This window comes from Acomys minous, assembly GCF_964271855.1.
Source record: "Acomys minous genome assembly, chromosome: 12".
NCBI classification, from domain to species: Eukaryota; Metazoa; Chordata; class Mammalia; order Rodentia; family Muridae; genus Acomys; species Acomys minous.
The window spans coordinates 37857144-37929232 of NC_140493.1; the positions used below are offsets into that span (position 1 = coordinate 37857144).

Here is a 72089-nt window from a genome sequence, read left to right on the forward strand (position 1 = left end):
GTATACAAACAGCAGTAAATGATCAACACAAAATGAATCCAATGCTATTTTGGAAGGTTTTTTTTTTGCCTCACAATACTATGTCTGAGCATTATATTTTTTACCTTACATATCTTTTATTTTTATTATAGTTTCTGATATTATTTTTATGGATTTCCTTGTGTGTGCAAAAGTGTCTCAGAACCTCTTTGTGTCTCTTGTGCTTTTCCTTGGCTATTAATTTCTATTTGACTTGTTTCATTATTTTTTTGTTGTTATTGTTATTGCTGTTGTTACTTTAGATGCCTGTTTGTACTCTAACAAGAAAGAGAAAGACAGGGAATAGTCTTGGGTGGGTGAAGAAGTAGGACGGATGTGGAATGAGGTGGGGAAGGAGAACCCATAATCAGAATATATTGTATGAAAAAAATATTTTTTTCAAAGAAAAAGAAGTGGCTGGTCACTAAGGCATCCACAGAAGCTCTATTGGAAAGCCTGTGAAGACTCCTATGATGTGTGGCAGATTCTCATCCCTTTCATGGGTCTCCTTAGTGAGCTGTGTGTGAAACACTAGTTACAATAGACACTTGAGGAGTTTGCATATACTAGGAATGTGCAATGCCTACCAAGTCAAGCTGTAGACACCAGGTAGAGCCTCCAGCCCAAGAGAAAGAACAGGTGTCTTACAAATGACAAGAGCATCTAGGAAGTACGTCCTAAAGCCATAGAAGCAAGACTGAAGCCACCGTATGGTCCAAATGCTAGACACACAGCTGGCTTTAATCCCTACCTTGTTCCAGGATTTCTTTGCATTTGTTTTCTTCCTTCCTTACATGAAGAGACTATTGATTGTGTGTTGTTATACAGTGGAAGTATGTAACTTACATTTTTATTTATAAAGCTCCACATCTAAGAATTTACATTGAACCTCAGAAAAGACTGAGTTTTACATATTTCAACATTGCAGAAACTATAGGAACTTTTTAAGCTGCACACAATACATTTTTTATTGTCATGCCTATGAGCCCATGGAACCAGGGGCAGAACATTATAGCTTGAATGTGAAATGTGCCCATGGGCTCTTGCATTTGAGCATTCAATTCCCAGTCAATGATGCTGTTTTGAGAGGTTGTGTGACCTGCAGTGAATGGGGCCTGTCTGGTAAGGGAAGTACACTAAGAATGGTCCAGGAAGCTCATCCCTGCCTCTGGTTACAGACTGAGCTCTCTGTTTCCTATTCATGCTGTCATGTGGGGTGCATGCGAGACCACACCGTTTCACTGCTAATGAGCTGTTCCACCAAACTTGAAATCAGGAGCCAAAAGAAACCCTCCATCCCTTCATCCCTTAAATTGCTTCTGTCAGGTAATTTGGCTCAGGGATGGGAACTGATGAGTGCACTAACATACATAAAGGTTTTTCCATGTGGTAGGAGTTGGTTATTTCTATTATACAGATTTAAGACAGTGACAGAAGTTTTTAAAATTGTTCACGTCCATACCCATGAAACATGTAGCTGCACAGCACTGTATCACACCAAATGTAAAGCCAGTCCTAAAGCTTCTGAAGCCATAATTAAACATTCATACCTGATAATATGATGTGAGAGGATCCAACCTTTTTTTTGTTGCTTAAGAAATCATGTTTTGTAGGTGGTTGTCTCTTTGAGACACTCTGGGTCTTTTGTCACTGTCTTCTGAGATGGGAGCAAATCTTTGGCACACTTTGCTTACAGGGAGACTCTCTTTAATATTTTCAAGCTGTGGTACACACAACATCAATATACTAAAACTAAGGGCTAGTGAGCCCATAACGGAGCTGGCAGTAGATGTCTACATCTATTTAGGAGCTCCCTATCTGAGAAGTCAAAGTTTCAGCTTCTTTAGGCAACTGGTACTGCAAAACTTGCAAGTGTCGTTAAACACATTTCCTGAAGTCAGCAGGAAGTTTGAGAAACAGGATTTTTTTTTGTCACAAACTTTTTGGCTGTATCAGTGTGACTCTTGTTGAATCCATACATACATACAGACATATCCAATTGAACATATTTTTTTAATGGCATCACTACAGAATACTATTTTCTTAGTTCTAGTACATGTTCAGGCTTGTTTGTTTGTTAATCTTTGTTTTTGTTTAGTATTTCAGGCACAAGGATTCTCTTGTAGACTCTCGGCTCAGATGTAGTAGATGGGCAGCACAGTTTCTTTGTTGGTCCCATAATATGGGGAGTAAGCATTACTTCTGACGTGGACTCTGGTGTCTATTCCTTGATCACTTTCCCCTTCTTGTATCTGATCCACAGGACGGATCCCCAGCTGTCTCTGGCCTGCATGCTGGTTTGGCCTGTGGGCTAGTCTCCCCAAATCCTGCTCCCAAAACTGCAGCCTTCTCCTCTCTCCTCTGCCTGACTGCATATCTCTCTCTCTCTCTCTCTCTCTCTCTCTCTCTCTCTCTCTCTCTCTCTCTCTCTCTCTCTCTCCCTCTCTCTGGGGCTCTCTCTCTGGGGCTCTCTCTGGCTTGCAATGGCCAGTCTGGGTTGGGATCGCTCTCCCATCGATGTTCGATTAGAAACACAATGGCCTGGCCAGAGTCCCCTGTCTGCTTCCTGAATTTCAGACCCAGGATGGCTCCATCCAGTCTATCACAATGTATCCGTGGTGTTTCTAAGGGGCAAAGCCCGCTAAGACTGCTTTCACCTGGGACAAACCTTACAATTCTTCCCACAACACAACTCACAAACAAACATAGAGATTCCTTGAAGTGAGAATGTAGTCAAGTAAAAATGGTGTGTATAAGATATCACTGACAGAAGACAGAATCTAGAGCACATGGGTCATTCTTCCCTGTGTAGGAAATGGTACTCTGTCATGAGGAGATGAGCCTCATTGAAAATGATCATTTGCAGTTATGTTTTATATTAAAGTTTGAGAATCCAAGCAGTATGCAATCACTATGTAAGCTTACTTCCAATCCATTCACATTCTATTTTCATTTGTGTTCATTTTCATGCTCCTTCAAGTATATTTAAAAGATACACCTCCTAGTTACCACCAGAAGTTATTTTCTTCTGTGTAAATGTAAAACCATTGCTTCTAGCATAAGGAGTGTTTCAAATGGCGCCCAGGTAAAGACAGTGCCTCATTGAAGATCTGAGGTGTTGTAGCAATATAAATTCCCAATCTCAAAAATGCTAGTTTGCTAAGTCTATTGTAGGGGAAGAGACCTGTGTGCTGGGAGAATTCAATGCTTAAAGCTTAGAGAAGCAACCAATTGCTTTGCCTGTGGCAAGTTAATAGCCAAATAGTTTTAGTAATATGTTATCTTCAGACTGTCCATTTTCCTCATCTTCCGCTTTGATTATCTCTTTGTGCAAACCTACAATATCCATAATCTACAAACCTGTCAGTTCAGCTCTGAGAAAGTATCAGCTATTACTCTGAGTGTCGCAGCTCCTGTCACAGCTTCCTCAAAACTGAAAAGCCTCTCTCATGAGACTGAAAGGAAGGGCATCAGAAATAATACATTCTGTTTCCGTCAGCTACGGATCTTTCTATTTTTTATTTCCCAAACACCTCTCTTACTTTACACAAAGCAATCCTTCCTAGCAGTGAGGGAAGGCCAAAGCCGAGGACACTGCCTTCCTTCAAAGCGATTGCAGGATATTTCATGTTGGCTTGCTAGTCATCTTTTCCATCAACTCCTGGGTGTGTCCTCTGGGCTCAGAAAATACACAGCTGGGTTCCAGATGTGATTAAGTTCATTCTGCTAATTGGCTGCAGTGATTGGCAATAGCAACAAATTCCAAATAGAATTAAGAGTAGAAAGAAGCTGTAGGGTGAATACACCCACTTTGCTTGTGTGATGTAATCGACGCTGCATAGGTCAGGAGGCAGCCCTTGTGCAAGTGACTGACTCCTTGCTTCTGTTTCAGGAAGACTGTTTCCTACATTGTTCAAGAATTCAACCCTGGAGGAACAGCCTGTCTGGTTGTAAAGGGATATTTTAAACACCATAGTTTATGGATTCAAAGGCAGTTAGGCATAGCAGTTAGGCATACCACTCAACGATCAGAATATTTACATTGAAATAACCACTCAGTCAGTGAGTAGCTATATTATTTTGGGCAACTCTGACTGTAGTGTTTGTTGTCTGTAAAATGAGATTTTTTTAAAAGGATTTTTTTTAAGGATTTAAGGAGAGGTGCAAATATTAGTCTGTCTAAATTTCTATTTGAAGTTTACAATGAGAAATCAAGAAGGAATATGAAAACACCAGGCAGTCAACTACAGTGCTGTTCCAATTACGTATGAAAAATGAGTTGAGCTCCACAAATTGAATGGATTCTAAAAGCTCAACCCTCTATATACATATAGGAGCAATGCTAAGTGGACTTTATCAGGCTGTTGTTATATATTGTGAATGTGTGTGAGTCAGTGTGTTTGTGTGTAAGTATGTGTATGTGTGTAGAAATAATCAAAGAAGGAATGGTTATGAATTTAGAAGGAATTGAACAGATACAGGCCAGGGGAGAGAGTAGGATTAAAATGAAGTCAATGTAGCACTAATGTATAAAGTTCTAAAACCCAAAATAAAATAGTGTAAATTCTTTTAAAAAGGGATAAAGAGCCAAATAATGTTAGTGACCATGATCAAGAATTTCTATTTACTCAGCTACTCAACCTTACTAACATCATCTTATAGCTAAGAAAACTAATTCATGGGCAAATAAAAGTATTGCCATTGTCATACAGTTATAAGCAGAAAACTATAGACAGAATACAAAATAGACAAAACTAAAGTCTGTGTATTGGCTGAATTCATGCTTTAAGTGGTTCCTAGGCCAAAGGCACAAATTTTTCCATTTTGAGTTTTATTGAGTTTGAGTGTTTGTAGTAACTTGTATTTCACATTTTTAACAGCAAGGATTTTAAAAGAGTGACTAGAAATAAAATGTAAGATGAAGTTATTTAGCACATTTTGATCACTGTATGCACATATTAAAGCAAGGCATTTATTATATAGACATATATAAGCATTATTTGATAATTATAATTTTAAAAATTAGAATAAGTTTAGTTTGCCAAGTTCTAGCCTTCACATTTTAAAAAATTATGTTCAGCTACATACATATTCTTACACAGGATAAATAGAGTGCAGACAGCTAGTTGAGAGATCTTCCAATAGCATTCATCTGCTTCTCAATCCAACAGGAATTAATTTCCTTGTTTAACTGCCTGTGAGATGTAGCAGTTTATAGGCTATGACATATTCACTCATCCATACAGAGGAAAAGTAGTTAAGGCAAGGAGTGAAATTACACCTCTCTCATGAAGCATATGCCTATCCAGGTTCACAGCAGAACCATTGCTATACAAGAGACAAAGAGTGATTAGCTACCCAGAATCCCTAGGCTTCCGCTAGGGAGCCTTCATATCTTCAAGGCATTGTGTTGTGAGTTCTCCATCAGAGATGAGTGCTCAGACATGGTTTCAAGCCAAATATATATATATATACATATATTTTATTTTATTAGTCAGCCAGCAACTACTCTAGGTGTTCAGGACCTGAATGTATCCTGAGCCTTTTCAGGGTGGGCTTTTCAATACAAAAAAACTACACCCTTTGTTGACAAACTCAAGTTAGAAAGAACAGCTATCCAGAATCAGAACGACAGAAGCAAAGAGTTAAGGCTAGTCTATTGAGGGACCTTGCCAGAGCTATGGAATTGATGGATTAGGTCTTTATTCTTGTTTTGGCAGGTGCTGCTGCCTACGTGCTGGGTTCTAAGGCCTGAGTGGTACTTTCACCATGACAGAAGTTGTGCTAAGACCTCAGAACCTGCTAAGGTTTGGACGTCTGTCACAAATGGGATTTTTATTTTAGTGAAATATTCTGGCAGTGTTAAATACTGGAACGTTGTACTAGCACAGACCCTTTTTGTTTTATTTTTAACCTATGTTTTACAATTAGGAAAGTATATGGCTATCACTGATCATCCAATTTTAGACAATAGAAATTTATTTTCTCATCAAAGCCTACGATAACATCTATTGTGGAGTAAACATCACTTTGTTAGAATGCTGGAAATGCATTGTTAGAATGCCAGGGAAGCAGGTAGCCTGGCTTGAGACCTTCATCTCTCCCTCCTGTCCTCCTAATCCAATCCCCGAGTCTCATCCCTAACTCTGGGGCAGACCACATGCTGCAGGCGTCCTTCACTACTTGTACCCAGCTCCAGTGGACCACACAGTGCTTCTCTACACTGCCTTCCTTCCCCCACTCAATTCTTTAACCCAGCCCCTCAATACAGTCAACATTTCCTGGGAAGCCCAAGGCTACTGCAGCCAGAGGAGCAGGTAGCCATACTATGGATTTTCACTTGCTTTCCTCTCCTCGAGATCAAACCTCCCACTCTCGCCCGCCCTTAATTCTGCCAAGAAGACCACCTGCTACAGTTTCCCCGTGCCCTCTGCTCCTGTCTCCACTGGATCATGCAGATCTTCTCCTCCAACATCCCTCCCATTTATATTGTTACCCCATGCCCTAAATTCAGCATATATTCCCCAAGAACCCACCAGACAAGTCTACCGAAGCAGCAATAGGGCCAGCCAAGCATGTAGATAAGTTCCAAATATGCGTTATGTCTCCTCCGTTTAGTATCCAGTTCCCCAGTCTCATCCCCAGCTCTGTAGCAGACTGCTTGTTTGGGCTTCCACCCATTCTCTGCCCCCATTTCCCATGGACTAAGCAGATCCATAATACACTGCTTCCCTTCCTCCCATGGATACCACTAGGTGTCCACTCCTAACCCATCCTCATTTTAAAATATTTTCTCTCAACACCTATATTTTACCTAGAACTCCAATCAACACCATCTATCAAGATCCCAGAGGAATTCCCTACCAGGCTACACAAGCCAACTCAATCTTCTAAGGACCAGAGAAGACAACAGAAGCCAACGGGGAAAAAATACCCTTCCAAGAAAGATAAGACCAGCTATCAGCACCAAGAATTAAACTCTTCCCAAACGCAGACGCCTAAATACCAGCATATGACAGGCAGGACAACATGTACCCATTAGATACAACCCTACTCCAGTAGGTTCTGAGAATTGCAACACAGCTGATGCATACTATAAATACCTTAAAATAGCCTTTACAGGTTTTATAGAGGTCCTCAAAGTGGAATTGGATACAATTCTTAAGGAAATTTATGAAAACACAAACAGTAGAAGAAAATGAATAAAATACTTTAAGAGCTGGAAGCGGAAATAAAGAGCCTAGGAATTCACAGAGGAAATAAAAAGGCAACATATTAAACAAATAGTGCTGATCAAAGTGGATCTCTGTATGTAAAAGAATAGATAAATACTCATTACCTAGCACAAAGCTCATCTCTAGGTGGATCAAGGACTGTAACATCAAACCAGATCCACTGAACTTGATAGAAGAGAAAGAGGGGGAATAGCTTTGAATTCATTATGATGGCACAGCAAAGGACTTTCTGAACAGAACTTGGTTAGCATAGGAAGTAAGGCCAATAATTAATACACAGAACATCATGAGACTATAATCTGTATGTCAAAAGACACCATCATTCAGAAAAAGCAGCAGCCTGCAGAATGGAAACCACTACATTTCTCAAAGAGGGATAGTATTTAAAAGTATAAAAAACAATTAAAAACCTAGGTATAAAGAAAATAAAAATCCTAATTAAAATGGTGCACAGATTTATATAGAGAATTCTCAAAAAAAAAAAAAAAAAAAAAAAAAGAAACTCAAATGATTGAGAAACAGTTAAAGAAATGTTAAACATCCTTAGTCATTGGGGAAAATGCAAATCAAAACTACTTTGAGATACCTTATCATACTTTTCAGAATGGCTAAGATTAATAAAACAAAGAATGGCTCTCACCACGGACATGTGGAGTAAAGAGAAACTCATTCATTGACAGTTGAAATATAAACTTGAATTGTCACTATGAAATCAGTGTGGCAGTTCTTCGAGAAGATGGAAATCAATTTACCTCAAGATCCATCCATTCCACTACTGGGCATATACCAAAAAATGTGCCATCCTACCGCAGAAAGACTTTCTCAATTATGTTCACTGTTGCTCTATTCGTAGTATCTAGAAGGTAGAAACAGCATAGATATCTCTCGACAGAAGAAGGGATGGAGAAAACGTGGTACACTTGCACAATGTAATATTATTCAGCAGTTTACCAAATGAAACAAAGAAATTTGCAGATAAATAATTGGAAGTAGAGGGGAGGAGAAGAAAAAGGGAAAAAAAAAAACATCCTGAGTGAAGTAATCCAGACCCAGAAAGACAACTATAGTCTATACTCATGTATATGTGGATGTTAGCTGTTAGGTCACTGATCACCAAGCTGTTATCCCTAGAACCTAAGAGGTTAGATATGAGAAAGGGATTGTTTGTAGGGGAGCAGACTCATCTCAGTAGGAAAGGGAAATAGTATAGGTAGTTATGGCTGGATGGAGAGAACAGAGGGAAGGGAAAAGGAAATGAGGGGAGGAATACAGGCCTTTGAGGAACAGTATGAAAACCTAATCAAATAGAAGCTTTCTGACACATACACATGATATTTGAGGAGACAGTGACTTGTAACCAGGTGTTCTTGTCACCAGATGAAGCTTCCAGTACCGCGGTTGGTTTACATTTAGTTGAACTGCTGTCCAAAGCGGTCCCATGGGAATCTCCAAACAACCCATATTGCTCTCTAGTCTATAGGTTGCTCCCTACAAAGCAATGCCAAGGCCCCGTTTCAGAAAACAACACCCCCCACAAGTCTTTGAACATGGAAGAGAGCTGGTGCCTAGGAAGCCTTCACCCTTATGTGCTAGCAGTGTCTTTAGTACAGGAAGATGATATGCAAGCTACCGAAGAAGGAACGTAAACACCAACCCAGCCACAGCCTCTTTGATCTACAATGCTGTCCTGTCTGCAAGATAGGCTCGTGCAATGGTGGCACGGAGCTTGTGGGAGTTACTAAACAGCATCTGTATCACCTTAAAGCCTATGTCAGGGGACTGAACTCATACCTGACACTGCTTGTTGTCCAGAACCTGAGAGTAGGTAACCCAGAGGCCCAGGATAAAACCAAACACTACCATTCTGATATATGTTAAAAGCGAGCGAGAGAATAACTCCGGAGGACATTCTGTTCCACTCATAGGCCAGTGCCTTGTTCAACCATTCATCAGAGAACCTTCCTTCTGCAGCAGATGGGAATGAACATGGCAACCCACAGCCAGACACTATTCAGAAAATAAGAGAATTTGAAATATTCAGCCCTAAACTGGAAGTCTCCATCAAGAGGAGGAATAACGAGTGTAAGAGCCAGACATGACTGATGACACCAAGAAAACAGGATCCTTTAAATCACCAGGATTGATGCACATAGGGACTCACAGAGACTGAGGCACCTGCATGGAGGCATCTGCACCAGGTGGAGTCCCGTAGCTGACAGGAAAAGCGAACAGCCTCCCCCATCCTTGACCTGGAAGCTATCTAACTGGTAATTCCTTGGAAATTAAAATTTAATTTCTTACAAGAGAATCTCTCAGCGGTGGGGTGGTGGTGGTGGTGGTGGTGGTGGTGGTGGTGGTGGAGATGTTCTTAGGAGAGTGCCTGCCCATCAGGTGAAGGTCAATATCAAACTCACACAATGGCAACATTAGAAGTGCCTTGTTTAGTAACATCCTATCAGTACTTTTTTCTTTTTAATCTTACTTTTTATGTCATCTGTTTTTCTGTCTTTTTTTTTACCCAACTGATACTGTGAGTACATATTAAGTCTTCCATTGTTGTGTTTTTATGGGATTCTTGAGTGCGCGAGTGAGTGGGTCTCTGCATCTATTACCTGCTTTTTGTACCTTTGCCTGGGATTTTTGCTTTCTGTTTGTTTTGTCCTATTCTGGTGTATTTGTTTTTGTTTTATCACACATTATATTAATTATATTACATTTATGGTATTATATGAAGTATATTATATCATTATCTCTTAGAAGCCTGTTTGTTCTCTAATGAAAGACAAAAAGGAAGTGGATCCAGATGGGAGGGTTGAGAGGAAGTGGTGGGAGTAGAAGAAGGGGAAGCCATAATCAGGATATATTATGTGAGAACAAGGTCTATTTTCAATTAAAAAAAAAAAACAACAAAGAGTTCTAGGCTGAATGCTTAAATCCCTAGCTCTTTAGGGTAAACAAAATGCAACATAAAATAGACATGTAATTTATCTGTCTTTATGAGTATGGAGTATTTCTAAACACATCATGAAAGAAATTTGAAACAAATACAAGAAATGGCTACTTTCTCAGCATTGCACCGTACACTACTTACTAATTTTAAAGTTCAGAAAGTATTTTAAAGATACATTAAAGTTAACTTTTTCAACTTATAAAAATAAAATAAATGCCTATTAGTTATAGTGTTTAGTTTTATAAAATAGAGTCAAATTTATATGGAATACATAAGCAAAATATAATGAAAATTGTGCCAATACTCTAATATTTTGGACAAATTCTTAAAGTGCATGTATATAGAAGCCAGCATGTTTAACAACAAATAAACCAATATACATTTGGATCAAATGATACTAAGCTAATGAGACTAATATAAAGTAGCCTTAAAGTGAAGTATATTTTGAAAATACATAAACTCATTCCTTTGTTTCCTCCACCTAACAACTTAAGTATGTATACACTTTAACAGAACTTGTTAGTGATTCTTTGGGAAGGAAATGTTTAGGCTTTAATCTTGTGTCTGGAAATAAGTTGGAACTGGTTTGAGCAGGATTTGTTTATCCTATGTACCTGAAGTCAGTGCCAATAGGCCTCTTACCTTTGAATAGCTCTAGATGTCTGTTCCCATTTACACAGGATTGATAAGCCTGTTTGCAGATAGCTTGTGCTCACATGTGAGCGGTTGTATGTGTGTTGGTTGAACTAAGACATGTCATGAAAAACAGCCTCCTCTGCAATTGTATCTGTGTTTGTATTTCAGGCATATGGGGTTTCCTTCTTCCCTTCTTGAGCATTCAAGGTAAATGTATACACTGGCAAATGTAACTGTGTAACGGTTGGCCTATCATCTGGGAGATTGATGAGGGGTGACTCTACAATAGATCAAAGGCCAGTTATATTGGTGTGTGTTTCTGGGCAAGTGTGAGTCAGCTCCCAGTGAGAGAAACCAGCTTTCAGTTATTCCATCCAGGGGAGAAAAATAGAGCCGGCGACCAGCAATGCATCTGACTAGAACAAGCTTAGAGATACAAGGAAAACAAAATAAGAGTTAGCTAAGAAAATGTTGAAGTGCAAAGTGAGAGAAATCAAACAGGGAAAAACAAGGACTGCAGTATCCAAATTGTGGATGTTGGGAATCACATAGATTGTAATGAACACATTGTATGGTTTCCATGCAACAGTTCAGTAATTGTTATTGTTACTAGTTATTTGTGATTTTTTTTTGTTTGTATTTTTTCATCTTTGGTTGAAATTGCGTTCTCTTGCTTAGATCTCCTTGCAAACAATAACACTCAGGGACTACTCAAACTATCTAAGTGTACTAGTGTTTAGAGACTAGAAAATTGACAAATAGCAAAACCTGATGAAACAAATATTTTACAACATTTTTTCAGATAGTTATACTAAAGCCAGAAATAGTTTCACAGGGTGTCTATGGAGCGCATGTGTCTGACTCTCAGAAGGAGGACTCTTTCTTGGGGTTTGCAGTAAACATAGAACCCTTTCTCAGATGGGGTTCTCAGAATGGATAAGACATTCTACACAGTTGAGGAGAGAGTGGGGACTGACTCGGACGTGAACTCTGGTGCCCCATATTTGACCACTTCCCCTAGGTGGGGAGGCCTGGTAGCACTCAGAGAAAGAATAAGCAGGCTACCAAGATGAGACTTGATAGTCTATGATCATTTAGTGAGGGAGGAGGTCCCCCTCGGTCACAGACATAGGGCAGGGGAATAGGGTGAAAGTGGGAGGTAAGGAGGAATGGGAGGATATAAGGGATGGGATAACAACTGAGCTGTAATGTGAATAAATTAACTTTTAAAAATAATGATTTATGGAGACCACCTTGAAATTTTATTTGTTGTTGCTGTTTGGTTGTTTGGTTTTGAGGATTTTTGTTTGTTTGTGCTGATGCTTGCGATTTAATTCAAGACCATGAGAAAATAGACAAGACATTTTTAATGATGCTACTTTTAAAAGCTTTTATTTTACTTATTGAATAAAGGATAGCATATTTCCTATTTAAAGTGGACTTTATAAAGTATGTAGGTGTTCCTAACTGAATTTTTGGTTAAAAATTAATTTTAATTTCTTATGTAAGAATTTCATATGTAAGTAGAGTCTATTTATTAATTTCCATATTTTCATCCCTTCTTCTCTCAATCGAACTCCTTCCATCTACACTACTACAGCCTCTTGAATTCAACTACTAGTTGTTATATAATTATTGTTATCATACACACACACACACACACACACACACACGCACACACACACACACGCACACGCACACACATACACACACAGAGTTTTCAATCTACTAAGTCCATTGAATGTTGCTTATATATACACGTGTTTCAGTATGACCACTAAAATGGGGTAATCAATTAAAGAGGGTGCTTCTGGAGAAAATTAACTTTTCTCTTCATCTGGGACCCTTTAAAGTCTTCTTCATCCATTTATATATGTCAGTAGGTATGCTAATCTCGTGCAGACAGCCATTTTGTTGAGAAGCATGGTCTCAGCCTTGCTGACATATCTAGAAGACACAGTGTCATGGTCTTTAGGTGCTTACAGTTCTTCTAGATGCTTTTTTTAAAAACCATTCTCTGAGCCTGTGGTGTAGAGGTTGCATTTTTAGATGTTCTAACTGGGACTACCCATCCAGCAGTTACTTACTCTGTGCGTCTTGACCAGTTACAGACCTCTGTAATGGCCTCTGTATACTTCAAAGGAAAGAGAAGCTTCTTTGATGAGAAGTGAGAGGTTCATTCATCCTTAGTCATCAGGGGAAATGCAAATCAAAATTACTTTGAGATATCTTATCACACTTGTCAGAATGGCTAAGATTAATAAAACAAATGACTACTCATGCTGCAGAGATGTGGAGTAAAGCGAACACTTATCCATTGATGTTTGAACTGTAAACTTGAATTGTGACTATGTGTGGCAGTTCTCAAGAAGAAAAATATTTAGAATATAGTTGGAACACATATTAAGTTAGCAAAAGTATAGTACCTGGCTCTCTTCTAGAACTTAGGACATTTCCAGCCATAGGTATTTTATTAGGTTTATAGTATTACAACATGCTTTCTCTTCTATTGAAGGAACCATAAGTGCAATTTAGACAGTTCTTGGTGATACTCAAAATACAAGTGCCACTATTTCAGTATTGGAACTATCTTATCTGGCTGACATTGTGATTATTCATAAGCTTAACAGATTGGTTCCTACCAGGACTATTGATAGCTTTTCTCCCTCAGAGGTTTGCATAATACCTTCCCATATTATGAGAGCTAGCTCTTAGATAATAGCCTTAGAGGTCAGTGCCATCCTGACTCCTGCAAGTTTTGTGATGAAGATTGTGGTGTTTTTGGTAATGGAGTCTTATTTCAAGTTTTGTGAGGCAACCAAGCACAATGGAAATAATCTGTTTTGTTCGGGGGATGGCTTAGATCCCTCACATCTACAATTGCAAAGGATATGGCACTTGAGTTATTGTTAGATATTCTGTAGGTCCTAGAAGGAACATTATCAGCCATGTGCGGCAACTCCATTTAAATAAATATAGCAAAATATACAAAGTAATACAGTGATATTTTAAAAAGCATACGCTCTTTGGTGATTGAAGTTAAATGTTGCTAATATTAATTATTTAAAGAAGGAACAGAATAATCTGGGCAGAAGGCAACTTTCAATTTCTGTTCTCTGTGCAATAAATGGAAGGTGCAGTATCCAAAGTTCAGGATGCCAACTGTAAAACCGAGTGAGGCCCATCAGATAGCACAGCAGGTTCAAGCCTGGTGACCTGAGTTGGATCAGAATCTACATAAAGGTGGAAAGAGAAAAAACAACTCCAGACAGTTCCTTGACACACACAGGCTGTGACATGGCATGTGTGGGCTCACACTTATCTACATATCACACACACACACACACACACACACACACACACACACACACACACCCATTTATGTAAGCTTATAAAACAGTAGTATTACCTACGTTTTTCACCCTTAGTGTTCTTTATCCCTCTGCCTCTCATTTTACATTCCATCATTTTTAAAGATGGAAAGTGCCTTAGAATGATTATTTATTTTAGTGCTTGGAATAAAGAATGAACTGACTTCGACTACCAAGAAGAGACTTGATACCCTAGCATCATATTCAGGGGGAGGAGGTCCCCCTCAGTCACAGTCAGAGGGAAGGGGAATGGGGTGAAAGCGGGAGGGAGGGAGGAATGGGAGGATGCATGGGATGGTATAGCAAATGAGATGTAATATGAATGATTTTATTTTTCAATTAAAAATAAAAAAATAAACTGACTTCCTGCTCTCAAGTTTTTTTTTTTTAGGCAGAGGGGACGTCATGAAATTTGCAGACAAATGTATGAAACTAGAAAAAATTCTTCCTGGGGGAGGCAACCCAGACCCAGAAAGACAAACACCATAACATGAGATGCACTCACTTAGAAGAGAACATTAGTAAAGGGTAATCGCACTACAGGCCCAGACAGACTAAGTAACAAAGGGGGCTTTAGTGGGGTCACATGGATCTCCCTGGAGGTGAGAGCTAGAATAGATTTTGTGGGAGGACTGGGGGCAGGTAGGACAGAAACGATGAGGATAAGGTCGGGGAGGGAGGTATGGAGAAGGAGAGTACGGGGAGAAACAATGGGGATAAGGTGCATTTGTGGGGGGCATGTGGAAACACACGGCGCAGTGAAAACTTCTTGGAACCTAGGAGGGTCACAATAGCAAGGCCTTTTAGTAATGAAGGTTATAAAGCCGTTTTTCTGCTCTCTCTCTCGCTCTCTCTCTCTCTCTCTCTCTCTCTCTCTCTCTCTCTCTCTCTCTCTCTCTCTCTCTCTCTCTCTCTCACACACACACACACACACACTCTTTAATAAATTACCACAATACACTTATTTTTGTTTCTCGGTACCTACCTGGATCCTGTTATAAACCGAGGACATCTTGACCTCTAATGCTAGCATGAAGTTTTTTTAAGTGACCTGTAAATGTGACCAATTGAAGAGTACTAAATTTTATTTTTTTATACTGTAGTCTGAGAACTAATTTTCATTAAGCCATTGGCAGGTTTTATAGCAGTTCCTTGGGACAGATTGTGTGATTTTGACACTTGATAAATTTCAACATACTTGCTTCTCCTGTAATTTTTTTTTTGGTTTATTAAACTCAGGCAATATAGAGGTTAACAACTAAAAATAAAACAAAACACAACAAAACAAATTTAAATCTTACATTTCTCTGCATTTACTTTTTATTTATGCATACTTATTATATTGACCTTAGGCAGAAGGCAGCTATATTGGCAGCTCTGAACTTGTTTACTTTCACTATTATATTCTCTGTGTTTCTGGGCTATGTCTACAAACAGCATCTTCAAATTGAACATATAAGAATAGCTCATGACATCCATTGTTAATTTATATTTTTCTTCTGTACAAGTGCTGCCTCAATCTTTATATTAATTTGACTTTGATTTGCCTTGCTTACCTTTTTTTTGCTTTTTTGCTTACTTTCTTTTTATTCTCTTTTTCTATGTTTTTCTATCTTGTGGCCCTTACTAGTCCCTTGATAAAATAACTATAGTTTTCATGTTTGTGATCCTAAGTTCTTGGCTTGTCCTATATGTGAAGATTTAATGCCAACATGAGGCCATTCTGAGATGCATACAACTATTTTTCATAATACATTCATTCACACATGTACACTTCTTTCTTCTTGACTATTTACCATATTCAAACTATTGTTCATGGTTTTCTTTTCTTTTCTTTTTTATTTCTTACAACTTCCTGGAAGGAGGATATGTTTAAACTGAGTTAACATAATGCTATTAAAACACCGAGGGAGAGGGAACTAGAATTTTTAGAAGCTTCCAGGTCATAAGTCAAACAAACAACCAAGAATACTGCATTTTGGAAATTATAAATATTTAAATACTAGAAATGTCAGGTTGTTAATATTATGAAATGAATGACTGCAAAACCTTGTTTGCAATTTCTACTTAATAATAAAGCAAAGGGTGTGTGTGTGTGTGTGTGTGTGTGTGTATGTGTGAATGTGTGTTCATTTGCATGGTTGTACTAACAATTTTATCATTTATAGGTATATCAAAATCATGTTATATAGCCTAGATATACACAGTAAAGAGAAGTAAATGCATGTGAAAATATACAAAATAATAAAGCTTTCACACAGAATATAAACTAACTGGATTAAAACATGTTGAATGAAGGCTTGTTATTTTACTCAATTTTGTAATTGCCTTGACTTCTAGAGACAATTGAATTTATAACTTCCACTAAAGCCTTTTGTCTCAAATTTGTTCCTTAATTTGAAAATTAAGAGTCGCTTTAAGCATGGATAAATGGAACAGTTGAATTCTGCTGTGTTATGGTTTGACACACATCCAAGGCACTGTGTCTCAAAGTAACTTGAAATTGCTTCAACTAAGTGTGACTTGTGGTGCTACTAGTGCTCATTTGTGACTCTGCTTGAGCGACTAGTCCAGAGGGAATAAGTCTAGCGTATCTACATGGATGCTACTGCATTTTTCTTCTTGCTAACTCTCGTGTTACAGCAAGCTGGCCTCAGCCACTTCAACATGGCAGGATTCTAGAAGACCAAGTGAAAGTAGGCAAAGCTCCCAAAGCCTGGGCTTAGTGCTGGCACACTTTCATGTTTTCTGTAGTGGGACTGGATCCAAGGGTAGGGCTCTTAAGCCAAAGCTCACCATTAAGGATATGTATATAGGGAAATGCAACTAAGATGGTTTTAGTAATCAGTTCTCGGTAAAGAAAAGGAAGAAGTGAAACAGCCAAGACTGATCTTTTCTCTAATGATCTATGTGTGCACTGTTGTAGTTTTCTATATTGGCGGGATGTTTATGAACATGAAAATGTTTCTCAACCCTTTGCAGTTGGTAGAGTCATCGCAAATAAAATGAGTGAGGATCCTGTAGGCAGAGAGATGTGGCTGTATCCAGGCACCATCAGGTGAAGCATTCAGAGGCCAGGGCCATGACTAAGAAGAAAGAGGCCTTGCCATTAAATGAGTCAGGAGGAGCAGGGAGGGAAAACCAGTGACCTAAGTGGGTGAACGGTCCAAACTCTTTCCTTAGCTGTGACTAATGATTTGATAGATGAAGAAGTGTGCTCCCTCTGGCAGGTCACCACCTCACCGTTGTGTGCTAGGCTTCGCTCCATGGAGGCAGAAAGGAGGGTTCCTGGCCTGTTTGCAATTGGAAAGGGATGACTGATACTCTCACACATGCACTTGCACACAGGGACTGGGTGACTACTTTCTAAATCTTATGCTGCCTGTGTGGGGATCACAGTGGGTACCCCCAGTGCAGTGTGTGCCTGTCTCCATTCTCTTCTTGGGTATAGCTGCGGTAGTGATTTGTGTTATATATACTATCGGAAATTCGAGCTGGACAGTTTATTCTGGATGCCTTCACAAGATTTTGCTGGATGTTGTAGCAATGTGAAGGCAAACAAAGTCCGTTAAGACATCAATGAGGTAGTTTTTTAATAGGTTAAAATGTGTAAAGGTCTACAAAGATGTTAGAGTACTGGTCAAAATGCAGAGAACGGCCAGCGGTGATGTGCCATTCTACAATATAAAGTCTTCTTCTTGGGCTTAGGGAACATCTAAAAATGGATGAGGAACAATTATAAAGGACTGAGGACCAGGGCATCCAATGTGAGACAACGTCATGTGTGTGTGTGTGTGTGTGTGTATGACATAGATCTGCATCCATTACATCTTCAGAACATGAGCAATCACACAAGACTTATGCAATGATTACATCAATTAACAGAGCTGATGGGGGAAAATAACAAAACGCCCCACCCTCATGTGAAGATCTGCAGGGAGTTAGTGGCCACTGAGAGGCAGAATAGAGCCTCCCAGTAGTTTATCCTAAGTGGTCAGCCCTTAGTACATATACATAGGAGCAAAATTAAATCGGCTCAACAGATTTTTACTTATATATGCATGTTTTTACATATGTAAAAATAGTCATTAAAGAAGAGGTCACGAATTTGAAAGGGGAGGACACAAGGGAAGTTGAGTTGTTGAGAGGTGTCAGTGATATAAGTACAGAACTCATGTATGAAATTCTAAAAGAAAGAAAAAAACTGTGAAGTAGGATGAATAAATATTAATATTCAAAATAAGTAAAATTACATTCTTTCTTTTCATAAAATAAAATAAACCCAGCACAGAACTAGACATGGTGGAGTCTAAAAATCATCCACATCTGTAAGAATCTGAGGTAGGAGAATGTCAGATTTGAGGGCATCCATGCTTTATAGAAAATTTGAAGCCAGACTGAAATAGATGGAAAGACTGTATCAATAGCCAAGGGCTAAGTATACAGCTCAGCAGTATAGTATGAGTAATTACAGTGTGCACCAATATACTGCACACGGCCCAATTTCTACCCCCAGCACTACACGCAAGCGCACAAACACACAGACACTCCACTCATTCATCCACAGCTACACACACACACACACCCACACCCACACACACACACACACACACACACACAGAGAGAGAGAGAGAGAGAGAGAGAGAGAGAGAGAGAGAGAGAGAGAGAGAGAGAGAGAGAGAGAGAGAAACAGACAGACAGACAGAGACAGAAACAGAGAGACAGAAAAACAGATACCTGCAAGAGCTTTCTTTTGTCTTTTTCCTACTCAACTATCAGTGAAAATAGAGCAAATATTTTTTTGTTTAACAATATAGCTATGGATCAATTATGTGCATGACTTGGTAAAAGTAAGAATTTTACTGCCAGGGTCTTGTCATTGTGTTAACAATAATTTCTAACTGACACTTGACATCTATTAAATGACCTAAATGTCAAATGCAGTTTCAGAATGTGAGCCTGTGAACCAAATTATAAGTACAAATCCCTTTCCACAACACTAGGATAATGAATTCATGACTAATTTAATTCCAGTTGCACATCTTATGAGCAATGCTCAAACATAGGTTTAAACCTATTACCCAGAGTCTCAATGTAGTTTAGGAAAATTCTTTACTTTATTGGCTTCATTTGCAAAGCTAATAAAAAAAATAATATTGTGATCAGTGACAAAATTGAGACTTTTTCCATATCTTAAACAGAGTTTTCTACAGAGAAGTTGTCTCAAGACTAGGCCTCATCTATCCAAGGTGTCTTTATTTTTTTTATCTTTTTTTTTATTAATTTATTCTTATTACATCTCAATGGTTATCCCATCCCTTGTATCCTCCCATTCTTCCCTCCCTCCCATTTTCCCCTTAGTCCCCTCCACTATGACTGTTCCTGAGGGGGATTACCTCCCCCTCTATATGATCATAGGGTATCAAGTCTCTTCTTGGTAACCTGCTGTCCTTCCTCTGAATGCCACCAGGTCTCCCCCTCCAGGGGACATGGTCAAAGGTGAGGCACCAGAGTATGTGAGGAAGTCATATCCCACTCTCCACTCTACTGTGGAGAATGTTCTGACCATTGGCTAGATCTGGGTAGGGGCTTAAGGTTTACCGCCTGAATTGTCCTTGGCTGGTGCCTTAGTTTGAGCTGGACCCCTGGGCCCAAATCTGCCTATCATAATGTTCTACTTGTAGGTTTCTAGGACCCTCTGGATCCTTCTACTTTGCCATTCTCCCATGCTTCTCTCATCTAGAGTCCCAGCAGAATGTCCTCCCCTCTGTCTCAGTTTCCTGGTAAGTGAAGGCTTTCGTGGGACATGCCCCTTGGGAGAAATGGGGCTTGGAACTAAACAGAGAATTCTCAACAGAGGAATAACAAATGGCTGAGAAACACTTTAAAAAATGCTCAACCTCCTTAATCATCAGGGAAATGCAAATCAAAACAACTCTGAGATTCCATCTTACACCCATCAGAATGGCTAAGATCAAAAATTCAAGCGACACCACATGCTGGCAAGGATGTGAGGAGAGAGGAACACTCCTTCATTGCTGATGGGAATGCAAACTAGTACAGCCACTTTGGAAATCTATCTGGCGCTATCTCAGAAATATGGGAATAGGGCTTCCTCAAGACCCAGCTATTCCACTCCTTGGAATATACCCAGAAGATGCTCCAACACACAACAAGAAAATGTGCTCAACCATGTTCATAGCAGCCTTATTCATAGTAGCCAGAACATGGAAACAGCCTAAGTGTCCATCAGTAGAAGAATGGATAAAGAAACTGTGGTACATATACACTATGGAATACTATTCAGCTATTAAAAACAAGGAATTCCCGAAATTTGTGGATAAATGAATTGAGCTAGAAATGATCATAATGAGTGAGTTAACCAGAAGCAGAAAGAGCCAAGGTGTCTTTATATTCATTCTGTAGGTAAGAGTTCTCTTGAATTTCTGGTCCTCCTGTATCCACACAAAATATGTTTAAACTATTTCACAAACAGCCTTAAATAATTTTATTAGATATAATTAAGACAGGAGTTTGGTAGAAAAATACACACTGTTATATGTGTGCATGCACTTGTGTGTGCGTTTGTGTGTGTTCCCCCAAAACCATCCTTAGGGAACCTTACACTTGGATCTCATAAACCAAATCATTTAAGTTGTAGTGGTCCATTGATAGATTATTTTTTATTTTTTTATTCTTTGAAAAAATATGGATTGTAAAGCACTAAACGGATGAAGAAAATCCAGTACTTGGAAAGAATTGCACAATCGGCTTCTTCCAAATCCTAATTTTTAGACCACACAGTAGCTCAATCTCTGTGAAGGGTAACGTGGCAATAGATATGAGAAACCATAAGAGTAGGCATTCTTTGCATCCATAATTCTACTTTAATTAGTTTAACTCTAATAATGAATTGCACAAGTGTGCAAATATGTGTATGAAACAGCTATACCATGTACATTTGATATGGGTACCTCAGTATAAGTTATGATATAGTATTGTTCAGCACACATTCTAACTCCAGTTAAAAACAGAGTTTACTTGCTCATATATTGTATACTGGTCATGCATTTTATGGTATACTCAGGAAAGGAAAAAGGAAATTAATATAACGTTACAACTTCATTGACATTGTATGTAAAACATTAAAGGAAAAAGCAGACTTCATGTCTTTGTTTTGTGTTCACTTGGGTAGCTACGACTTTATATCTTCACCTAAAATTAATGTGACGTTAAATGGAAATATGCATAACTAACCCATTGCCCATGTACCATTACATTACCAAGAACAGCTTGGATGCTGAGGGTCTCTTGAAGCTATTTGAATAATTTGCTGTTAGCAAGTTATGCAGATTACACAGGACCAGAGGTCTATGCAAACTTATTCTCATTGAGAATCACTCAAGAGTACATTTTACTGGTATCTTCTCAGTTATCTTAAGCCTGCTGGTGTAGGATGAATATAGAATGCACCTTTTATTGGAGATTTGGTCACTAATATGGGCTTCAAGGTTAGAACTTGGAGAAGTGAACTGGGGACTCTGGCCTCATCAATACATTAAAGAACTGATGGCTTGTAAACAGATGGATTTTCAAAATGTTGGACACTTAGAAGGTGAAGCAAATTGAAAGAGAATGGTCTTTGAGAGCATGTCTTTGTGTTAGGAGCCCCATCTTGGGTTCCTTTATCACTCTCTCTGCCTGTTTCCTGACTGTGGTGGGGTGAACCTCTTTGTTCTACCACATGACTTTTTAATCATACCTATTCCGTCTCAGTCGGATCCAGACACAGTAGTCAGGTGGCCATGTGTGGCATCTTTGGACCTGGGAGCAAAACTAAACCTTCTGTCCATTTAAAGTGCTTCTCTAGGCTGCTCTGTCTTCATTGTAACAAATTGCTAACACACATTCATCACTATAACTACACACACTCTTTTCCTTGGGACTAATGTGTGCTTATCTATTTAGAAAGAGACATGGATGCCTCACTATAAATTAAGATACGGTATTTCTTGGCACACATATGCAATTTAATTCACAGTGATCCAAATTTTCTAGCTGTATTTTTCTTATAAAATCTTTCCATCTTACTGCCGCTGTAAAGATATTTTGCTTTCTGAAGCCCAGTGGGAATTTGGAGACTCAGACAACTGATTCATGTTTTCCTTTCTGGTTTCTGGCTGAGGCATGTGATTTTGAAACATTACAAATCCATATCACAGTTTTTAAAAAGTAAAAGAGGAAATACCCACCCAAAAGGCTCCTGAATTGGATGCCTTTGGAAATTCAACAAGTTATAAATAGCCCTTACAATAGGCATCATGGTGACCGAAGGAACATGGAAATGTACACATGGTCTTGCACACTGCTGAAGTGATCACTTGGGAAAATTAGTCAATGAATAAATACTTAAATGGATGACTTCTCTAATGCCACATAGCCAGAAATTGATATTCCAGAAGCAGCTAATTAGACTCATTTATGTACTCACTTTCAGTGAATCTCTCCAATGTCAGGAAGGCAATCTTACTACCCTTGGGTTGAGATGATGGAGTTCAGACCCAGAGACTGTGTACATAGCTTGAGGTTTCAGTATTTGACAGAGGCATGACTTTATATATATAGTCACACTTTCCATTATACAAGAGAGGTGACATATAGAACTGGAGACAAGAGCATTAATTTTGAGAGGATGACTTATGTGTGAGTGTGAATGTGTGTGTGTGTGTGTGTGAGTGTGTGTGTGATTAACTTTACTAAAGTGAGAATTCATAACAATTCCCTTCTGTAGCCAGGGTCCAAACAAATTAAAAAATAAAACTAAGGAAGATGATGTCTGCCAGGATTGCACATGGTAGTACTCCCAGCCACCATGAGGCTCATTCATGGATATCATGGGTTCAAAGCAAGACTAAACTATATAGCAAGTACTGAGCTACACTGAACAGAGTAATCCTTTTTCCGAAGAGAAACAGATAAATGGAGAGGAAGGAAAGATGAAAACAGAGGAACATGAGGGAGAATAAAAAAGCAAAGAAAGGAAGTAGAAGGGAAGACCAAAGAAAAAGTGGTAAATGAAAGAACTGACTTTAACATTTACATTAATACAGAAGAAAGGGGCTAGTATCTTCTTCGTCAAAAACATTTTAAATCAATACTGCACCCAGAAGAAAGGAAGACATCATTAACCAAATACAGGCCATTCTGAAAATTTTCGCTTCTTCTATGTGAGTAAACAAATGCAAGCCCATGTTCTGTGCAAGCGGGATGCTTCCTGGGGATGGAAGAAAGCAGTTAGATGCATGGTCTGTGCCTATCTGACTCTTCCTGAATTTACATATAAGAGTCTTTTCTTGTTGATATTTGTGCTGGCTTGATTCTACACATGTCTTCTGTATGCTATCACAACTGGTGTGAGTTCTTGTGTACAGCTGCCCTCTATTTTTATTTATTTATTTATCTATTTTGTTAGAACAACTCACCAAATAAATTTCTGGTTTATTGTTGGACATTGTTTCACACATACATCAAAGAGGCCAAATAATTTAAAAATAATAATAGTAAATGGCAACTTGATACAGGAAAAGGGGGTAGAAATGTTTTATCTTTGGCTTTTCAATCACCTCATAAAGAGCAACTACATATAGTACAGCTAAGTTAATACACAAAAATAGTTACTGGAATGCTCGCTGTAAGCTTGTCTGTTGTTGTTGTTGTTGTTCTACAAAATTCTTTTTTTCTCCTTTGAGATTATAATGAACATGGTCACACCACAAGTAAAGTCACAAGTAGGACAGAGAATGTTCAGATGGTTGGTTTGGTCATCCGTTAATCATTAAAAATGGCAGACCTCCAACAATACATGCAAAAGTGTGGAATACAAACATATTTTTATTTTTAAGAAAAAAAGGCAGGAGCTGGGAAGTTTTGGTTCTTTCTTCCTCCTCTGTTGCAAATTCACATTGTGCTTTTGGTGGGGTGGTGGAGAGCACAGGTCATCTGTGGGTAGCACTGCCTTCTGTGGGGTAGGCGGGGCCTGCTTCTCTACCAGCAGGTGACCAGGTTTAAATTCTGAGACAGGAAGTGGAGGGTGACTAGTTCACTGTGGCCTTCAGTTTAGCTTTTCCTTTTTGCTGTCTAGTCATCCCCATCAGTCTTTTGCTTCTTGGTGTCAACATCATATCCTCGTCCTCTTCAGCTACCTGCTTTCCCGAAGGAGCTTCAGTTTCCTCATCTTCATCTCCATCCTCTTCCTCACTGTCACTTTCTTTTTCCTTTTCCTCTTCCTCACCTTCTTCCTCTTCTTCGTCTACCTCCTCATTGTCAGCCTAGCCTCCTGCTCCTCTTTTTCCTCACTAACATTCTTATTGGCAGGTGCATGTCTTCTATTCTCTGCTCCTCTCCACAACTTCCTTCTTCTCCTTCAAATCCTTGGTGGTGATCTCAGAGCTAGTGTCCACTGCCACTAGTGTCTGACATGGTGAGACACATCAGTGGTGCCATGCAGTGAGTTAGAAAGGAGTAGAGTTCATACCATGTGTGTCGGTATGGGTCTGGGTTATATTAGCCATAAAGTACAGGGTAACGATGCTACAATCCACAGACCCGATGAGGCCAAGGAAGGCCCAAGGGAGAATGCTTGAATCTCACTCAGAAGAGGAGATCACATAGACATCTGAAGGAGATGAAGGGAGGAAACTGGGTGGGATAGGAGTTGGGGAGGGTAACAGGGAATGGGATCAAGTGTGGGGAAAGCAGGTCAGGGGAAAGGAGGACCAGAGGAGTAAACAGATATCTGTGTGTGTGTGTGTGTGTGTGTGTGTGTGTGTGTGTGTGTGTGTGTGTGTGTAATCTCTGGGACAGGGAGGCTCTTAGAAGTCTATGGGGTGGCCCTACCTGAGACTTCCAGCAGGTAGAGTAAGGCTTTAAGAAGCCTTAAACCATCACCTATTGCATCCAGGTGGGACTTCCAGTGGAGGAAGGAGGATACCAATGCACCATAAAATAAATAAAATAAAATTTTATTTATAAAATAGATAAAACCACATTTTATCTTGCCTACAAGCCGTACAGGGATTACAATAGAGCAGAGATTAGGGGAGTGGAAAAATCCAAGACTGGTCCAACCTGAGACCCACCCATGGGAAAGAGCCAACCCTTGTCACTGTTAATGATACTCTGCTATGTTTGCACACAGGAGCCTAGCATAACAGTTTTCTGAGAGGCTTTATCCAGCAGCTGATAGAAACAGATGTGGAGACACATACCCAGACAAGAGCTTGAGCTCAGGGAACTTTGTGGAAGAGAGGGAAGGAAGAATAGAGAGAGTCAAAGGAGTCAAGGACAGCACAGCAAGACCTACAGAGTCACCTAACCTGGGTCACAGAGACTAAACTACCAAGCAAAGAACATGCCTGGGCTGGACCTAAGACCTCTTATATATAGAGAGCAGATGTGCAGCTTCATCAACAAATTGGGTCCCCTAACAATGGGAATAGGGGCTGTCTCTGACTCCTTCTAACCTATGCCATTCATGAGAACTTAGGACTGGAAGCAGGTAGAAATAAGACAAGTATTAATTCTAAAAACTAACTGGATCCTAAAGAACAGTCCTGAATTCATACACACACACAAAAGGCACAGGGATAAATTTTTAAAAAATACTAAGTCACCCTTCATGTTTGGGGGTTAGGGTAGTAATTACTAACTCAAAGAATGTTTTAAAATCCTGTGTGGAAACATGCTGTATATGAGGGTTTTTTGTCATTTTTTACAATTTATTTTTGATTTACATATACACTTTACATCCCCTTCCATCCTCTCCTCCAGGTCCCTCCTCCCCTTCTCCTCAGAAAAGGGGAGCCCCACCACCAACCCATTCCAATACATCAAGTTGCAGCAGTGCTTTTACTCTACGTGAGAATTATGTTCCTCACAGAAGCCATGCCTTGTCAAAAAAAAAAAAAGAAAGAAGGAAGGAAAGAAAGAAAGAAAGAAAGAAAGGAAGGAAGGAAGGAAGGAAAAAGAAGAAAAATGCCCAGTACCAGCCAGGTGTGGAATATATCCTTGTAAATTGTTGATCAGGGGCGTCCAAAACAAGATTTTGAGAAATCAAACGCTTATAGACCTAGAAGCTTCTTTTCTGCTAGTAGGCTATTAGAATTCTTCAAGATTCTATGTGAGCTGCTAGAAGAGAAAAAAATAACTAAAAAATCTCATCCAGAGATGAATCATGTTTGGTAGAGTAAAGATCAACCCAACAAGATGTGTTCATAGATGCAACAGTGGCATGAACATTGTGACGGTAACCATTGTGACGGTAACTAACTACAGTCTGATTGGGCTTAAGAACTACTCCACAAGAGAAAACTCTTACCTACTACTACTGTAAATCTGAACTTGGAGGGTGGGGAGCTCATAGTCCCATGAGTGAATCTAACACTATTATCTTGTTAAATGGGCATAGTATCCACTTACCATCTAAACACTTATCTCTATACCAGTAAATTATTACATGTCTCGGTCCTTATCAGAAAAGCGTCTTTGTGCAGTGAACAGCAGACAGTAAAGATTTACAACTGCTCAAAGTGCAAAGAGCATGTGTCTGTGGAAGGCTCAGCCATAAATGGCACATCTATATTGTTTCCTTCCTACCATAAGTGCTCAGGAAACCATAAATAACAGGGAGCAGAAAGAATGCACGAGCAAGTTGTATGGATGGGCTTGGGTAAACTTCTGTCTTCTAGATGTGACTGAACATTCATTCGCACACACACACACACACACACACACACACACACACACACACACACACACACAAAACCCCACAAACCATATTGGTTGCCTGCATATGACTTCCACAAGGTCAAAACAATCAACATGCTAACACAAATGGGGAGGGTGGCAGTAACTAGCTTCCAACCAGTAGCAGTGGAGTGACTGGCAACTGATAATGGATACTAGGAAAGGGAGAGTCAGTTTCCCTTAGGGGTGTAATCCCTGGAAGGTTTACTGTACTCTGGCTAATGGCCACACATTCATGAATATATAGGCAGCTCCATGTGGACTCAGCAGGTTGCAAAAGGACATTGATTTGGGAGGATGACGTGGGGCAAAATTCAGCAGGACTTGCATGGGAGTGTTTGTACTGCACATGAAAGAGTATATTGTATGGATATATGAACTTCTCAAAGAATAAGTAATACACACACACACACACACACACACACACACACACACACACATATATATATATATTACTTGTTATTCTGTTGAGAAATTGGAAGACCATAGCTAAGTTCTCTTCCATATACAGAAATTTTTGTGAAGTGTTTTTAATAATGGAACAGCATTAACTGTCTATAAATTCATTTTGCTATTTCTACTTGCTCCTTCGTGGCACTTGGAGAAATTACAATACATCAAATGTGCTATATATAATATAGGGGCAGTTCTTACATATCTGAGTCTGAACATCTTGAGGAAGTCAATCCTAAATGTTTCATCAGACAATAATCTTTCTCAGTGGTTCTTTGGATTCCAACCAAGACCCGCAAATGTGATAAGTGTGATAAATCCAGATATACAGCCTCTGCCAGCAGTAGCTAAGAAGGGATTGTTTGGTGGAAGTCATCTCTATGACAACCTTGTGCTTCAAGAGCCTTAAAACAACACATTACATCAGTGGCACTACTTTACTTGACAGTTCATGTGATAGCTTTTCATGCTAATTTTCTATTTTTTTAACGTATTTATAATTCTTGTGAGTGAAACTTATAATGTAAAGACTGAACCAATGACCAGTCTTATGTGTGCTGGTCTTCTGCTTCATTGTTACTCTCCAGCTGTGTTCTTTGTGGTGTAATTGAAAGATGTTTGTGAGAAAGTCACCAGCCTACACATACGTATGCAGTAAACAGTGCAGGGCTCAAGAATCCTAGGAACCAAGGAAGAGTAGGAGACATTTAGATTTTTTTCTAAGGTCTACACCATCCCCACAATGGTGACTCCGAAAAACCAAATACTCGGAAAGGTATTGTTATTTTGCTTAGGATGACAAACCCCACAGCTGTTGGAATGAGAAGGAGACTGCAGGTCTTTAAAAGCCATTCTTGGACTTGGAAGCAATAGCAATATGTTCTTGTTTGGATCCAATTGCACTGGAGACACAGTCATCAGTGGAGATGCACTTTTAATCCAGAAACAGGCAGTGAGCCACAGAGCTCCCAAGCCTAGCTTCTGAAGCCAGAGTACTTGATTTCAATGCTGAACACTGCACTTATTAGCCATGTAAATAGGGGAGAAAGTAGCTTAATTTCTAAGGTCGTTCTTCCTTTGTGTTGTAAAACATTAGTTGTGTTTTCCCTGTAGAAGGTTCTGAAGGTTCATTTGCTGATTTGCTCATAAAACACTCTTTTAAAAAAAGTGGCCCATATTGTATAGTTCTGTATGTTGTTTCATCATACACACGGGGCCAGGCACTTGGGAAGGTCAGCTGATGAGACTAGTATTTATGTTTCTACTCTCTGTGCTTGAAGACGTGACAGTTATTAAGAACGGGTGGAGATGCAGAATTATTGAGGAAATCCACAGAATCTTGAGTAATTCAGCCCCTTAAGTTTAAATCTCATTCCTTGTTCTCACAGACATCATCTCTTTTTACTATTTTTTTAATCCAAATATTAAGGAAAACGTTAAAGAAAGGAAGGAAATTAAGAGCACCTTAAAGAGCTCTTTTGGCACCTTTATTGAACACAACAAAAATGTTGGAAAAGTGACCCACATTCAAATACAGGGTGCCTTCTGGATAGCTCTGACTTCCAGATGCGCGTTGCCTTTCTTCATTACTCCTGTTGCTACCCTGAGCACTTCAGCTACAGAGTTCTTATTTGCTGACCCCAGCGTGTCTTCATTTGGGTGAATCCTGGGAACCCAGACAGAGAACACAGCATCTGGAAATCATGTAAAAAGCCTCCAGTTAGCTTCCCCCAGGGCTATCGTGGGATGGGAAACATCTGTTACCATCTTTTCACTGACGGCATATCTCTGATGGGTTCATTTTTTTTTTTTTTTTTTTTTTTTTTGCTTTCCATATTCGTAACTCAGCAAAAATCCTCTCACAGATGCATCATCACAAGCAAGGTATGACGAACACGTGACCTTGAGGTGTTAGCAGTCATGAAAGTGCTGCACAGCATTCTAGCCAAACTCTTTCCCATTATTGAAAAACATGCTGTGAAGTTACTTAAAAATAAAAGAGTGATTTTAGCTCTCTGCAAAAACAATATTAAGGAAACAAGCAGTCTGCGTTGGTTGTCTGAGCAAAACTGAAGGGAGTAAAGCATGCACTGCAGTAGGTGCAAGGGTGTGAGAGGCACTGAAGTATCCTTGGTGCAACGGTCTCAAGTCCCATAGAGTAGTAGCATTTGGCAGGGCTCTGTATAAACTAGTCTAGGCGTGCCAGAAAAGCAAAATAACAAGAATGGTAAGTTAGAAAGCCATATCCTATCAGAATTTCCCTACATTCCATCCAAAAACTTCTACGAAACCTTGGTAACAGGCTGAGTCACCATTTATAAATTCCCTTCCAAGCCAAAATGAGAAACGTTAACTTTCCCACCATTGCTCTGCACGAAGCAAATAGTGAAGATATAGGTGCCAATTTTAAAGCCTAGACAAATATACCACTCTTGCTGAGTGCTGCTCCTTTCCCTGAACCTATGCCTGACTAAGCTAGTGGTATGAGAATAAGGGAAGTATCTATTAAGAGGCTACTAAAAATGACTTATGTGTTACAGAATAGTCTTTCTTGTGAATGAAGAGGCTTTGGTTCGACTGTACAAATGTATGCAAGTAAGCGTCCCTTACTGTATACTGGCATCCATGTCACGTTTAAACTGAAACATCATCTCAACGTGGAGGTGTCTACGCCAGTGAAAACCATCTCACAACTGCAACTTAGACGAATGGCTTTAATAAGCGAATAAATGGCATGAGATTCACAGTCATCAGATCTTGATTTTTTTTTCTTTATGGGTGTGGAGAAAAGACAGGCTGGGAAACCAGCCCTTGGATGAAGCACTGGGAAGAGATTTTTTTTTCTTTTAAGCATTAGGGTCTGTTTATTCTCTGGATCAGCAGCGACCCTTTCACACAGCAATTTAGCCCAATAAAATGACAACTGTTCTCTGTTTATAACTGAGGGATTCCTGTAGCTACACGGTCATCTACTTCTAGAGATCTTTCCAACCCTGACTTCAGTCTTTCTTACCCATATGATTCTGTACTGGCTTCACTTAGAGTTCAGCCAAGTCAGCAGTGAGCCTTCCACCGTCAAATGGGGTTACTCTCTAGCACGAACCGTATATGTGAAACTTTAAGACAGGAAGTTAGGTGCTGGTCTAGTGATCCAAAAGATTGCATTAATTTAACTTGGGAAAAACAAATGAATATACCCTATTTTTGTTTTGGATTTCAAAAATTGCACTCTGAAAATGGCATATTTCCAATGCTTTTAGTTTACATTACAGAACAAAATTACGAAAGTCAAAGGTCTGTCTTTTCTTTGTCCTCTTTTTAATTTAAAGTAGTTTTTTCCCATACAATATGTTCCCCTTCCCAATATCCTCCTAAATCTTCCCCACCTTCCCCCCCACAAGAAGCCATTCTGCTTCACCTCCCTTTTTATTATTATAATTTATTCACATTGTATCTGATTGTTATCCTCCTTGCTCCTATCTTCCCATTCCCACACTCCCTATTCCCCTCCCTTAAACCTCTAGGGGGGGGAGGGGGAGGGTGGACTCCTACTCCAACTGTCTGACCAGTGTCTATTAGGTCTTATCAGGACAGTTTGCATCCCCTTCCTCTGTGTGCCTCCAGGGCCTCCCACCAAAACGATGTGATCAAAGGACAGGTACCAAAGTTCATGTCAGAGGCCGTCCCCACCTCCCTATGCTGTTTCTTAATCTCACTCAGTGGAAAACATTTTTGTCTTTATGAATTTCTGTGGGTGCAAAATTATTTATCTCTTTCTCCCTGGAAGCGGGTGGCTGGGGATGGTGCCTTGCCAGGCCACAGGGGAAGAAGATGCTCTCAGTCCTGATGGTCCTTGATGTGCTGGTGTGGGTTGGTGGGAGGAGGGCTCTTCTTATCTGAGGAGTAGAGGAAACGAGATAGGGGGAAGGGCGAGGGAGAGCGGGACCCCAAGTAAAGGAGGACCTAGAATCAGGATGTAAAACAAATGAATAAATTTAAAAAATGTGTGTCTTGGCATCTCTGTGTGTTCCTTGTGTTTTTCTTTGGCTGGGTTTTTGTTTGTTTGTTTGCTTTATTTGCTTGCTTCCATTTGTCTAACTCTTCTTACACATATTTATTATCTTTAATTTTTTACTACTTACTTGAGAATTTTGTACAATGTGTTTTGATTATACTCATGCTGGGTCCTTAAACTGTTTCCAGATCTACACACCCTTGCTCATCCACCCAGCTATGTGATTTATTTTTCCTCCATGAAGATCAACTTGTGTTTCTCAAATAGACTTTGACCTGTGATGTGTGGCCTTCCACAGGAGCATGGTTGACTTACCAGGGTCTATACCCTCAGAGAATACTGATTCTCCTTTTCCTAGCACCTACCAATTGCCAACAGCTCCTTAGCTAAGGGTGGGGCTCAATGATCAATGTTCCTTTACATGGTAGGATTGAACATGGCTTAGGCTTGCATACTGTCACAACTTCTGTGGGTGCATGTCTGCAACTCCACTGCTCTGACCAAAAGACACTGTTTTCTCAAAGCCATCTACCATCATTGGCTTTTACGCACACATATGCATGTGCGCACACACACACACACACACACACACACACACACACACACACACCTTACATCCATTTTATTAGGGAAGAATCTAAAGTACTAAAGATCAGAGAGGTCCTCCCTGGCAGGTTCCACGTATTAGTCCATGTGAAATGACTCATGATGTTGGTAGATAAAAATCCTTTCAGGTCCCCCAAGGAGCATCTTCACAGGCACTTTCACTCATGCTCCCCCACTGTGATGTTACTGATCATGATGTGATGCAGTCACAAAATATGGTGCTGTGCTTTTTGTACTTTCAACTTCTGAACCATGAGTGAACTATATTTCTTTTGTTTATATTTTCTACCTATGAGTAGAAAATCAACATAACATAAACAGGATTAAAGCACATCCCAACGTAGTTGCCTGACTGCCACAAAGTTGTTTAATTGTCATGTCACTAATAATGAAAATAAAGGTTCTGTGAGAAGTCAGTTGCTTTTCCTTCATCTGACATCTAATTTCTCCTATGTTAATTTTCTAACTGAAGTTGGGAGAAAGAAAGCAAATAAACACTTTCTGTGTCAATCATATCTACTGGATGACTCAAAATTATAAGCTACAAGCAAAGCTGTTAATTTACAGTTTTAATTTTTGTATCTTATACTGGGAGAAATCCTTTCCAGTTTTGATACTCCAATCCAGAACTCTTTCAGTGTTGTTAGCTATACATCACATAAATTGATACATTCTGAAAGGGATTGACAGCAAACGAGTATCTTTCCAAGCCTTACCCAGCCTGTCATGAAGAAAACCACAAAATTGCTTTATTTTCTATAGAGATTATCATTGAATGTCTTACTGGTTAGCTATCATAACTTTAAATATTATTATGAGAGAAAGGATGGATATTGGAAAAGAGGGAAATATGGCTTTAGAAATGTAATCAAGTATATCTACCACAATAGGATTCCCCCTGGGAGACTATGAAAAGTGAAGAACAACTAATGTCAGTATGCTTATTTTTAAAATAATGGCCATTAGCACATCATATGGTTTAGAAAACAGAATTGAAGGTATATATCATTGTCATATAACATTATTTAAATTACTTAACATTGCAAGCCTCATTTTCACTAGCACAAAACTGAAAGAGTCTGGATTAAATTCAGTTAGGCACTAGATACATGCACGGAAATGATTAGCTGTTTCCTTGTTTCCCTCTTTGGTGAACTCTTTCACCATGTTCAATCTGTTACTTAACATATATCAGAGAGGAAGGAGGCCACTGTCTCAGTGCACAATAGGCAGTGCAGTTCTACACAGGATCAGAGGAGGTGTCCCAAAGTAACTCCTTTTACAACACTTCTGTTATTCATCCTATGTTTCATCTGGCCAAGCAAACAACATATATTTAGGAGGCATCCACTATGGGTCAGGCATTAAGGACATTGATAAGCGCAGCTTCATTCCCTGTCTGAACTCACTATCTGGAAGTGAGAGAACCATGTGAAGAAGCAACAGTGATGTAGAGAAGCCATGTATCTCAGGAAGAAGACTCACAGAGTTCACAGTAAGGCTGGGGAGGCAGCAGGGAAAGAGAAACTTCATATAACTATTTTTTTTCTGTTGCACTATGTGGTCAGTGTACAAGTTTCATTTACACTGAAATTATAAGTGGCTAGAATGAAGAAGTGAAGGAATGGGAATGTGTCTTCTCATTGGTCCACGTCACATCAAGAAGTTTGTATGGTCGAATAATATTTCTCAAGAGCAAAAAGCCAGTTCCTGGATGACAGTTAAGACAATAGACCCAGTAAACTGATGCCTAATATAGAGTCATCACGGTTGTATAGATGTAAGTGTCTATAGGCAGAACATACTACATATGTTTTCATAAAATTCTCCCCTTGGGAGATGGTTGTGCTGACATATACTTTGAATCACAGCTCTTGAGGAGGCAGAGGCAGGATGGTTTCTATGAGTTTGAGGCCATCTTGGTCTTCATGGTGAGTTCCAGTCCAGCCAGGGATACATAATATAGGGTACATGATTTTCACAAGTCAACTTCCTGTCTGTTAATATATACAATCCGTTGGCATATCAACTGAGATCACTTTGGGTTTATTTATGTAAATAATAATAAAAAGCCTTATCTTCAGCTGGGTATTCTGGTAAGTGTGATGACTTCCCACTAAACTTACTTTGAACATCACTATTTATGTCATTGTATGTAGCAATATGAATTTTTAAAGTAGAGAATCTATAGGCATTGAGAAAATTTATAACCTTCTCATAGTTCATGCTGATGAAATGTTAAAGACTAGCAGTTTAACTTCTCCAGCCCTCTACAATTAGTTACTAAAGATGATAATTTACTAAAGATGATAATGCCAGAAATGCTTTAGAAAAGTTATTGAGAGTCAAATAGAATTTAGTTAAAGCTACACAGGTCTTATTGATTTTTTGTACCATCCTAGAAGGATTTTATCAGTTTAAAATAACAGGTTTCTGTTGGAGTCCACATCGGCTTTGGACTTCACTGGAAAGAGAAACCTCTCAGTAAGGGGAGGCAACATTTTGGTGGGCTTTTCCATACTACAATAGTGTCTCCATTAGAGACTTAAGATTTACTGATGTTAAGATGATCAAACTCATTTTACATCTAGAACTGTTTAACATCTCATTAAGTGGTGGCCGTCAACTTTTTAAAGCAAAGAGCAGGAATTGGAGTGCCTAATTGCTATTGAAAAGCACATATCGTGAGTTAAGAACTTACTTCATTTATTTGACTTTAAATGTAAATAAAAATCTGATTTAATAAATGCACTCATAAAATACTGAACACTAAACGGGAAAACATTTAAGTACATATGAAAATGGGCTTTGGGCTATTGGGTCATAGCATTTCTGGAGTATTTTGAAACAGTCTCGGTTAAATTTGGCATTGTCACCATGCGTGCCAATGATGCCTCCCTTACTCATTCCTAGGATGCTTATATGACTACTCTTGTCTGAGACTCCCAAGGATGGAATTATACTATTGGGTTTCCTGATGGGTGTATCACATACTTTTATAGCTTGTTAAATTTTACATTGACATTTGTGGATATGTCTTGCCAAATGAAGAGACTGTTTAAAAGTAACAGATATGCACAAGGTAAAAGAGCTTATGATTCTTTTCAAATAAAAAGACTGAGTCTTATTTGTCAGTGATAAGAAGTATAAAATCATCTTGATTATAGATGATCATTAATAACTAATTTATTTCAATATAAATAGGCATAGAATGTGAGCCAGATTTTCTCAATTACATGACTTTCTTTATATGTTTATCTGTTTTCAAAACAAAGAGTGAGACTATTAAGCAAACATTTACTGTTAACCTAGTTAAAATGAAAATCTTTAGCAATCAGAAGGGCCCTCACCTCATCACACCACTATGGAGAAGAAATGAAATGTGTGTGTGTGTGTGTGTGTGTGTGTGTGTGTGTGTGTGTGTGTGTGTAGATCAGGCCCTGGTCCTTTCTTATCTCATGTGCTTTGCTATAGGTCTGAGAATGAGGTACACACTGATATCAGATAATCATCAAAATCCCAAGAACAAAAGAGTGCATTCCCAGAAAACTATCATACACACGCAAAACATCCACGGATGACTCTGGTCTGGGTATCCAGATAAGACCTAGTAACAGTATCCAGACAAAAGCAAAGTTCTGCCTCCTAGACTGGGTCTTCTCCTCTCCCACTCTATATACAAATGGCAAAATTCATCTATAAATGGACTTAAGAAAAATATGTCCTGAATTTTTTAGTGTTCCAACAACATTCAGCCTCCAGAAGCCCAGAAGACTGCAATGACTGAAAAACACTGTAGGGTACTTCTTAACTGGTTTTAATTTGAAATAAAACTCAGAAAATATCATCATAAACTTTTTTTAATTATTAAATATGCTGTGTGGTTCAAAAAATGTTATCTCTTTCCTGTACCCATCTACCTTCTTAGTGAGCCATTATAAAATAGACCATGAGGATCTACTCTTAACAGCTGAAGGCTTCTAGTCACCTTAATTTTTTTTCTGGCAAGTCTTTGACCAAGATAGACCATTCAATGTCCTTTGCACTACAGACCCAGAATACTCTTATTTCAGTGGTTCTCAACCTGTGGGTCACGACCCATTTAGCAAACCCCATCTCAAAAAAAATTTATATTACAATTTATAACAGTAGCAAAAATTACAGTTATGTAGTAGCAACAAAAATAGCTTTATGGTTGGGGTCACCACAACATGAGGCCCGGTATTAAAAGGACATAGCATTAGGTTGGTTGAGAACCATTGCTCTATTTGTTGATATCGAGTTACTAGGATAAGAGAATAGAGAGAGAAAACACATACCCAAGCATGTGCTTCAAGCAGAGCTTTCCAAGGACCAAATGCAGACTCTAATTTTGCTGGTTAGATATTCTTAACTTAACATATCCTTGAGTAATTTAGAAGAGAAATTGACTCTATTGGCTTGCCTTGTTATAATGTCTATAGGGGAGTTTAATTATTAATAATTGCTATGGGGGAACCCAGCCTACTGTGAGAGGTGCCACTCTTAGACAGAAGGTCCTGAGCTGTATAAAAACCAGGCTGAACAAACTAGAAAGAGTGTGCCAGTATGAACCATTCTGCCATGGTCTGCCTACCTCCAGGTTCCTGCCTACAGTTCCCTCCCTGTTTTCCCTCACTAATAAATTGTTAACTGGAAGTGTAAGGTGAAATTAACTTTCGTTTTCCAAGTTGGTTTTGGTCAGTGTTTACCACAGTAACAGCAACCAAGCTAGAACACTTCTAGCAAACTAGAACCAACTTCCTAGTTCGTACTCTCTGTTTCTTATGAGACCCTGTTATATTTCTTGAACTTACGTTCTTGCAAGCATCCCTCATTACTCCTTGTTTAAAACCTAAACTAAAAATGAACAAAGTGATCAATAGTAACAAACTTCTTAGATCCGTATACTTCTGTGCCATGGCCTATGATTCTTAAGATTGTGTCATGCACCAGAGTTTCTAGTCTTAAAGAGAAAGCAGTTTCCAAAGTCTGTATACAACCTGTAAGTGTTAGCATCCAAAGAGGCTGCCTCTGTCACTTCAAGATGAGCTTGACTAAGAGATATTTAGAGAGAAGGAAGTTTCCTGTGGTGGTGCTGACTCCATAAAGATGAACTCACTTGAAAGGTCCTCATATTAAAATGCTTGCAACATGACTGCATTTGCTCACATACATTGCAGTTTGATGCACAAGAATCAAATATAAAATCAGCCTAAGATTTCATGGATGGATTAATGGGCAAATGCTATGTGGCTCATGTAGAGAATGGGACACTATTTAACCTTAAAATAGAAGAAAATGAATGAGATAGAAAGATATCCAGTGACCTATACTCCCAGATACAGAGAGATATGTCATGTGACAGGGGTAAGTCAGAGTGTGAACTTCATGCTGAGTGCTCTCAAATAGACACTTGGTAAACTCTTCAACGGCTTCTCAGTACATTTGGGACAAATAGAAATCAGCGTCCTTGCAATGCTCTAGGGAGTCTGGTGCACCCCACCCTTCAGGCTTCTATCATGACTCTCATTTGGTCTCACTGCAAAGGGGGCAGCTCTTGTCGTTCACTTTACCTCATTCAGTGGGTTCTTCTCCCAGAGTTTTAGTGTTTGCTGTGCTCTGCTTAGAACATTCTTCTCTGCTCCTCTGGGGAGACAGGTAGGCTGACCTCTGAACTTCTCTTCTCCTTCTGCTCCTTCAAATGCTATCACCCTGTGTGATCCCAAATTCTGTGTCAGAAGACCTACTGCAGTCTCTTCTTCTTCTCTGGCCTCAGAGTTACTGGATCGTGGAGTGGAGACCTCCAGCCTTTCTTCCCCGACTCATTTCATTATTCCAGCCTCTAGAAGGAGCAGGCATTCCCTGGCAACAGGCCTGCCTCACAGGTAGGCTAACTGTAGACCTTCATGCCACTATTCTTGCCTCCAAATACAATTCCCACTTTAGAACCATCAGGCCCGTTGCAGAACACCATCCCAGCCTTTTATTCTCCAAGGCTCCATCTCCAGTTAAACACACAGATATGTCCCTCCAACCTATCCCAGTCCGCAACTCCAGCAGGCCACTCCAGCCACGGAAGCAGGTAGTCTTAAGTGCTGATCTTCATCTCTCCTCCCTTCCCCCAAAATTCAGGCCCCTAGTCCCATCCCAAGGTCTGTAACAGTGGATCACTACAGCATCCCTCTCCTCTCTGCCCCTATCTTCAAGAGATCAATCAAAGCTTCTCCTCCAATCATCCTTCCCACTCATCCTGTTGTTCCAGCCACCAAATCTCTGACAACCCATCCAATCTTGCAGGGAGGCAAGTAGACCACCTATTCAGGTAGGTAATTTTCAGATCTGCCCTCTCCCAGGATTTTCTCTAATTCTATCTATTTCCCTGAATTTTTCATGATGCCATTTTTTTTTATCAGCTGAGGAATACTTCAGTGGGTAAATGTACCACATTTACTTTAGCTATTCTTCTGTTGAGGAACATCTAGGTTATTTCTAGTTTCTAGCTTTTATGAACAGAGCAGCAATGAACATGGTGGACTAAGTGTCTCTGTGGTAGGACGATGCATCCTTTGGGTATATGACTGAGAGTTGGATAGCTGGGCCTTGAGGTGCATCCATTTCCATCATTCTGAGAAAATGCTGTATGGATTTCCATAGTGGCAATTTATTTTTAATATTTTATTTAATGTTTATACATACATAGAATGTGTTTGGATCCAAACCATCCCCATTCTTTCTCCAATCCCTACCACCTCCCAACTTCTCTTATGACTCTCTCTCTCTCTCTCTCTCTCTCTCTCTCTCTCTCTCTCTCTCTCTCTCTCACACACACACACACACACACACACACACACACACACACACAAACACACACACACACACACTGTCCACTGAGTCCATTGTTATCCATATGTGTACCGCCATAAATCCTATCGTATAGGACCATCTCCAGAGCATGGTTGCCTCTCTGGTCCTACATCCCTGAAGAGAAATGACTCCCTCCCACAGCATCGATCAGTTTCCAGTAGCTCCTCAAGAAGAGGTGTGACCTCATGACCTCATGACTACCAAGCAGGTTTAACCAACTTTGAGACAACCCCTCTCCAGTTGTTCTAATTTCATCTGGTACTAGGTCTACCATAGGCTGGGGAACACTGAAGAGGTCCTGGGAAAAAGTAGCCCCAGGCACAGAGAGAGAAGTCACCTATACCTCATGCTGAGATGGGGCCTCTTTTATTCCTTCACACACTCCTTGCAGCTCTTGACAATGGCTCTTTGGGGGTCGAAGTGGGGGTCTCTACACTCATTTAACATTGTGGTGATGACCTTTGCATCATTAGTCCTTGGATTCTTTAATTTACCTAAGTTTTCTTGTCTCTGAGCTGTAATCATAAATAAAGCACATTGTGGGGTTCTATAGTCTCAGATTTAGGGAACATTTGTTCCAGGAAAGAAAGTGCTATTAAACACAAAAATGTGAGTGTGAGCTGCATGCTTTGCAAATAACTCCTAATAAACAGACAAGGCCAGGTGTGAGACATGATTTATTCCCTCCCTGCACAAAGCTGTGGGTATTATAATGCTTTGGCTGCTGATGGTCCTGTTGGAAATGTGCCACTCTCCCTTAGGACATGGTTATGGTCTAGCCCTCCAGGTGGGGAGCAGCAATTCCTTGCTTTCTATCCACCTTGAGTAAGAAAATAAGCCAAAATTAATAAAGGCACAAGGCATGAGAGAAAGGAGATATGTGAGCAGCGGTGACAGAAAACTCTGCATGGCTGGAATACTTCTGGTCTGAGGTTGCAATTGGCCTAAGAGATTGTCCTTGTCCTTCCCAGCAATGGAAAAGCAGAGGTCCCTAAGCGCCACCCATCCTTTTCTGAGTGTTTCTTCTTGTTGAATCTGTTTAGACATGGGTAAGACTATCTTTCTGTTAGATCAGAGATGTTGTATCTTGTGCTGATCAGCATACTTGTCACTTATGAGGTAAGGAAGAAGCCCTAAAGGAGGCAAGGTGAATATAAAATAAAACATGAGGAGAAAATGTCAACAGGAAACAGAGGAAAAGCAAGTAAGAGCCAAACATGGCAGGATGGAATGATTGGTGGTCCAGCAGCCAGTGTGGGCGTTCCTGCTAGCTCTCCTCAAGTGTGACTCTCAATATTCACTTCTTACTTCAAATATTTCCATGTTATTATCTATGAAATAGCTTTCAATTATTCATGCTTTAAAAATTGGGGGATAGTATAAGAAAACAGTCTAAAGGAGTCTAAAGGGACATCTTGGAAAGATTCTGGAGGAGGAAAAAAAAACATTTCTTGGGGAAAATGGTGATATTAGCTTCCTGGTGGAGGTACTGTCTCTTTCCTCTGCTCCCTTAATTATCACATGTCCAAAATATTCAAGGCCATAAGTTGTGTCAAACTGAAAACCCTGAGGTTCTCATAGAATCTCATAAAAACTTTAAAATGCAAAGTTATTTAACAGTGCAAAGCTTTCAATCACTGCTCTCCGAGACTAATTTGTCTTCATTTCACTAGCATCTTTCCAATACCTGAGTGAAAATAAAATCAACATGTCACCAGAGAGAAAAATGAAGGAAGGGGAACAGCGGGAAGCAGAAATTCATGGCCACATGAAGCACAGAGGCAGAAAGTTCCAGAAGAAGGAGCAGAGATGAAGAGTAAGGATGTAACAAAGAAGCATATATAAATCTGTGTGAACGGTTCAATTACGTGATGTTCTGGAAAAGTATGGATCCATAGTACTTCCTTGCCTGGGTTTCTCTGGAAAGATGGAGTGAGTCAAGCAGTTGAAATATGTGTTGATTTTGAGATGACAATACATCTGTTGTCAATTATCTCTGTTTGGGCCCATGGAGGAAATCTGACATGAGCCTCAGCTTCCTCCAGGACAGATGGTAAATTAAGAACTTCAATATTGCCACCACCTAACATGGTCTATCTGCTTTTATGAAAGGTGTTCTCCAGGAATCCCAACTAAGTTGCTGCTGTCCCTGTGAAGTCTGAGGCAGGATGTGAGTTTACCAGTGAAGGGAAAAGATATGGAGTAAGTACCAACAGCTTCTGCTCCAAGGTAAGGGCAATACGATAGCTTCAAGAATTGGGTCTTCCACCTACCAGCGCCCACACCTTTAGCTGTACTCTTTTCCTGGAGTGCAATGGCTGTGGAGAAAATGGGGTTGGTATAGGAGCATTTAAGTACTGGTTTTGGATGCATGACCTACTCAGTAATCATTTTCTTCCAGCCTCAGATCTCCCAACACTATACCCTGTGACTGTGGCGCAGATGCACGGTTCAAAACTCAGCATCAAATATTGGTGCTGGGGCATATAAACTAAGTAATTTTCAGACTGCACATTTCCAAAGCCTGGTAAAGAGTATAAAATATCTCCCATTAATTGAGGTGGGAGAAGGATGAGGATAGAGGAAGAAGATAAAACCGAATCATGGGAAATCAGCGAATCTGGATTTTGAAGGCCCATGTCTACTTCTACAAATGTCTTTCTAATTGGGTCTCCCAGGGGTCACTCCTACATAAGCCCCCCCTTAGGCCCTCAACATATGTATTACATATTCCAGCCTGTGGAACTGAGGTACTGAGAATTTTTTTTAATGAAGTGCATTCATGGTACATTGCCAAGAGCTACTCAGAGAAAAACTAATATATTTTCCATTTCCCCCATCCTTGGGGAAAGATGATGCTATATGCCATTATACAGAGATTCTTCTTAATGCTTTCCCAGCTTGACAGCTCTTCCAGACCCCTTTCTTCGAAGGCTGAGCTCAGGTTTTTTTAAACCTCAGTGTTTTCTGAGGTCCCCTTTTGCATCTAAAATTGGAGAAGGTTAAATGTGAACCATACAAACACAAACCCCCTGATTCAAACATTATGTAATGGACACCAAACAACAGAAGGCAAGAGTGAACAAGAAAAAATGATTAGCCCACCTATCTAGTCTGAGCATTGTTTTAGCAGCAACTCTGGGGGAATATTTTGAAATTATTTACAATTTAATCCTTCAAACCCCATATATTGTTCCTTTACTTGCATGAACCAAAGAAAATACTCAGACTAATAAGATGGACTTATGCTGAAAATACAACATCATTGGTCAAAACACTTCTGCTAACCCTTTCTCTCCATTCAACAGAGGTGTGTGGATGGGCTCTTCCTTGCTGAACCTTGTGACTGACAAGACTCATCTTCCATAAAAGGGAGAAAGTTATGAAGAAAAAGTGAGAAGTAGTTATGATCAAATAAGAAGATGTGGGTCATGTCACCTTTAAGTGTCTTACATATTAGCACACTCTTTTTTTTGTTTACTTTCAAAATTTCATCCCTACAAAATCAGGCCAGTTCAGTAGACATCATTCTGTTTTGGTCAATGCACCAGTCTTTTCCCCCTGCACTTTACTTAGAAAGCTAGTAGTCCTCTCTTGGGGGAGACAGGAAATGGCAACATTCTCAGCTAGGGAGCAAATCCCAGACCCAACAGAAACTGCTTCCCCATCTAATCCTTCAGTTTTGTAGACCCCCAACACTTCTCATGGTTCCTATTTTTTAAATTTATGTTTTACTTATTCATTTTGTAGAGGTGCGTATGTGTGTGTGTGTGTGTGCGTGCGCGCACGCTCATGCAGACATGAATTCTTGGGCACATATAAAGTTCAGAGAAAAGATTTCAGGGATTGATTGGTTCTCTTCCTCTACTATGTAAGATCAAACTCAAGATGTCGGGCTTGGTGGCAGGTGCTATGTGGCTGCCTCAATAATTTCTGGTTGTTTCTATATTGATTAGTTTTCCATTACTACAACATAAGAGGCTTAAAATAAAGAATGCTATGATTTCAACTATTTAACTCACAGCTTCCAGGTTCCTTACTCTGGCCATATGACAAGTCTCAGGTGTGTGGCAAGACCAGGGCTTGTCACACCGGGGCAGCTAAGAAATGAAAGGAAAAGAGGAAGTGGCCTCTGACCCTCTCATCTAATCACATGGGCTTTTGAGTTCTGGGAGAAAGATTTCCCCCCAGAATAAAGATCTGTGAGAAGACCTAGAAGTTTACCTTGGCCGAGCATGGTTGGGTAACTTTAGCTACCAAAACTTGAGTTAGGTATTGTGAAGTGCCCCAGTGCCCCATGCATTTTCAGTCACTGGGGGCATTTAAGATGCACTATGTTAGAGGAGATAATATAGCAGAGATATAATAGCATGACTAGACTTGCAAGGGAGATCAGAGCAAGCCTCCTTTATGTGGAGGTGTTCCTTCTAGCCACAGCGAAGACAATAATGCGGTAAGGTTGCCAGGGTGGATTTGCAGTAACACTCCTCTGCTCTTGCAGGATGCTTACACTTTCTCCATGAAAAGACAAGTGATTCCGAGGGATGCTGGTCTATTATGGACTAGAACTAATACCTAGATTAGTTTCTCTTGGCTGTTCATAGCATGGAGTCCATAGTTTGAGCACAGAAAATGCTCACATTGTTCCTCCTAGGCATCAAGAGCACCATATACTAGGTGTCTTTTCCCAGTCACAAAAAAGAAAATGCAGAGGGAGGTAGGCGAGCCCACGAGAGCCCTGTCTTTTCTTCTGTACTTTCTAGAATCTTTTTTTGGCTTGCTTTATGCTAGAAAGAAGAGAAAAGATTGTGTGTGCACCCTGCTAAACTCTAGAACTTTATACAGATTTTCTCCTAGAGAGGGAACTTTTAAGCACTGATAACTTCTCTTCCCAAATGTCCATTTCCAGCCTACTCTCTGCCACAGAGGAGGATCTTTCCATTTGTATAGTAAGTCTCAGGAGGGAAAATCAGTTCTGCTCAAGTTTGTTCTTATTTCTGAATTTCCCATCACCTCTATATCCCACAAGGCTTATAAACACGTCCCGTGAATACTGTGCAGGCATGGAGTATTAATACTTCAATTTCAAAGGGAGAAATCATATTATCACTATGAACAGGAAGGGAATATCAACAAAATATACCTCTACCTATGCACTTACTTGCAAATGGTGCCTCATGACCCAATGCTGACAATGGACAAGAAATGAGTTCATAGAAAGATCAAAGGCTTGGATTTCAGCACCCTTCAATCACTCAAATCTCCAAAATCCTTAAGCACTTCTCCTCTTACTGAAGGCAAAAAGCCCAAACCCTCAGAGCATCTTACCCAGGCTTCCATCACTCAGTCCTGGCTATTTTTGCTATTTTATCTACCAAAACTTTCTCTCTGGTGCTCACTCTGTTACATCGACTTCCTTACCGTTTAGAGTGCCTTCTTACAAAAAAAAATAATGTTTCTTTTTTTTTTAATCCAGAATTGCCTTCCCCTTCCACTCCCCTGCCGACAGCCTGTGCAGTTTTAACTGTAATGCTATGATTGTCAGCCTTAAAACTGGTACCAGTGACATCATATGTTAAGTTTGCAATGTAAAGAGATTTGAAGTTGTCTGGAGCCTGGCCTGGTGTGTGGAAGATAATGAGTAGAGTTTTATAAAGGGCAATTTGAGCTCGTTCCTTTCCCCCTTGGGCCTTCTGAAACTATTCAAGTTGTATTTCTGTTAGTCAACCATAAAACCTGCTTACCCTATGTCACCTGAGCTTTCTCTTAAAAAAAAAAAAAGTCATGCAATCTTAAGCTCTAGGACACAGTTTGGTTTCTAAATTGTGTATAGTATGGTTTGTATATCTGGAAGTCTTACCATCCTTGATTCCGCTGGGAATATCTTAATACATTTTCACAACAGAGTTGGAGACCAGATGGAAATGATATGCCCCATATTTTGGAGGGGGTTTGCTGTGGTGGTGGCGGTTGGTGGTGGTGGTGGTGGGTTTTTGTTTGGTTAATTGGTTCCCGTTGTTGTTTGGTTTTGATTTGGCTTGTTTTCTGTCTTGCTGACAGTGTGCAAAGACCATGGCCAGTTCATGGAAGTACTTGGCTATTGTTGGCATACTAATGCTTGTGGTGATGTCAGGCTCTACCATGCGTTTCTGTACTGGAGAGGAGGAGCTTGGACAGGTGAGTCCTCACTAAAGTGCTGCAGTCTAGAGTAAAGGAATACTGAGACTAAATGCAAGAGGCACTTACATGACTCCCAGGGTCTAAACAAAGTACCTGGGACACACAAACATCCCATCTAAAGACAAAGAGTGATCACCCTCCATGTGCTATAGGACTTGTCTAATCCATTAACCCAGTGGAACTCAACCTTTCTAATGCTGCTACCCTTTAATATGTTCCTCATGTTGTAGTGACCCCCCAACTAAAAAGTTATTTTTCATTTGTACTTCATAATTATAATTCTGTTACTGGTAAGAATAGTAATGCAAATATGTTTTTTTTTCCAGTGGCCTTAGGTAACCCCTGTAAAAGGGTCATTCCTCCCCCCTGCCCCACCGCATCACAACCCACAGGTTGCAACCTGCTTAACTCGTTCAAATATGTCAGGATCAAAAATCAGAGTCGTAAGAATGTGCATAGTGCTTTCTTATTAGCTCCTACTGAGCGCAGTCCAGAGCCTTGTCTTCCCTTTCCTCCTGAGTGGTTGCTCAAAGTTCTGCCATGCCACAGAGCAGTGGGAATGCTCATTTGATCACTGACTGGTGAGTCTGGGTCCTTTGTATGCATGGTGTTAACGTTCTCACAGCATTTTCAAATGACATCTTTTCAATAGCTGTATGCCTGCTACTGCTGTGATTTCCCTCCCAACCCAGTGGGATATAAGATGCCTTGTCACTGCGTATGACAGCCACTCCATGCCTAATTTTCAAAGAAGGAGAGGAAAAGGAAAAACAACTGTTTCCAGTTTCATTTGAATATTCTGAAGATATGATTCAATTAGTTTTAAAAGGCCTTGAAGCAGCCAGACCCAAAGGGTGGGCTCAGAGAGGAGTCCCTATGCATCAGCAGCAATGTTCCCACACTTGAATAGCTTGTAAGAAGAAACTGACACTCTGGATGAAGACCTCACTTTGCTCTGGAACTGTTTAAAATGCTCCAGAAAGGGAGCTTGACTTCAAAACACAGGCCTCTTGTGACTATCAGGAGTCAAAAAAGGGGAAGATAAAAATTTTTGGATGCAGAGGAGAGCAATGTCTGAGCTCATATTGGCCATACCGTTATTTTTGTAAGAGGATGAATTTTTTGAATTTTCCTTTTATGGAAGATTTATAGCCAACTCTTGTGCTTGAGAAAAATCTGCTTTAATTTTTTTCAGTAATGTTTAAGGGGTAGGAATGAAGGAAAAGTGACTTTCTACATGCTGTCAATCAGGAGAGCTATTTTCTTATAAGATGTATGTCCTATGAGTCACCAGAGAGTGAGCTATATTCTCACATTTGTAAAATAAAAGAATTTAGACAAAGGCCTTTGGAGTCTCCATCCTAAGAGCATATTACTCTGCCTTGAAAACACTTTCAGGCATAGCACTTAAATTCTCAAGTGTTCTAGTTAGTTGACAAAGAAAGGATTGGTGTATTAGCTCTTTTTGATTGACTCGTAGAGGGAAAGCACCACCAAACAAATAGTGGCTTAATCTAGTTTAGACTATTCTTTTTCACATTTGGAGGCTGGAAGCGTAGAATCATTTTCACCAAAACATTGAGTCAAGGACTAGAAAGGTTGTTTCCCTATTGGAGGTTGTAGAGTGAAATCCATTTCCTGTCCTTTTTCAGCATCTAGCATTTCCAACGCCCATGACCAGAGTGTCTCCCCTACTTTTTACTTCTATTTTCAGATATTATTCTTTTGTAGTCATTTTACCTCTGTTACTGTCTCCTAAAAACAAAAAGGAATTTCTTTTAAAACTCAGGAGAACACCCATATTAAAAGATTACTTTATTATTATATTAGTATCTGTTTCAAAAACCTATTGGAGAATGAAGAAATTAGAGATTCTATTATGTACAAACTAAGAGAGTTTATGATCACTCAGCCAAAAGTAAAGATGTGTAGAGGAATCAGACACATGTGGGGGGGGGGGAAGTGATGAATCACAAGAGTTTAGGTAAGAAAAGATTCCACAGGAACTATAGATGAACAAATAGAATAGAAAATGAAACAAGCACGATCAATTTCATACACAAGCAAAAGCATAGCATCCGATGAATAAGGAAATAACTGTGCTGAAATCAGCCAGGACCAAACCAATGTCATTATAGGAATCCATGTGTGTTTTCAAATAATAACCTTAAATGCATACAAGGAAACTCTCCAACTGAAAGTTTCAGACAGACTAAATTCCCTCCTATTTATGGTAATCGGGTTGTAAGGGAGTTGCACGCGTTTAATAAACCTCTAATAAAGTAGAATCGTTAAGGAATCTTGGTTAATTTTGCGTCTAATTTTGTTAATTTTTTTTATCTTGAAGAAAGTAGAAGTTCTTGCTGGGTTCTCAAAGATTCTGGCAAGGGGTATTTTAATTTGCTTTTTGGAGTTTTTAATTTCCTCCCCATTTTTAATGACCCGCTTACTACTCAAATGCTTATTGTTCAGTCCCTGTGTGTTTGTGAATTTTGTGTGGCTTATGTAGTTTATGGCCTAAAAATATGACCAACTTTGAGGCGAGTTCCATAGGCTTGTGAGTAGAGTGGATATTTTTCAGCTGTAGATATCCATTAAGTCCAGATCTCTGGGTCAGTTTAGCTCTGAAGTTTCATTATTAAATGTTTACCTGAATTTTCTACTTTTTAATGAGCATAGGGTACTAAGATCTGAAATTTTAATATTGTGTCTGGACTTTATACCCAGCATATAAACACTAAATAATAAAAGCCATGAAAAAAATAAAAATAGAAGATTTATATCTTAGAAAAAAACCACCACCCTACACATTAGACTAATCTAGAAAAAAATGAAAATATTTTCTGTAATAGCAAGTGAGATGAGGCTAAGATCCAGGTATGCCACTTTTGGATATATATACTCAAAGTAACCCAGTAATTTTCTATATGGATACCTTCAAACCCATGTTTACCATGAAAACAGACAAGCTACAGAATCCGCCCAAGATAGCCCTCCATGGCTTACTAGGTAAAGCACTTGTGGTACATGTTCATGGTAGAGTTTTATTTAGTCACAAAACAAAGTAAACCTGTTCATCACAGAAAAACTGAAAGCTATTGTGTTACTTGGGATAAACTGGCCTAACAATGGGAAGCATTGTATATTTGTCTCTCAAAAGCTCAATGTAAGTGGGATTATAGAAGGAGATCAAAGTACAAGAGTGACTATTACAGAATGGGAGAGAGGATAAAAGTGAGTGGAAGAAAGGGTGAATGTGACCAAGTCCATTATATGCATGCACAGAAATGTCATAATGAGCCCATTACCTGCTATCCTTAACATATGCTAATGAAAATATGCTGTCTTTATTGAGAAAGTTCAGTGGAGAGCAGACTGAGTGAGGGGTTACTCTTTTCCTTGGAAGATGTAGTAATAAGGGGTGTTTCCATTACCTAAGTTGAACCAGAGCCATCATCTTCCTGGAAATTAAGTGTCATGAGTAAGACGGTTAGGTTTTTCTTCATCTGAGGGCTTTTTGCTATGGACTCATGCCTAAGAATAAGCATGTTTTATACAATCAAACAGATGTTTGGGCAGCTCAACCATGGTGCTAGTTTTCAGATCCTTGTCACTGGAATTTTGCTGTTTGATCATTGCCTGAAGTTACAGGAAAAGGATCTTAGCAAAACATGAAAGAATTTCTAAAGATGGCAATGGAGATAATTTTCCCTCTTTAAAAGTAAATTAAGTGCATTCTCTCTCTCCCAGCCCTGACTGAAATTTCCCACATGTAAAATTTTTTTAAAAGAATCAGACATTCTGACATCAAAACCTGAGAGAGAACCATAAATCTATCTTTTGACAAGGAAATGACTGAATTCATACACGCCATGGTTTCTTCAGCTGTGACACAGTCCACTAGAGCCACCTTCAAGTGATTTCATGTGTGTATATGTGAGTGCACACATACTCACACACATATGTTGAAATGTGTATATTTACATAATGATTAATAAAACTCTCCTGGTAATTTGTAGGTAAGCAGTTTCTAATTCAATATTGTTTGAGCTTTCAGTCTTTAGATTTTTTGTTTGGTCCTTAAGTTCATCTAAATATCAATACTCCCTGTTCTCAAGACAGCCACATACAGATCTTTGCAATTTCTCATATTCAATTTTTAAAATTTTAAATATAATTTAAACATTTCCCCTTCCCTTTCCTCCTGCAATTCTTGTATGTTATCCCTTATTCTCTCAAATCCATGAACTTTTTCATTTTAAATAGATAGATAAATAGATATAGATGACAGTATACACAAATATATGATATATAACATATATATAGATGTTATATATATATATATATATATATATATATATATATATCAGTCAGTCAAATTAGCATTATTTGAGTATATATGATTTCAGTTCTGACTAGTTGGTATTGGATAAAAATTAGGGATCTCCATCTCTGAGAAAGAATATTGCTTCCACTCCTAGCGTTCTTTATTTGGCTGTAGTCCTTTGCTTAGTGGTGAGGACCTGTGAGATTTCCCCCTTTCACGCTAGCATGTCTACAGATATTGTCTTTGTTCATGTCTTGTTTAGACAGCCATATTGTTGACAGATGATGGGCGTAGCTTCTCTATCACACTTCTGAGAAACACACTCTCATGGTGGACTCCCTGGTCTGTGTCTTCTTGGAGTACTGGCATCTACCCACACAGGGTAATTCCACTTGGACTCTATCTTTAAAGCTGTACTTTGAAACGAGCTTACTAACTTCTGGGTTTCCATAAAGCCTTTAAAGAGAGCCTTAGTTTTGGTTAACCCACTCCCCAGCACATCTTGTCTTCCACTCCACTGTCCCTATTGCCACTTAATCTGTAACCTTCCACGGTCTCTCACTGTCCTTATTTGGATCTTACTGCTGTGATAAAGACCACGTTCCTTTCTTGGATTTTTCACAAATTTATCATTGACCTCTACCGACTGACCCCGTTTCTCTGCTTTGTCTCCCATCTATGACACTCTGTTTTCCACATGATCTATTCCATTTTTTGGCACTTTCTATTGGGAATGTTATTTGCAGTATCATTTTACGTTGGCTTTTATTCAATAATCCTATTCCTCTATTGAGTTTTCATCCTCATCTTTTGTATTGGCATCTATCATTCATCTCTCTTTGTTCTCGTGGAGTATACTCACATCTTCTTTAAACATACGTATGATAATTCTTTTGAATCCTGTGCCTGGACAATTTTGGGGGGTTGTTCTCACTGGGGTTTAATATTATAGGGTTTGTTAACCTTGAATTTTAGTGCTGGTCTGGGTTTTGCAGTGGGACTTGCTCCTCTGGAATTAGTTGATTGGGTAGGAGTGTCTGCCTGGAGATGTTGGTCTAGGCACTGCTTACTGATCAGCACGGGAATTAGGGAAACTAGGTAGGCAAGGATACAGCGAGGGTGTGAGAATTACCTTACCTGCTGATGGCAGCAACTGTGCAGAAGCAGAAGTGTAGGCTGAGTGCTCCAGTATCTGAAAACCCATTATTTGCTAGCACCCAGAAGCTGGACAGGCGCAGCGGTGGTCAGATCCTAGTGTCATCTTGCCTCTTGTTTCTCTCTATGCCTACCTGGAGTTGGGCTCATGAGGGAAAGTTTGCGCAGAATGGGTTGGTTCTGGAACACTCTCACCTGTAGGTACCTAGGTCTTAGCTGGCCACGATCCACACTTATACATTTGCTGGTAAGTTTTTCTGTCAGTGAGAGTGAGCAAGGAAAATATAAATGCTGGAATCGTATTGACTGTGGCCTGTCATCAAACTCCCTGTCAATGGTGGCTCTTAATGAGGGCAGTATTTTATGAGAAGTCTGTGTGCACCCTCAGTTTGGCCATGAGTAAAATATGACCTGAACTGACCATCCCCTAAATCTTCTCTAGGTTATCAGAATACTCTTCCTGCATTTCACTATGACATGAAATTAAAATGCACAAAAGGCAGCATCGAATCTAATGGGAAGGGCTTAAACATAAGCCAGGGCTGAAATCTCCAGTTGGGAATTTATCAGCAGATATCAAGATGCATTTTCTCAGGTTCACTCATTGATCATGATAAAACTGTAATATTAATTCTTACAGAAGCCTTTTAGAGGGATCAATTCAGAAAATTTTAAATAAAACTGCAAAGTGCTACCATTTTTTAGAAAATATTTTTCATTTTGTTTCATGTGTACCATTTTATGCATATAGGTATTTTACTTGCAACTATGTCTGTGTACTATGTGACTGAAGGAACCATAGAGGCCAGAAAAGGGCATCAAATTTTCTGAGGCTGGAGTTGCAGATAGTGGTGAGGCAACTTGTGAGTGATGGGAATTGAACTCAGGTCCTCTGAAAGAAGAGTCAGTGATCTTAATTACTGAGCCATCTTTCCATCTCAAAAATCTTTAATTTTTTTTTTGAGACAGAATCTCAGTAAGTAGTCCTGGCTGGCTTGGAACCTACTTAGACTAGGCTGGCCATGAGCTGACAGAGATCCACCTGCTTCTGCTTCCCAAATGCTGAGAATAAAAGTATAAGCCATCACTCCCACTATTACTGGTTTTTACTACCATTTACTGGACTATGGTCATTTAAAAAGGTAAATGCTATGTAGACATTAAATGATCATAACGCTCATTCTTTGCCCTTAATCAAAGTGTGACAAACACGTGCATCTTCCTCTCAAAACATCCGACTTTGCAGATATTACTAATTAGTTACAGATCTCAGAGTGACCCCAGAAGATCTTCCCGGCAAAACAGATGGCTACAAACTGGAGTTCAGACATTAATCCTGGCATGGAAATCTATCAGCTATGCCATTATTGCAAAATGATGCCACTTGGCTTTCTGAATCCTTTGGGGATTGACTGCATTACATCATGTGTTTTATGTGATTGTCATTATTGAATTTGATTTTTCAACTTATTTGGATTAAAGGCCACAGAGAAGATTCATAGAGAACACCTCTGGGTGAGTCTGTGAGTACATTTCTACAGAGAACTAAACCTAATCAAGAATTTAATTGATGGACATGTGCAAAAGTTGAACAGATTATTGGGTAGTGGATACTGTGAATGGTGGGGATGTAGAGGTGTGTTTGAAATGCATATTTCCGAACCCATCCTACCTTCATTCTTTGTATGTGTATACTACCATGGCCTCCCTGCCACAAGTGAAGAAACTTTGAAAACTGTGAACAAAATAAATCTTTCCTCTCTTACCTTATTTGTATCATATAGTTTGTCACAGGCATGCAAAAAGTACCAGCACAGTAACAAGTGCTTTGTTGTGACACTGCTGACAAGAAAACCAGGTACAACCAACAAGCTAGCATGTATTTCAGGTGCTCAAAAATCAATAGCTTTCATTGAGGAAATCTCAAGCCTGTTGAAATGAAAGGGTTAAAGATCACATTAGCTCTCAAACGTCAATGGGGATCGAACTTAACTAGAGAAAGAAAGTTTGGAGAGTACTCTCAGATTTTATGATTCATGCAATTTGTCATGGAGTCCAGGCTTTTATACCAAGCTTCTAACCTTCTACTAACATGTTACTAAGTAATGCTGATACAGATGTTCCAGGGGTCACAATGGGGGAACCAGTTAAAGGACAATTGGCCTTAGAGTGAGAAGATTTCTTTTTGAGACATCCTCTGCTTTTTATAATATTCATGCTCTTGTAAAAAACACTACAAATTATGTTTAGGCTTGAACTCAGTGATTTCTAGAATGCCTAGCAATTTTAATTTGCTTACATAGTAATCACTGGAAGATAGATTTGCAAAAGTCCGAAGCCTGGTTCAAAATTACAGAAATGTATACGAGTTCTTCTGGTGTTGCTTGCAGAAGATAGAAACTTGTTAGCCTGGAAGTTCATCAGTTACTTACGTATTCACCTTCTTCTCTCTGCTCTGCAGCTGAAGACCAACCGTAGCAGAGAGGTAATACAATTTTCCAGTGGCTTTCTGAGACAAACCAGATTCTGTATGAAGCTAAAGTTACCCAACTTGTTAGAGTGCTTGATCCAAGACATTTTCTCACTTTGTTGCTCTGCAGGGAGTGGGGAGAGTCCCTCTGTCAATCAGAGATGAACTAGGGTGGAACTCTCAGCCATTGGCAGTTACTCATCGTTGTCATACTTATGACTCACGACAACAACTTGCCCAAGGAAGGGGATGGAAATCATCTGGAAAACACCCTCAATAAAACTAAACAAATGTTCTGGGAACAAGACAAAGAAGTAAAATATGGTCACAATAGTTAAAGTCCCCTTAGGATCCAGTATCTTCCCTCAATATTTTCACTGATAAAGAATGGCCAGGCAATACCTCCTCAATTCCCTGCCTGCCAAGTCCCCCTAAAGCATACCCAACAGTGGAAAACTGCACTCTGTCCCCTGAACGCCATTTTCCAGCCTACAAACTCATGAAAACTTAGCAACTCTTTACCCAGTGACCATTGGGTGAAGAAAGAAATAAAGAAAGAAATGAAAGCTATTCTAGAGTCAATGAAAATGAATGTACTACATATCCAAGCTTATGGGACAAACAGAAAGATGATCTAAGAAGAAAGTTCACAGCACTAAATGTATTCATAAAGAAATTAGTGATATCTCATACTAACCACCTAAAAGCTGACCTGAAAGTTCTAGAACAAAAAGAAGCAAACATACCCAAGAGGAGTAGGCTGCAGGTAATAATCAAACTCAGAGCTGAGATTAATAAAATAGAATAAATAAGAACAATATAAAAATCAATAAAAGAAAGAGTCGTTTCTTTGAGAAAATCAACAAGATAGACAAATTCTTAGCCAAACTAAATAAAAGTCAGAAAGAGAATGTCCAAATTAATAAAATCAGAAGTGAAAAGGGTCATATTACAATAGACGATGAAGAAATCCAAAGAATCATTAGGTCTTACTTCAAAAGCCTGGACTCCACAAAATTGGAATATCTAAACAAAACGGGTGATTTTCTTGATAGATACCACTTAACAAAGCCAAATCAAGATCAGGTAAGCAATCTAAATAGACCTATAACCCTAAGAAAATAGAAGCAGTCATTAAAGCTCTCCTAACCAAAAAAAACAAAACAAAACAAAACAAAACAAAACAAAACAAAACAAAACAAAAAACAAAAACCTCTGAGCTTTTCACACAGAATTCTGCCAGACTTTCAAAGGCAAACTAATACCAATACTCCTCAAAGTATTCCACAAAATAAAAACAATAGTAACACTGTCAAGTTCATTTTATGAGACCACAGTCACTCTGATACATTAATCCCAAATTAATTCAATAAAGAAAGAGAATTTCAGCCCAATTTCCCATATTAACATTGATGCAAAAATACTCAATAAAATACTTGCAAAATGAGTCTAAGAACACATTAAAAATCATCATGATCAACTAGTCTTCATCCCATGCAGAAATGGTTCAACACACAGAAATCCATCAATGTAATCCACAATGTAAATAAACTGAAAGAAAAAATAACCCACATGATCACCTCATTAGATGATGCTGAAAAAGCCTTTGGCAAAATTCAACACAATTTCATGACAAAAGTCTTGGAGAGATGTGGGATACCAAAACATAATAAAGGCAATATACAGCAATCTGATAACAAACAGCAAATTAAGTGGAGTAAAGCAATATCACTAAATTCAGGGACAAGTCAAAATTGTCCACTCTCTCTGTATCTGTTCTATATAGTACTTGAAATTTTAGTTAGAGAAATAAGACAGCTAAGGGAAAGCAAGGGGATGCAAATTGTAAATGAATAAGTTAAAGTATTGTTGTTTGTAGATGATATGATAGTATACATAGGTGACCACAATAATTCTACCAGGAACCACTATAGCTGATAAACACACTCAGCAAAGAGGCTGGACACAAACTTAACTCATAATAACCAGTAGGCCTCCTACATACAAACACTATATAGGTTGAGAAAGAAATTATAGAAACAATACCACTCACAATAGCCACAAATAATATACAATATCTTGGTGTAACTCTAATTAACAAATGAAAGACCTGTATGAGGGAACTTTAAACTTTTAAAGAAAGAAACTGAAGAAGATCCAAAAAGATGGAATGATCTCCCATGTTCAAGGACTGATAGGATTGGCTTGAGAAAAATGGCCATCCTACTAAAGAAATCTACAAGTTAATGCATTCCCCCATCAAAATCCCAACACAATTCTTTACAAACCTTGAAAGAACAATATTAAACTTCATGTGGTAAAACAAAAAACCCAGGATAACTAACAAAATACTGTACAATAAAGAATTCTGGAGATATCTTCATCCCTTCAAGCTATACTATAGAGCAATAGCAATAAAAACTGCATGGTATTTGCATAGAACCAGACAACTTGACCAATGTAATTGAATAAAAGACTCAGAAATAAACCCACATGCCTATGAACACTTGAGTTTTGACAAAAGGACAAAACTATAAAATGGAGAAAATGAGAAAGTACTTTCATCAAATGGTGCCGATCTAACTGGATATCTGCATGTAGAAAAATACAAATACACCTATGTCTATAACACTGTACAAAACTCATTTCCAAGTAGATCAAAGACCTCAGCATAAAATCAGATACAGTAAACCTGATAAAGAGACCAGCTCAACTTGAAACCCATGCCATGAGAGGGACCCCAACCCTGACACTATTGATGACATTCTGTTATACTTGCGGAGTGGGGCCTAGCACAAATGTCAGAGGGACTGCACCCAGCAGCTGTTGGAAACTTACACAGAGACGACCCACAGGCAAACACTGAGTGGAGCTTGGGGAATTCTGTGGAAGGGAGAGGAAGAAGGCTATTACAGAAATCCAAAATTGATCATAGTGCAAAGAATAAGTAACTAGCATGTGCCCAATCCCAATTTATACACCAGCAATTTAATCCCTACACGTAGACTCAGGGAAAATCATGGGAGAGAGTGTCGAAAGATCGTAAGAGCCAGAGACTTGGAATGTCTGCTGCTACATAATGTCTTCTAAACACTACAAGGAAGCTTTGTCCATGCATAAAATATCAATGATATCATGGCCTAAACAAGACCTGTGTAAGGACATCATCAGTGAACATGAACATAGTAAGCCCTCAATATGTTGAGTCAACAAATAATGGAAAAAATATGATGAGAAGATGCTTTTGTTATTAATATATTCATTTCATTATTTTAGTTATTTTCAGGCCCATGTTTTCGTTACTTTCAATAGTTCTAGATGAAGAACAACTTTATCTCAGGACAATGCATTGCTGCTTTAGCTGTAACTTTATGCTTTAACCAGTTGTTTTTAATGTGAGTGACCTAGTCGGCATCCTGTCACTGTAATGGTGGAAATTCACTCTAAGAGACAAGGGTTCCACTGCACGTGCAGGTGGACCCATTGCTTTGAGCCTCTGATGAGCATGCTAAGTGGCAACTCTAAGGAGTTTATCAAGAGGCAAACTGTTCACTCAGATGAAGAAACGAGAGATAAGGGTCCAGACACCCACACTCCCCTTCACAAACATATCCTAAATGACCTAAGAACTTCTCACATGGTCCTGATTCCTAAAGGTCCATAGGGCCTCACACTGGTGTTCTTAACACACAGCACTGGAGGAAATCCAAGCTATAGCTATAAACAATAGGAATTTGGTTATCCTGCAGTCAATGTTATCTTAATTCTAAATTAATGATAATGCTCATTTTTAAGTTTCCTGAATAGTGTCCAGAACCTCATTTTCCCTACAAGATAAGAGCTAGGATGGGCAACAGAAGGAAAACCACCATGGAGCTTTGAGAGATTAAAAACAGTAAGCTTGTTAGAAACGGTGTCTCGTAGCTGATCCTGCTGCCTACGCAGAAAACACAAGTATGTAGCCTTTAATCTTACAGCACCTCTCAAGGGCCTGGAAGGTTAGGAATCATTACGAAGCACTCTGTGCTTTAAGTACCTCGAAAGACGACCTTAATCACAGGGCTTACCAGAAAGCGTGCATTTCTTTCTGTAATCCTGAAGAGTAAGTGCAGTCGGACTATACCCTTTAAAACCAGATCCATGCCTTCCCTTGATGCTCTGTGCTTGGCATTTTTTTATATATTAGTTCACCTGCATATCCGTCATATAAAAAATGTCCTGTGAGTTCCTCATCCTTATGTGTCTCTTCCAATCAACCACCAGCAATGTCCTAGACCTAGTTGCTTTTAATTCCAGTGCTCATGTGCTCAGGAGCAAGTCTAATGTGACATTGTGTTAAATATTATACTTAACAGGGTAATTTTTTTTTCTTTTTCTGATATCTGTTAAATAGACTTGTTGCCTTTGTCTCTAAATACAGGTATCAAGATCTTACCTATTCTCCTAAGGTCCTCAAAGTACTAATATCTGGCTTGGTTGTTTTCAGGAACTGTTTTCTCTTAGACGTGGTCACCAAAGCACGGGCAATGACTTTCTAGGTCATCTATAGAATGGTATTTGCACTTGTCCTTTTAGTGGCAGTCTTTTCTTCAAAAAATGTTAGCATTTGTGTTAGTGAGGACACCCAAATAAAATGATACACAGAACTTTTCACCACCATGACTGATTTGATGAGATTATCGTTTGGAGGGGACTTCTCTTCCAGGGGGCCCCACTATGGCACAAATCTTAAGCTTGTTCTGGGGCTAATGATGTATTTCAGGGTAGGCCATTTCCCTAGCATTCCAGAAACCCTAGGTTCCATGCCCAGTAGACCACCCCTCCTCCCTAAAATGAGAAATGGAATAGCTTTTCCCACTAAAATTGGTTGTCTTTCAGACTTTGGCCCTGTTCTGCCTTCTCAATATCTGTGGTCCCGTCCACCTCATCTGTACTATATCACCTCCAACGCGAGCTGATCTGCTTTTAATGTCTAACTTCCCAGCCTGGATGACCACTTCCTGAAACCTTAGTCCCATCCTCTCCCAGCAAAGTGCATGTTGGTATGCTTCCAAGGCTAAGCTTTAGAACTGCCTTCACACCCGCTAAGGCTTATTGAATTCTACTGTCTAAACCCTGTGCTGGCTGATTGTAGTGGGACAGACATTGAGAGCCTTTCCCCCGTCACAGCTGATTTCCCAGGCTGTGATCCTGAGGGGCTCTGTCTCACAGATGTCTCCTTCTGCCTGACTCTGCGAACTTTGTGTGATCTCAGTTTCTCTTGCAACAGCCCTTGGAGACCCACACTACCATTATTCCCACTTTTCAGAAGAGAAAACTGGGGAGCGATGATGTGAAACAGCCTGTCATAGTTAGCGAATGGCATTACTTGAATCTGAGTAAAATACAGACTTAGCTCCACTCATGAGTCATCATAGTAACTCTACAATTGCAGCCCCTGATTCCATCCTATCTAGGAAAAACAACTGTTTCTAAAAGTGAGGTCTGATGATTATTTACTGCGGGGGTTTAAGTAAAATTTAACGATGACCAATACGAAGTCCCCATGTTTAAACGACGGTCCTATTCTGTGTGCATCCACAAATATTTACACCAGAATTCCACAGACCCTAAGGTCAAGATAATAAGACGTATGAGAAAAAATACCAACCAAGGACACTGCAAGCAGGGGATCTAGACCCCCTGTTCAGATATATGCCAATGGACATCTCATTTTCCACATGGGTAAGTGGGGGAGAGCAGGGGACTACCTCTGACAGGAACTCTGGTACCTGAGATTTGCTCACTGCTCCTTGGTGGAGAGGCCCTGTGAGAACACAGAGGAAAGAGCTGATAGACTGTGGTCAGATGGTGGGGGAGGAGGACCCTCACCTCTCAGAGATCTAGGGGAGCAGAATAGACTGGAAAAGAGAGGAGGACGAGAGCAGGAAAATAAGAGCGAGAGGATTCCAACTGGGATGTAATTTGAATAAATTATAATTTTGAAAAGTTTAAAAATATTTTTGATCTCTAGTGTTTGTCTAAATTAAATATATCTTCAATTATATTTATTGTGTTTATACTTACATGTGTTCTTTATACCTACCAAAGTAGGTACCTATTTTAAGATCTTTTAAAAATGAAAACTAAAATTTCCACAAAATAAAATAAAAATGTTAGTTAACATGTATACTATCAAATATCACTTCAGAGATAGTTTCTTACAGATTCCTTTGCCCTAAAGTGACACTTATGGGACAGCTATGATATTACTTGCTCGGGGAGAGTAATTTTTACCTTGGCAATCCTGACTACTAAAGTCCTTTGTGTAATCTTCTGCCAGCTGTCTTAATTCCATACTGAAAAACTTCAATCCGAAGATGGTCTGATGCCATAGGATATTAAAGCATTTGCTTACTATGTCCAGCTTTGTTTTTTTTTTTTAACTGAGTGATGTGGCTCAGTTTGGTGCTGACTTGTCTCTCCTCTCAGGCATATATAGCTGGTCCTAGCGAGAATACAGACAAAATTCATCCATTAATGAACTTGATTTGAAGGTCATGTAAAATTGGAGAGATCTCTCTGTGCCACAGTAAATGACCATATGCATCTGCTCACACATACAAAACATCCCTTATGTTGCCTTAAGTGCCAAATTAAATTCACTTTTAATGTGCTGTCAAACATTTGTCCTGGGTAAAAGGAAAGGGTTTTATTTTAGAAATTAGAAGCTGCTCCATGAATAAATAAATGGCCATTACCAAGAAATGTAACAGTACTTAGAGATTAACGTGGATGCTCTGATTTGACTTCTAGCTGAATTGTAAACTCTGGCTTCTGCAGAAAGAGACAAGGGGACCTGGTGGGTGGTCAGGTAGGGGAAAGCCACAAGAAGGCATTTCTCTCTCTTTGTTCTGATACAGGAAAGAGAAAAGAATCATTGGGAGAGACTGAGCTAAGATTCCAAGAGATAAACGTCCTTAGCAGAGAGATCCTGGCTCCTTGGTGTGATGAAAACACAGGAAAACACCATTCCAGGAGCATGGTGGTTGTGAGTAGTCTGGGAAGGCTGATAGAAAAGTTAATCATTGCTTTACTGAAAATGTGGGAAATGTGGAGGAGCAGTAAAATTCAAACTCTAGAAGAACTCAACTTTCACAACTGAAGAACTTCATTATCATGTATGTATATTTTAAAAGTCAGCTGCTAAGGATGATGGTTTGCAGTTGTTTACATTTCTAAAATAATCTCTGGGAATAAATTATGTTATTGCCTGTATTTGATGTAAACAACCATGAGAAAAACAGGAATAACTCTAATCTCATAATTATTAGTAAAGAAATTTAGCCATGAAAAGGTTAATAATTGCCCTGGGGTTATAGCATCTTTAAGTAGCAGAACGAGAATCTGGGCCTCTTTCTCAGTGATGCCTAAACATGAGCTTTTAATCCTTAAAGCAATTTCACCTTCCAATAAAGCACTCTGCAGGTAATCAAATCCTAGCCATATACCACAGCCTAGTAATTAGCTGTCAAGCCTGCTTATATTATATTATTGATGGGAAATCTGAGATAAAAATGATGTTAAATAAACTCTACAGGCTTACATAACTAGAAGAGAAAACCAAGGTTTCGATTTCCAATCCAATGTCATCTACTGGGTATATTATTTTTAAACATAAGCATAATTCTGAGTGTGGTGATGCATGCCTATAATCTCCTTCATCTGAGAGGTGAAGGCAGTAGGATTATGGATTTACAATATCCCTGAGCTACATAACTGATTCAATCTAGCCTGAACCACATAGTGATAGACCCTGTCTTTAGAAGAACCAGAGCTCAAAGCTGAGCTCAGCTACACAGCAAGTGTGATGGCCAACGTGGACTACATGAGACCCAATGGGGGGCTGCACAAACTGTTGCACCAACCAAGGACAATGCATGCAATAAACCTAGACCCCCCTGTTTAGATATAGCCAATGGACATCTCATGTTCCATGGCTGTGTAGGGAGCTGGAAGTGCCTCTGACATGGACTCTGGTGTCCCCAATTTGATCACTTCCTCTCGGTGGGGATGCCCAGTGGGCACAGAGGAAGGGGAAGCAGACTATCCAGATGAGACCTGTCAGGCTGTGGTCATATGGTGGGGGCGGAGGTCCCCTTCTGTCAGAGGTCTAGGGGAGGAGAAGAATTTGGAAGAGGAAGGGAGGGTGGGAATGGGATGATACAAGCAAAGTGATAGCATTCAGAATGTAAACTGAATAAATCATAATACATTAATTAAAAAAAAAAAGGTGCCTAATATCAAAACCAAAGTTAGAAAGCAAACATGGAAAAGATGTAGAGCTGGGTTTGTGTCTCAAAAAAAGAGTATTCTTCTAGAGTGTTCAAAGCATAGTAGGTAGGATAAACGTTCTTGTATTTTTTTCATCTATCTAATTTATATTAAGAACTTCTGAGAGTCCAACAGATTCTTTTTAAATTTTAGTTTCATTTATAAGTGAACAAAGATTCGTAGTTATTAAGCAACACTCATCACAGGGAGTGCCTTGGCAGCCTTCATAAAGACTTGGTTTTTAAGGCTTTCATTTTTGTTTCATAAACAAAATCAGGGATTAATATAAAGTAGACTCAATCCTGCTTATTTTTGGTTCACCATTCTCAGGCTAGCTGATCTTTCAGGCAGGGATGCCGATCTTTTAGCAGTTTACACACATAAGGGTGCTTTGCTCACATCTCCAAGTTTTCTGGCAGATTTCCAGTTTACCTTAAGCCATGCTGCCTCTGGAGTTTGATAAGTGGGAGATGCCGAATGCATTTGAGCTTATCTGTTAGGAACTGCTGGAGTACTCAAGAACAACACTGACCAATCGTCTGAGTTTGCCCAGGATTAGGAGAAAGTGGGGTATCTTCCTGAGGACTCTTGCCACTGAAGCCAAGAAAGACCCAGGTGAACAAAGTTAGTTGTTGGAGGCATGTAACAGAAACGTAACTGAGCATAAGAGCAGGAGAACCTTTACATACGTAATCAGAACGTCATGTGTTCTCTCATTCCCACAAATGCCTAATCCCTACACTATCCCAGACAAATTTCTAAAGAGTATATTAAACTAAATTTCTAAAAGTGATGGGTAGAAGACAGAAAATCTATTTCCAATAGTTGTAACACTTAGTAGAAGGGGACAAGGCAAACGTAGACATAACTGTAACCTTAGGCAAAAATGACAACAGCAGTACTGAAAATTCCAAGTGACGTTTGTGTGTGTGCATTCAAAGTGGAGTGGAATGGTTTCCAAATTACGTCATTTTATGTCAATGAATTTCTAAGAATCTGAACTATCCTTGTAAAATATGACAAGTAAAAGAAGATGGCTGCCATCCTGCTCACATCAGGTGTGACTTTCAGCATTTCCGGGGGGAATCAAACTCAGCTTAACTAAAGCTGAAAATCCAAGCTTTAAAATGACAGAAATTCTGATTAGAAAATTAAATGCTATGGAGTGGTTCTTGAGTCACGATCATCTTCATTCTGTGTGCAAATGTCCTTATCGATTTCACTCAAACACTGGCATTATTTGGTATTATCTGTTTGCTGCTGTTGTTTTGTTTTTCCAGGCGAATCAGAAGTGAGGGAAGACAAGCAGCTTACAGAAGATGAGCTATTTAGAGTAAATTTATTGCCATGTTTCAAGCTATCACATTATTACTAGTAAAGATGTAGAAAACCCATCAGCCTCGCCCCCAAAGGAGTCATTATCCACACGTTGAGAATCACTGTTGCAGACAGGGGATCCCAAAGGTAGCAGAAAGAAGGCACTCCTGCCCATGCCTTGATTTTAGAGTCGGAGTCTCAGAACTGCAAATAAACGTTCATTACCACAAGTGTTTATTGATCTTTTACCACAGAAAAACTGGCACACTGTTCTGTATTGCAAGAATCAGACCCTTAGGTCTCTGGAAAACTCTGCTAGCAAATTTAAATACTATCTTATCAGCAACATGAGGTCACTAAATGACTCATGGAAAGGACAACAAAACACAAAAGCCGACTTTCTCAAAAACTGAACCTAGGGATGCTGACATAATACAGTACTTACTTGCACTTGCTGCTCTTCTGTTAATACTGCTTTAGTTCCCAACATCCAAGTATAGCAGCCCACAGCTAAATGCCTGCAAGTCCAGCCCCAGGGGATCTGGCATCCTCCTCTGACCTCCCTAGGTACCCAATCATGGCAAATATTCACACAGACACATACATATATACGTACACATGAATTAAGATAAAAATGAATCCTTAAATGAATAAAGCCAGTTCCATCTTAGCCCTGAGGACGTGAGGCAGATCTTTTGGTTCTGCCCACTAAACTCTTTGAAGGAAGAAGAAGAAGAAAAAGAGGAAGGAGGAGGAGGAGGAGGAGGAGGAGGAGGAGAGAACAAAAGAACAATGAGTGCTATGTATCTAAATCCAGGGTTCTCCAGATTATGAACTTCTTATGAAATACTAGATTTGTGTGTGAAGGACGTACCATGAAGAAATTGTGTTAATTCTTCTTAGTCCAATGTGCCAAGATTACAGCTACACTTACCTTCTCTTTGTATGAGTTGATTTCTCATTCAGTTGTTTTCTGGGGCTTGTGGGGGTTTTGCATATTTTCCTCATTTTCTTTAATTTAATTTACACTTTAGGAAAATATTAGATATGCAAGGAAATGGAGCACATAAAAAGAGAGCCCTATATACTCTGATATCAAATTTATCCTAACGTCTCAAGTCATGTGTATATGATATAGAGGGTGTGTTTTTAAAAGATGAGTGAACTAATACTGACACCCTATTACTAATTTAAAAATACAGCTTATTCTAATTTTTACTAATGTTTCAGATGAAGAAAGTAACTGAGCTTGGGCATATGGGCTGCCCAGTGCCAGGAATGTGGTAGGCAGTTTAGCTGCAGCGGGAGCCCAGTCTTTCCACGCTAAGCCATCACAAGTTATCTCTCTCAACGTCTCCAAGTCTAAACATGATGAAAAGTGAGTTTTATTCCCCAAATTTACCATCATTTTCCTCTTAATCTTAGGGCAGGAATTTCTTTCTGTCTTCAGGGGAAAATGCTTAAAACAGTCACGTCACTGTACACTCAGAAACTGTCCAGGCAGTTGAGATGAGGCCAGACTATTGGTCACTACATCCTGAATGTAAGAATAGATGTGCTCCGATGTTTCACTGTGACGTCAAGCCCCAGACTTCCCGTGTGAAACCCTTCCAACCAGAGCTACCTTGTACTCGTAGCACTAAAAAAAAAAAAAGTGTGGCTTCAGAGTCTATCCCTAAAGAAGAGGCGGAGGAAATAAGCTTGAGAATCTGTTACTTTCAAAAGCACAGTGCCAAGGCATAAAGCAAACAAGATTTTTTTGTAAAAGCAAAGCCCATCCGGTTACAGTTTGTGAACGCTGCCCTGAAGCACAGAAACTTTGCTGGCAAACTGGTAAATGGCTCAGGACAGCTGGACCAAATCGTTGTGGTAAGCTAGGAAGTCCCCTGCTTGCTGTCGGTTTTCCTCGTCAAGGGTGAGACCTCTCGAGGCGAGGATATGATTCTGCATTCCAGCAAGTGGCCTGGGAGACCCTGTAAGCAACAGAACATGGAACAGTCTAACCTACAAAGAAAGGGGCTTTCCATGGATTTCCCAAGAATATGCATTTATCTGAAAAGGAAAATAGGAGAGAAAGCCTTGCTGGTCAAACAGAGAGCAGGTCTGTCCCCGGCACAGTGCAGCCACTGTTCTGTCTTCATTCTCACGGGAGGAGACATCCATGACGCATACTGAATCTCACTATTGGATACTCATTTGAGATGCATAGTCTCCTCAGTAAAATGGGCACTTAATAACCCTCTGTCTGAAAGAAAACAATTGAGTTAGTTGCTAGCCAAACATTCTGTCTCTTAGGCTGATCAAACAGCCACAAGAGAAGGAAGAAACTTCTGTTTTTTTCAGAGTTGCTCTTTCCTGTCTTTTTTGCCTTTGCGTGAGCTTCTCGCTTTGTCTAAAGCCTGCTTTCTCTCTGCTGAATGTTAATCATCGGTCCAGATGACAAGGACACTGTTGGAGTTGACAATCCAGAGTCGTATAAAATGCATGTGGCAGTGCCCAAAAACATCACATGTATTATTTTCTCTGCTCCTAAACTGGAAATATGATAGAAACACCCTAATTTGCTTCATTTTACACACAATAAAAGTAAGGGACAGGGGGATATTTTATATGTGAAATAAATGCAAAACAGTACCGTATAGAGTAATTTAAATTGCCAAATAGAAGGTGGGTGAGATGGTTCAGTGACAGGCACAAGCCTAATTTGAGCTCCATTCTTAGAACCTACCATAACAGGAGGTATCTGACCCCCAAACATTTCTTCTCACCTCCTTATGCACACTATGGCAAGTACACACCTGCACTTCACACACACACACACACACACACACACACACACACACACACGAGAAGTCTTTTTTCAGTAGATGGTGATTAACACAGACACACACATCTGCTCAAGGTGTAGAGAATAAGCTAGTATGGAATGCTCATCTCTATATTAAATACCTATATCCCCCTTTCCCCAAGGCTCCAGCATCATCATAGAAGACAAGGAAGAAAGGCCATTAAGAGCCAGAGTTAAAATGTCACCTTTTCCCCAGACATAACAGAACAGCTGCAACTATGAACTTATAATGATTGTACAAGATGTAAACAATATTAAGCTAGACAACAGTCCCACCCTTAACTGATGAGGCACTGGAAATCACTGAGTGCTCAGGCAGGGAGAATCTGTTGTTGTTGTTGTTGTTGTTGTTGTTGTTGTTGTTGTTGTTAGGATCTGCACTGAAGAGGCTACTCATGTTCCATTAGGTAGCTCTATATCTGGCCACTTACTGCCAGCACTAAATGAATTCAGCAGGAAAAGAGCAAGGCATGGAGAGAGGGAGAGAGAGAGACAGAGAGAAAGGCAGAAACAGACAGAGAGGCAGAGACAGAGAGAGAGAGGAGAGAATTTTCAATAATCAAAGCACTGCAAGGCTGATGATGCCTCACCTCGATCCCTGAAAGTAGAAGAGGAGAATCAACCCCTAAAAGTTGTCCCCTGATCTTGATATGTATGTGGCTCACATATGCAAACACATTAATAACAAAGAAATGTTTAAAATATAAATAAGGAGTGCATATGCATGAGACTGTGTCAGGGAAACTACTGTGAGTTATAAGGTAGTCTGTACTATACCATGAGACCCTATCTCAAATTAAAACAGCAGAAAACTTAAATGATGTTTTTGGTGATGCTTACGCAGGACTCTCATTTAGCCCAAAAGGCATTTCTAGAAATAAGGCAATGACTTACTATGTAAAAGCACTTAACAGATTAGCATGAAAACCTAACTTTAGATCTCAGCACCCGCATAAAAAGACATATATGGCCAACCATGTCCCTGTCTCCTATTGCTGTGGGAGGTAAGCTAAGAAAATAGAACCTTACTTCCAGGGAGTACTATAGAAGATGACACATGGCATTCTCTGCTGACCTTTGCAAGATGTGCACAGGACCTTCTGCATGGTGAGCACATGAGTGTGTGCACTCATATATATGAATGCATACACCACACCACACACACCCTTCGAAAGCTGTGCACATGAGACTCTCTATGCTGAGCACATAAGTGTGTACACACACATACACACACGTGTGTGTATATATAATTATAGTACATGTATTTTATTAATATGAGTATGTTAATGTATATTATAGATAATGTTATGGGATATATATTTGTGTGTGTATGCAAAGGAAGGAAGGAGGGAATGAAGGAAGTGAAGAAGAAAAAGAAATAATACATATGGCCTTTTAAAAGAAATGAAGTATATAGGAATGCATATGCTTCCCATCAGGCTGGGAGGTTCTTAAACTATAAACCTCTATTTTTTTTTTTTGTCTTCAAGTTCTGAGTACAATATATGGATGTAACCACTTGTCTTCAACTATATGAAAAATTAGAAAGTACATCTCGGCATTGTGAATCTGTATATTCTATGACAAGGGCCACACAAGGCCAAACAGCTATGATGTGATGACCCTCAGCTTTAGGAAAAAGTCAGGCCCTACACCCACCTCAACCAGGAAACATACTTACCACAGGGTGAACTTTTGCTTGATGGCAGTCCTGTGAAACATATTCTCTGTGGCAATCTCTTCCTGGGTCCAGATTTCAAATTGAGTGAAGTTCAAATACTTACCAACTAATAGAGAGCCCAAGAGGACATGGCAGAGTTAAAGGAGAAAACACAGAAGTCAGGTTTGAGGAATGGGGAAGTGGAACTTTAGTATATGAATCAAGGTTATTAGCCTTCGAAAATACTCATTGTATTTACTTCTACCACCAAAATTAAGGGTGGTAAAAATAATATACCAATATACTAACATCTGACTTTGTAGTTGACCTCTGCTCTATAAAATTGACAGCCCTGGATAAAGTCCTTAATTTAATCTATAAATTGGAGATCATGTGTTTATGTAGTCACCCTGAGTAATAAAGAAACATATCAAGGACAATTGCATACTTTATTATTAGTACAAGACAGCCATTGCTATCTAGTGTGTGTGCTGATTCCTATGATCAAACACAATTGTTTGAGGGCATTGGTAGTGTTAGGTATCCATGAAGACAGTGTCTAGGTCCTTGGGAAAGCTCAGCTTATGCTTCACGTGTATAAGACACAGCAATGCTCTGTTCCCTACCAGCCTACATATAAAAAGGCATTTTTTATAATGATTCTCTGTGTGAAAGGATCACCCATGTCCTTCCCTAACTCTAAATAAATGAAATGAAGTCAATAGAAGAACCACATTTTTAGGTGAAACATCCTATATATAAATGAGAAACCATGATTTAAAAATAACGTCACTAGTATCTGTAATTACCAATGGGGAAGAGCTGTATGAATCAGGTAGACAGCAAAATTACAGATGCCAGAAAAAGTATTCATGGAAAACCCTCAATAGAAATTGCTTGTTACAAGACTTGAGTAGTTGGTATGAAGTACACATATATTTATCTTCATCTTGAACTGGAGCTCAATTTTTAGAAGATTTAACTAATTAAATGAGACCTGATCTTCCAAAAGTTAACTTAAAAAAATAATCCCTAAGATATATTTTAATAATTTAGAATTCTCCTATGATAACAAAACTGGCAGTGTATGAAATATACAGTTTCTCTCTATTCAAAGAAGCCAAGCTTGACTTCAACTATCCAATTTATAGAAAAAATACAAGAAAATCAAAAGCTCTACTCAAATTCTCATATTGTTTCTTTTTTCTTCTTTTAGAAACACTGTTTATTTCGAGATGATTGCAGGTGCCCATGGAAGTATATGAAGTGAAACAGTGGGGTCCCCAGATCTCTCCAATATGCAACTATAATGCAATAAGTAGACTGATGCCCTTGTTAGTTTTCATTGTCAACTTGACATAACCAAGGGCCAACTAGAACAAAGCAACTTTAACCAAGAATTACCTGGTCATGGTAGCCTATGGGCATGTCTGTTGGGTCCTGTCTTGGCCACTAACTGATGTAAAAGGATCCAACCCACTGTGGCAATGCCACCCCTAAAAACATGGGTCTGAGCTATCTAAGAAAGCTAGATGCATATGATCCAGAGATTGTTCCGGTGGCTAGCATTCCTCCTGGTTTCTGCTTCACTTCCTGCCCTGACTTCCCACAGCGATAGACTGTGATCTGGAAGTGTACACTGAGATAAAGCTTTTTCTCAAAATATATGTAGTCATGGCAACACAGCTAACAGAAGGCAAAGGAAGACAACCAGGTAACAAATTGAGCTACAGTCCTACCTGTAGCTCAGATTTCACTGCCATCTTTGTTGACCAGAAGCCCGTTTTATCATTTGTGCAGACTTATGTGACTTGCAACAGCAGACAAGGTAGTGGTTATTTCCTCCTGAGTTGCCTTCCTCCAGGGCCAATTCCTCCTACACTTCCTTATCCCCTTAACCCATTCCCTGTATCTGTAGTTGTATAATTACCAGACTACTGTAGAAAAGAGGTGGGACAACATACAACATACAAACACAACACAATGTACTAAGGTATCAATAGACCCTCCTGTATCCTAGGCTGAATTCTCTCTCTAGTATGTACTGCTGCCTATGTAACCATTCACCCACTGGTAAACACTAGCTTGGGCCATGTTACATTTTGCTGTACTTTTTAAGGTAGGACTTAAAGTTTCCATGTCTCTAAGATAAATTCCAAGCAGTTTAAGTTTTTGCTCATTTGATAAATGCAGCTTTCATTTTTCTAAAGAAACAGCTATGCACTCTTTAAGATGAGTGTGTACCACATCACAGTTCTAAAAGAAATGTGAGAAACTTCTTGTTTCTCTCAATTGTCACCAGTATTTTTTATCATTGACATATGCATTTTTCAACTTTATTTATATGTTTGAGGACTGTGTTCAATTCATTGTGACCTAGGACTGTCTTCACCCCTTCCCCTAGCTCCTCCCCGATTCGGCCCTGCTTCCCTACTCACCCAACTTTATGTTCTTTCTTTTCTATTTTTTTTTCCTTCCAGCCATCAAGTCTAATTAGACCTGTCTGTGCTTATAAATCTGTAGGCATTGGTGAATTACGGCAACATTCTTAAAGACAATTGACTCTCTCTTTGCCACTACTAACTACCAATAGCTCCTGGCCAAGGATGGGAGTTTATATCCCCCTTCATTTTCCAAGCCAGATTAGGTCTGGATTGAGAACACCTTGAGCTTGTGTATCTTCATAACCCCTGTGACTTCACATGTTCTGGAAGGAGGACACTGCTGCCTTGTTTTCATTCAACACCTCTGCCTCTTACATTCTTTCTAAGCCCTCTGCGGCAGCAATCCCTGAGCCTTCACAGGTCTGGCATGTATAATATACCTATTTTTTTCCCCTTTCTATTTTTGAGAAACAGTAATAGCCTTGCTGAGTTATTCTGGGAATGGGGCCTAGGTAATGAAGTACAAACGAACCAAGGATCTCAACACCGACATGGAAAAAGATATTTTATATCATTGCTTTACTACAGACACAGAATACATCAAGCTCTGCATTTTCCAAGGGATAGGTTTCATTTTTCTCTACACGCCTATTCTGTTGACATCTATGACTATGTAAATTAGCATAAAGGATGAATATTCATGGAAACATCAGTCACCAAATATGGAAAGATAAGGAAGGGGCTTTCTGTGTCTCTTGTTCTAATTGAAACTGCTGTAAACCTTTTAAAAAACCCTCCCAATGAGGTTAATTGACAAAGAATCTTTAGATTTTTCTTTTTTTTTTTAAAGAAAAGTATAGGTTTTATTTACTTTGACTGATTTCTATTTAATTAAAACATATATTAATGACCATTAAATATATACCCCTCTTTTTTAACATTTTAATTTTTTTATTAATTTATTCTTGTTACATCTCAATGGTTATCCCATCCCTTCTATCCTCGCATTCTTCCCTCCCTCCCATTTGGAAGATCCCTCAGGCACAGTCATAGATTTTTCTTAATTTGTTATAAATGTTAGCTGGTGAAACTAAACATTTACTATGCAGCAAAGCAGCGAGTTCATTGACAGACATGGTGTCTGCCTTCAGGAGCTTCCTTTTTGGAGAGCATCTTACAGTTGAGCTGCAGCAGTGAGCATCAAAGACCCACCGGACAATTATTTTAGAAAGTTTACAGATATCATTTCAGAATAATCATTATAAAACATATATTTAATATTAACTTATAATTTATTTTATTTGGTTTTTGAGAATTTTAAATGTGTTTTAATCATATTTTCCATCTCCTCTAAGGCCTCCCAGATCCAACCCCCCCCCCTCGCTTTAACCAACAAGCTTTGGGTTCATTTTTTGTGGTGCTTATTAGTGTATTTATCAGTAAGCCTCCAAGATGACAATTACATCAAGCAAAAAGTTACATTTATAGTCACAGATAATGTTGAGGATTTTTACATAGCTTCTGCATTGTCATAACCATTGTGAATTCATACACACAGAGGTTTTGAAGCGGGCAGAAGGCAGTTTCCATCAAATCATCCACTGACTCTTACACTCTGCGCCGCATCTTCTGCAATGATCCATTTATTTGTACATTAATAAATCATAGGAAAAACAAGATTGCTATTACATAAGTACATGTAAATCTAGGGTTTCCTCAGTGCGTTTCCATCTTTTATTTGAAGGATGACAAGAGCTGTGGGGAGTAGAGTGAATTCAAGTTCCAGAGGAGTCCGCTTACTTCTAGTCAATTCTTTCCTGCCTAGTTTGGAAAAAAGAAAGAAAGAAAGAAAGAAAGAAAGAAAGAAAGAAAGAAAGAAAGAAAACAAAGGAAAACTGGTTTTGGTCTTGAATCAGCTACAAATGTTAATGCTAATCACTTTACGTTTACAATATAGGACAGTTTTAGCTCGTTCATATTTTACAATAGTTTTCCTTCACTGTACTACTAAGAACAGTGCATCACCAGTTCAACTGAGCAACAAAGACATCCCCAGTGTGCAATTCTAAACTTGTTTATTTTAATCTTTGTGAACTGCTATGCTTTCCATCCAGTTTCTATTTCCTTCTGTCTTTTGAATCAGTAGAATATAATGTTTTGTTATTGTAATAAAATCCATGTAGAATACTTGTCAGATACCCAGATATTCATGTTTCAAGTATTTACTAACAAAGATGCTGCTTCAAAGGGTAAAATCTGGAGGCTGAGGAGAGGTCTTAATGGATAAAATGATGGCATAAAAGCATGCGGACTGCAGTTCAGACCCCTAGAACTCAGATGATGCCTGTTGAGCATCAAAGCCCATTTATAAGCAGTGAACTTGATTATTAAAGTCAGAGCAAGTGGATCATCTAGTCCACTTGCTTGAGAGCACTGCCTATTTAGTGAGGAAGCCTGCATCA

General features: G+C 39.3%; 1 pseudogene across 1 annotated transcript; it reads right to left on the reverse strand.

Annotated features, from left to right (window-relative positions):
• Positions 1–24258: 24258 nt before the first annotated feature.
• On the reverse strand, positions 24259–28319 carry LOC311578362 (annotated as a pseudogene). The gene is made up of 2 exons: positions 28272–28319; positions 24259–24682 (listed from the first exon to the last, which is right to left on the reverse strand). The product of its transcript is annotated as an uncharacterized misc_RNA (transcript).
• Between the last annotated feature and the right edge of the window lie 43770 nt (positions 28320–72089).